Raw genomic sequence first — 72,089 nt, forward strand, 5'->3', positions numbered from 1 at the left:
GTTGTTTGGTCATGTTTGTTTGTTGTGTTGTTTATCTTTGTTGTTTGGTCATGTCATATTTGTTATGTTCTTCTCTTTCTTTTGGAGCTCATTGGGACTGTGCTTGTCACATGAAATGTGCTATAGAAATAAAGTTGATTTGATTTGTGTGTTTCCATGTGTGTATGAATGTGGAAGTGTGTGTGTGTGTGTTTCCATATGTGTATGAACGTTGAGGTGTGTGTGTGTATGTTTCCATATGTGTATGAATGTTGAAGTGTGTGTGTGTTTCCATGTGTGTATGAATGTTAAAGTGTGTGTGTGTATGTTTCCATATGTGTATGAATGTTGAGGTGTTTGTGTTTCCATATGTGTGTGAATGTGGAGGTGTGTGAGTGTGTGTTTCCATGTGTGTATGAATGTTAAAGTGTGTGTGTGTGTGTGTGTTTCCATATGTGTATGAACGTTGAGGTGTATGTGTGTGTGTCCATATGTGTATGAATGTTGAGGTGTGTGTGTGTGTGTTCATATGTGTATGAATGTTGAGGTGTGTGTGTGTGCCTCTGCACTCATCTCTTACTGGATACTCTGGACTTTGAGCTCTCCCAGCCTGCAGTGCGAGGACCACACACACACACACACACACACTCTTAAAGCCCAGGCGTTCCCATGCGTCCAGCACAGAGCCCCTTTCCATCCACAGAGGGACTTCTCATCGCATCGAGACAGGGTGAGCCTCTTTCACACACACACACACACACACACACACACACACACACACACTTCTCATCGCATCAAGACAGGGTGAGCCTCTTTCACTCACACACACACACTTCTCATCGCATCAAGACAGGGTGAGCCTCTTTCACACACACACACACACACACACACACTCCTGCACGGTTGTATTGCTAGTATGCCTACACCCCAGAAACACTCTCACCTTGAGAACTGCAGACTTTCTCTCTCTCACACACACACACACACACTGGTTACAATCTCTCTCTGTGATACACACACACACACACTTCTCATCGCATCAAGACAGGGTGAGCCTCTTTCACTCACACACACACACACACACTTCTCATCGCATCAAGACAGGGTGAGCCTCTTTCACACACACACACACACACACACACTCCTGCACGGTTGTATTGCTAGTATGCCTACACCCCAGAAACACTCTTACCTTGAGAACTGCAGACTTTCTCTCTCTCACACACACACACACACTGGTTACAATCTCTCTCTGTGATGCACACACACACACACACACACACACACATACAATGGTTACAATCTCTCTCTCTCACACACACACACACACTCAGTGGCGCAAAAAGTGGGTATGCGCTATATGAGGCGCATAGAGGGGCAACACCATGGGGGCGCCAAAGCGATGGTAAAAAAAAACAAATGTATATATGTATGTATGTATTTATTTATTTGCTATTTTTTATATGTAGCTACTGTTGTGCGTTTCTAAACCATTTCAACATTTTGTCAATGTTATATAACATTTTAGAGGACTAACAGGCTAGAATATGCGCCCTATCTCATAAGATTCCATCATATAATTTTGACATAGAAGAGGGAGTGGGGGCGCCGTGAGCGCTGGGCGAGCAGATAGGCCTACGAGTAGTGAGTTGCCGTCTATGGAAAAAGATGGATACAGCAAAAAAAGCTGTTGGCGGCTAAAAATAGAAAAAGACAGAGGGAAAAGGAGATGGCATGTCAAGGGATGCAACAGCAGTTAAATAAGTGGACGGTGAAAGGCAACAGGTAGGATTTAAAGTGTGACGTCTGTGCTTGGAGGCTTACAAATATTCATGTTAAGAGACTAGAGTTTGTTAAGCATATGCCGATTGAAACATAGCTTATTCCATTCAGATAGCTAGGTGGCTACCATGCTCGTACTGCACTTTTAATGGCAAACAAAAATGTCACGCTAGCAACAACTCATTACATGTTTCCATATCCCAACAATGAAGGCTCCTTGTAATAACTTACTATTGTGTTGTCAATGTGGCGCAAACAAACAAGGCTAGAGTTGGATCAGCCTTATCCTTTGTTAGTAGCCTAACAGCTGGCAAAAGGACGTTATGAGAACCGAGAACAAATGCACCATTTATTAATACTTCCTCAAGTTAAACATCAAATTGGCAGCATTTCTTAGCAGATGCAATATTGTGCAAAAAAACTTATTTATATATTTTTGTATTTGTATATTTTAACCAAGGAACCAAATGAAACACTTCAGTATTCCCAGATAACCAAATGAAACACTTCAGTATTCCTAGATAAACTCCGCGCAGGGCTTCGTTTTTGTTCTATATATACAGTCAATGCTCTCAAGCCCTGTGTTGCTAACATGCCTAGGCTGCTGGTGTGTGTGTGTGTGTGTGTAGGCTGTGAAATGAAGGTCTAGCCTATTGGTGTGTGTGTGTGTGTGTGTAGGCTATGAAATGAAGGTCTAGCCTACTGGTGTGTGTGTGTGTGTGTGTGTGTCTTGCTAACATGCCTAGGCTGTGAAATGAAGGTCTAGCCTACTGGTGTGTGTGTGTGTGTGTTTGTGTGTGTGTAGACTGTGAAATGAAGGTCTAGCCTACTGGTGTGTGTGTGTGTGTGTGTGTAGGCTGTGAAATGAAGGTATAGTCTAGATTATCATTTGTGTTGTGTTTTGGTTTCATCCTTCCAATGTTCCAAATAGTATTCTTTGTCTTTATTGTTAATTTGGTTAACATTTGTGTTTTTAAGAGAGTGAGTTATATGTTAATGTGTGTTAAAGAGAGAGAGAGAGTTCACACATTAAAGAACGCCAGAGACAAACCAGGTAAACCATCTCTTTCTCTCTCTGCCCCCCCCCCCCCACACACACACACAGCTGTGTGTGTGAAGAGTAAATGATTGTGTATGAGTTTGTTACTATGTTGCATTTGAATGTAGGTTAAGGCCAATGTTTGTGTCTGAGCGTGTGTGTGTTTGTCTGTTAGTGTGCGTGTGTGTGAGTGTGATGAGTGTGTGCTGATGGGGGTGTGGGGAGAGTGTGTGTGTGTGTAATGTGTGTGTGTGTGTGTAATGTGTGTGTGTGTGTCTTGTCTGATTAACTGTCCAGACCTACATCGTCATCATTAATGAGATCTTCGATCTGTTAGTCTTTCCCTGAGTCACAATACACATTAAAGGATTGAGGTGTCAAGAGTGTGTGTGTCGAGAGTGTGTGTTGGTGTGAACATACAGTATGAGTTAAGAGTGTGTGTTGGTGTGAACATACAGTATGAGTTAAGAGTGTGTGTTGGTGTGTGTTACAGTAAGAGTGTATAAGGAGTGTGTGCTGATATGAATGTGTGTGTGTGTGTGTGTGTGGATATGAGTGTATATTGTTGTGTGTTGTGTTTGTTCTGCTGACGTTAGTAAATGATTGTGTATGAGTTTGTTACTATTAGGGGTGTCACAATTTCCATTTTATATTGAAATCGATCGAAATTACATCTCAATATCAAACTTCGAACTCAAAAGTAGAATCGACGATGCAGCCACACCCCCAATGTCACGTCCAGCATGTATGCCAAGACGCACAAACGCACGTGCTGAACTGCGGTGTCAACACTAATACTAAAACCTAATTTTAGGCTGCAGCCAGTTATAATATCCCTACCGAAATCCAAGCCCCTCTTGCTACTCTGAAATCACCAGTATGGAAGCATTTTGTCATTCATTCACATCAATTAACACTAACTTAGCCTACTCAACTTAGCAAGTGAAAAGATGATCTACTTACAGTCCAAAATTACTTTAAGGCTTAAAATGCACCTTGATAAGTACATATTCCATGAACACTAACCTTGGGTCTCTTCAGAGTGTGCTGAAACAATCAAATTAACATTCTGTGTTGTTTGATTTCACTATGTTCACGTCTCTGTTTAGCCTAATGTTTTGTTTACATTACAACCTTGTGGTTGGAAAGCGGTTAAGTAAATAACATATAAGGAATGCATTAATAGTAATATTTATAAAAAGATTGAAAATCGAATCGTGACTTTAAAATCGAAAAATAAATCGAATCGAGGATTTGGAGAATCGTGACACCCTATGATGCATTTGAAGGTTAAGGCCGTGTGTGATTGAGTGTGTGTGTGTCAGAGAGAGAGAGTGCGAGTGTGTGTGAGAACGAGAGAGAAAGTATTTGAGTGTGTGTGAGAATGAAAGGGAGTGTGTGAGGTGAGAGAGGGAGCTCGTAGCTCACGACACACAACATTGCGTTAGCAGACGGTTTACGGAGCAAGTTTTAATAGCTAGAATCTGCAAATTACAAACTGTCACCTCAGTGATCTCCCTGCTGAAAAAAACAGCCTGACCAGCTAAAGGTGGTTTGCTGGTTGACCAGCTTGTTAACCAGCTTGTTTGACCACCCTATGATGGTTGACCTGCTAGACCAGCAAAACTCTTACCTTCAGCTGGTTTTCCCAGCTTATGATGGTAATTCAGCTGGTTTTGCTTGTCGTACCACCTCAAGCTGCTCATTTTAGCTGGTGTTGCTGGTCTATAGTGCTGGTTTAACTGGCCATGCCAGCTTATGTTGGTCATTTTAGCAAACCAGCATGACCAGTTTGACAGGCTGGTCACCAGCATGACCATCTTCCTCAGATGGTCACGCCAGCATATCTAGCTGGTGGCCCAATCAGAAGAAAAGAACACTAGCAAAGACCAGCTGCATATGACAATACAGACTATAAGGCCAAAAGAAAACTAATTTATATTAGAGCAAAGTAGCCTAGGCCTACACAAGACTAAACCAAATATGGCTGAGATATATAGGCCATGAGACATAAGAAACTACAAACAATTTGTCGCAATACATCATGCAAAATATTCTACCTTGTCTGTGGACATTGTTATTTGCAAAGCCAGTGCTGGATAAACAAATAGCGTGCGTGCGACAGAGGGAAAGTTCTTTGGTTTTGCTTTAAATAGGCGACTTTTTATCTATCAGCACATTGCTACAGTAGGCTATTTCCACTAAATATTCATCTCAATATTATGTGCAAGACGTTTATTAAGCATGCCAAAGCTTTGATCTCTTAACACTGTCACCATAACGTTACGTTTTCTCATGGTGAGATGGCATCATGAAATATGTTTTAGACAAGTTTGGGGCGCAAGGTTCACGGAGGTGAACGGCTGGACAAACGCGTAAATGACAAGGTGTTAACTAAACAATGTAGTAGGCCTAAGGTAGACAGGCTTTGAAAACCTGTAAAGTTAGGCTAGTCTGTCACAGCTAACTTCAAGCACAGCTTACACGCGCAGAAAAACAAATTCATACATGATGTCTTTTTAAACCAATTTGTTGACCTTTACCTTTTCATGGCTTCTGCTGAGAAAACTAGTTCGCTACAAACACTGAATCAAGCATTCTTCAGAACGCAGCTGATCAACCCGTCTACTTTCACTTTCAATGAAATTGTAGTAAACGTACTTGCGGTGTGATATTCGGAAAGATGTGAAGCACAAAACCCGTTGTCATTGTCAGCGGCCTGTTATAGCATTACAATGGCCTGTGTTATACAGCAATATAGCCTACATTACAATGGCCTGTGTTATGTAAGGGATAACGGCTGCCGAGGTGTCCTGTTATACGGAATTAATGGACGAGGGCGAGGGGCAAAAACTCCCCGACGTGCATCGGAGGGGAGTTGCCTCCGCCCAAGTCCATTAATTCCGTATAACTGGACACACCTCGAAGGCCGTTATCCCGCTTATCACCCGGTTGCCACTGTAAACACTGGAAACAAGCGGTTCTGTTTAAAAAGAAGCTCACTATTTCAGCTTGTTGTACAACTTTAGCATGGACAGTTAGCTTGTTTACAGTTGATTCCATTGTTGGGAAGCCTGCAACCAAAAGATTCTAGAGCGCTGCAACCGTCGTCCTACTATGGTTGTTATAGTTACCATTCATAAGCATTGATATGGAACGGTGTCCTGTTATTCAGAATTAAAGGCCACCCGCCAGCCAATCAGAAAAGAGTATTTCTTCTCTCCGGGTGATAAACAGCAATATAGCCTACATTACAATGGCCTGTGTTATACAGCAATATAGCCTACCTCTGACCGACCCCCATCCCCCCCAAAAAAAAACTCAGCGGATCTATACGAATTGCGTGAGTCTCATTTTCAGGTCGGGAAAAAACGGAATTCCGTTTAAAAACTGAATAATCCCACCCCTGCTGTATGTGTGTTTGTGTATGTTTACCTGTGTGTGTATGTGTGTGTGTGTGTGTGTGTGTGTGTGTGTGTGTGTGTGTGTGTGTGTGTGTTTCCCCTCAGAGATCTGTTGCCATGACAGTCGACACGAAGGCTCCTCTGATGCCGTCCATCCAGCGAATGGTCAGTAAAGATGGGCGGTTCCTCTACCAAGTCCCCGCCCCCACCAGCCAAATGAGGGCGTGGCTTAAAGTGCGGCGAGACCTCATGGGGGTGTGGCTTAATCTCCGCTGGAGATGGGTCATCCTCATCTTCTGCTGTAAGAAACACACACACACACACACACACACACACACACAACACGCACACGCACACGCACACACGCACACACACAACACACACAACACACACAACACACAACACGCAAACACGCAAACACGCAAACACACACGCACGCACGCACGCACACACGCACACACACAACACGCACACACACACACACACACACACACACACACACACACACACAACACGCACACACACACACACACACACACACACAACACGCACACACAACACGCACACACACACACACACAACACGCACACACACGCACACACACACGCACACACACATACACACACAACACAACACACAACACGCACACACACACACATACACACACAACACGCACACACACACACACAACACGCACACACATACACACACAACACGCACACACACGCACACACACACGCACACGTACGCACACACACACTTACACACACACACACACACAACACGCACACACACACGCACACACACACGCACACTTACACACACACTTACACACAACACGCACACACACGCACACGCTGGAGATGGGTCATCCTCATCTTCTGCTGTAAGAAACACACACACACGCACACGCACCAGGGATGGAAATTAGCCACCCGCCCCCCGCCAAATACGGGTAGTTTTGTGCTCTGGCGGGTGAATTTGGTCAACTTACCAGCCACTGTGGCGGGTAGAGCTACTAACATACCACAAATAGTCAGATCCAGTCTAATTTTCATACTTATTGATGGTTAAAAATAAGAAAGTGTCTGTAGCGATCATGTAACGTTACCATAGCGCTGATTTGAAGTTCTACAACAACTACCAGTGAGCCGCCGCCCGCAGCATAGCCTATCGGCACTGGTGCAGTGTGTGTGTGTGTGTGTGTGTGTATGTATGTATGTATGCATAGCCTATAGGCACTGGTGCAGTGCTTCACTTTTTGCCACTACCATTAAGAAAGTGTCGCTCTGCTCTCATGTGCCACTGCTAGCTTATTTCAGGATGACTGCATAAACAAATCTAGTGAGATCTGTGGATCTGCGTTGTATCTTCACAGACTAATATTCTCACGCAAATAGTTGTCTTTTGAAGTGGCTCGTAGATATTTTAATACGGCCCGCGACACCTTCACAGAAAACAAGATGACATGCTACTGTAGCCGACCTCAAGCCTAGGGGAACTTGGGCCAGCACAAACCAAGTTCTTTACACTTACACTTAAAAGAACAAAGAAGGCAGGTGTTCAGGCATAGAGACAATGGAGTTCATTTTATTAAAGATCCATATTAAAATATGCATTAAAAGGATAATTTCCTAAATCCTTGTGACTCCTAGTCATTCCCATCCATTAACACATCACAAATACAGTAACAACAACGATTGCACAGACAAAGGATAAGTCCCCCCATTAAAACTAGCGCTCCTCACTTAATCACGACCACTACATAGATGTACACACACATATATATCTCCCAACACAACATACCATCCTCACTTCAAATCCACTTCAAATCCAGTCACCAAAATGCACTTAACATCAACTGATAAAGCTTCATATCAATACCATGTGCTCAGCTCATTACTCAAACAATGCTCAAACAAACATTGCAACCTTAATATAGTTCACAGAGGAGCAAAACTCTAATCATTCGATTATTTTAAATACACATTGACAATTTAACATCAGTTTAAAAGCCATCAGAAAATAGTAACTTTACCTTGAAAGGAAAAGAACAAAGATGGCAGGTGTTCAGGCATAGAGACAATGGAGTTCAAAGTAGGATCCTCAACTCCTTCTCTTATCCTGCCTACCCTGGTGAGTGTGATCTGGCACACCCCATTGCACCCTAGTGGACTGGAGTTGATCTAAAATGCTTTGCCACATTAACCAAATACCAGTTTATCCCAAACCTTCATAAAGCATGCTAATACAAGGTACCGACACAAAAGAAAAGGGGTTAGTACACTCATCAACCGCTACACTCTCCCCTACTTTTAGAAGAGGTCTCCTGACATCTCTAGTATGTGAAACTCCCACCCCATTACCAATAACCCCCAAAGACAGGCCTGGGATAGAGAGGCCATTCATAAAATGAGTGATGTGCTACCTCGCCATTCTGGAGAAGAACAGGGGGGTTGTATGCTACTGGGGGGTTGTATACTACAGCCTGCACTCCAGGTCTCAACGAATGATATGACGGTTGACCCAGACTCTGATATGTAAGCATTTCCCTTGGTCTCACTGTACGTTCAGACCTCCTCTGCATGGGTTCTTCACACTGTTGTACAGGCTCCACACCTTCAAGATCATCTACAGGTGGTCTTCCAGAAGCATCTTCACTGACGTCTGACCCTTCCTGAACTGGTACGGGTGGCTCAACTTCCGCATCCACCTCTCTATGAATATCTTCGCCAAGCTGATCCGTTTGCTGTAACGGTGGTTGAAACTCGTCTTCTGAAGGTCTCAGGGTAGGATGATCAATGTGTGGTTGTATCCTTGACTGGGATGGCCCAATGTAAGTTCTAGCACCTACTGTACGATGGGGCATGGAGCGCAAGATATAACTTACTTCCTCATCCTCCTCTGAATCACTCTGGCTAGTCTGGTCAGTGGCCCTCCTTCCCTGGGATCTCTGTGTTCTTCGAGGACATCCTTTCCTGGCTGGACTGGCTTGAATGTTTTCTTCCAACTGGAGGTCGCTAACTGGTAAAAGTAAGTTCCGGTGTAGGACACGGACCCGCTGTTCACCCTTTTCAGCTTGAACTCTGTACACTGGACTGACTGCATCTCCTACTCTGCTGACAACACGGTGAATGACCCTCTCCCAGTAACTTCGGAGTTTCCCTGGCCCCTGCCGCTCTGATAAGTTTCGCACCAACACCCGGTCACCTGGCTGAAGTGTCATCCCCTTCATGCCTCGATCGTAGTAATTCTTCCTCTTTTCAGAGGACTTCTGACTGTTTCTAGAAGCAATCTGATAGGCCTCCTGCATCCTACTTGCCCACTTCTCTGCAAAGGCTTGTTTACTTCCTTTCTCGGTGTTGGGTCTAAGATCAAAAAGGAGGTCCACTGGTAACCGGGGTGCTCTCCCAAAAAGGAGAAAGAATGGTGAATACCCTGTTGAGTCATGTTTGGTACAATTATAAGCATGAACAATGTGGGGCAGGTGGTCTTTCCAGTCTGACTTCTTGTCCTCTTTTAGGGTCCGAAGCATCTGGAGCAATGTGCGGTTGAGCCTTTCCACTGGGTTTCCCTGAGGGTGATACGGGGTTGTTCTAGAATGTGAAATACCAGCCAATTGCTCCAATCTCCGAAAAAGACCATTCTCAAACTCCCGACCTTGGTCGTGGTGAAGTTTTTCTGGGAATCCAAAGCGAGGGATAAAGTCATTGAACAATTTCTCTGCCACAGTTTTACCAGATTTGTTTTTGGTGGGATAAGCTTGGGCGAAGCGAGTAAAATGGTCAATTATGACCAAAATATACTCATACCCTCCACTACTTGGCTCAAGGTGAAGGTAATCAATGGCCACTAGCTCAAAGGGGGAACTTGTGGAGATGGAGCCCATTGGTGCTTTGTCCAAACTAGAGGGGTGTTTCTGCTGAATACATTCACATCTTCTGAGGATATAATCCTCAACCTCTCGCTGCATGTATGGCCAATAGAATCGTTCTCGCAAAAGATGAAGGACTTTCTCAACCCCCACATGGCCCATGTCATCATGAAGATGTTTTAGAATCAGGGGCCGAAATTGTTTTGGAACAACCATCTGCTTATAGGGTCCGGCTTGTCGATACAACACCCCATTCTGTATAAAGAGCCTAGTCCACTCACCAAACAACCTTCGAGCTTCACTGGACACACTCTCTCTATCCTTCTTTGTAGGATTTTTCCCTCTACTTTTCAAGTTGATGACTTCCTGAATTGCTACATCCTCCTGCTGTGCACTCCTTACATCCTGAGGTGTAATGACAGATGAACTGGAAGGTGCTGACTCATCAGCAGAGGCAAGCTGCAAAACAGCCATCCATGGCACCTCCTTTTCTTTGATTGTCATACTTCCCTGCCACACTGCTGTTACCACCTCTGGAGACAAGTCTTCTGTATACTCTTCCATGTGTTGAGGGAGTGAGACAGGGAACCGGGACAGTGTGTCAGCATCTATGTTGTTCTTACCAGGGCGGTACTTTATGTCAAAATTAAAGTCGGCTAATTCGCCAACCCAACGGTGCCCTGCTGCATTTAATCGGGCTGTGCTCAGAATATAGGTAAGGGGGTTATTGTCTGTATAGACGGTGAAGCTAGGGGCATAATAGAGATAGTCCCGGAATTTATCACAAATAGCCCATTTTAAGGCAAAAAATTCCAGCTTTCCTGAGTGCAGATGATAATTCCGCTCTGCTGGAGTAAGTGACCTGGATCCATAAGCAATCACTCGCAGTCTACACTCTTGATGTTGATAAAGTACAGCACCGACCCCTTCATTTGATGCATCTGTATGCAAGATAAATGGCAAGTCAAAGTTAGGATAAGCAAGGATAGGTGGGTTAGTCAACATGGTAACAAGCCGATCAACAACAGCACTATGTTCATCAGTCCACTGGACTGGTGTCCTTGATGGCACCGGGCTGGGTTTCTTTTTAGCTGAAGTAGCTACTTTAGAATGTTCAGTCTTCTGCAGAAGTCCAAACAAAGGCTTGGCCACCCGAGAAAAATCTTGAACAAAAGAGCGGTAATAACTAAAAAACCTAAGAGTGCCCTCACCTCCCCGACTGTGGTAGGTCTCTTCTTCTTAAACTGGGTCACTGCCTCTAGATCCTTAGGGTCAATCTGGACTCCTTCCTCAGACACAAGACGACCTACAAAACGAACTTGCCGTTTGAAGAGTTCACATTTATTTGGTCTCAGCTTGATCCCACTAGCTCTCAGTCGCCGCAGCACTTTCCTCAAGTCCGCCACATGATCTAAAAATGACTTGGAGTAGCAAAGGACATCGTCCAGATAAGGAGAGCAGCACTCATCTCGCAAACCATCAAGGACAGATTCCATGCATCTCTGGAAGGCTGCGGGCACATTACTTAATCCGAAAGGGAGCCTAATCCATTCATAAAGCCCCCATGGTGTACTAAAAGCAGTGCAATGTTGTGACCCCTCATCCACAAACCCCTGGTGGTATGCACTACCTTGGTCCAGGATGGAAAACCAGGCATGGCCCCCTAAGTTGTCAAGAAGGTCTTGGATACGGGGTAATGGGTGCCGATCAGGAATTGTTTTACGATTGAGCTCACGAAAGTCAACACATAGGCGCAGACTGGCATCTTTTTTCCTGACACAGACCACCGGGGATGAATAGGACGAAGTTGACTTCCTAACCCACCCTCGCTCTAAGAGATCTTGTACATAGGCCTTCACCTCTTTGTAAAGTGGTTTTGGAATGGCATTATAACACTTTTGCACTGGGGTGTCGTCTTTCAGATTAACCTTCAGTCGTAAAGAGGGAACGCACCCAATATCACCACCCTCTTGGGAAAATACATCTGACTCCTCATACAGCAGTTGCCTGACAATGTCTTGATTTTCTAGACTCAAATGAGACAGGTCAACTGAAGGATTCCACTTCTCAGCAGGATTGTTCACTCTGGCCTGATCCGTAGCCTGGAGAGTTTGGGCTGAAGTCACTGAAATGGAACTGGGTGGACTCTGCTTGGGAATTAACAGGGGGAAAATTGTGCAAGCTTCCTCTAGATGGCCTAACACTACCCGTTGTGGGAGAAAAATATCATGCTGAGTGGAATTCTGAATAGGGATTGATACATGCTTTGAGTGTGTACCCTGCACTTCCAGGGTGGCTGGAAACAGCTCTAGTCCATCAGGCAAATCCCCCTCTACAGCAGGCTCGAAATACATTGCTCCTTCCTCCGGCCAGTTCCTCACCTTACACGTCACCCCTCGCAATTGACCAGCTGGAATAGTAAAGCCTCTCTTCCCCATCATGACAAGGCGGCCTTGTGGCGTTTCCTCCACTGACTCGACCTGAGCAGCAGCCACTATCGTTCTCGCAGTATCCACTTTTAAATTTAAAGCTTCACTTAAGAGAGCACTCAAATTAAGCGGGCCTGTAGTGTCACAGTTTTCTCGAATAAGCTCTGCAATAACATTAACTCCTAACAGAGGGAAATTGAGGTTGCTTTGTGCAACCAAGAAGGGAACTTGGATGGACACTCTACCCTGATTAGCACTGAGGACTTCCAGATGAGTGTCAACCCAGCCCTCAAACGGAATGGTTGAACCATTAGCTGCAGTCACATAAAGAGGCTCAGAGAGTAAAGTTTCTAGGGACCTGATTTCTACATATGGCAGTTTCTTCATCACCCACTCCTTCCCCATGACACTCACTTGGGCCCCCGTATCCAAAAGCATCTCGGTTTGAACCCCATTGACACAACACAAGATCAGACATTTCCCCCCAATGAGCTGCGCTGTCCGTCTGACATACGGGGTTTTAAGTGAAGGTTGTAAGATAGTTGAGCTGTCTGTGCAGGTCGAATGACAATGTAGGAGGGACGTGAAATCTGAGTAAGTCACTGGCCGTCCCTCTCCTGTGACCTCCTCCCATTTCCCGGCCTGTTCAAGCACCCTACAGCACGATGGCCACTCTGTCCACAACGAAAACAGTGACTACAAGAATCATATCCCTTTTGTTGACATTCCTGACATTTCCCCTGTCTTGATACTCTCTGGGATTGCACGGCTGATGCTACCATAGGGGGGTAATTTAGGACATGGTCAGGTTTGGATATGAGCTTTTCCAGGTTCTTAGTCAACGCAGACACTTGGACGGACAATTCGGTAATGGCGACGGCATTAGCTTTAACATCAGACTCAATGGACGGCTTTGTTGAAGAACTAGTCACGGTATCTCCAGGTTGGTGTGCAGCACTTACTGTGACTGGCCTAAATTTGGAGGGAGCTGAAAAGCGTTTTGCCCTTTCGGCCTCTTCACTTGTCAGCTTGGTTATTTGTTCTAAAATCATTTCATCGCTAACATGGGGATTTGCAAGATATGGTTTGAGGTCATATCGAATGCTGTTACTTTTCTCATTTAAACCCTGATAGAGTGTATGCAAGAAAACCCCTTGTACCAGTTTCCTATCATAGCTAAAATCAGTATCATGCTGTTGAGCTGCAAGCAACACACGTTCCCTGAGAGTCATTATCCGATACACAAACTGCTGTGTGGTTTCCCTGTCTTGCTGTTTAGTATTGCTCAGTTCTTGAAACAACTCTCTACTACTTTTATCTCTGATGTGAGTTCTAAGGACTCTTTTTAACTCAACAACAGTGAACTCATCTTTATTTGTAAGATACTCTTTAAAAAAACCTCCTTTGGTTATCCTCAACACCGCTCTTACAATCTCAGATTCTGTAACCCCTGTATCAATCGCCTCATCAATTTGTTTACAGATATGAGTGTATGATATTTCTGACCCAGAATCTGAAATTTGACCACCCTGGATTTTAAATTCTCTACGAGGCAAGAGTGCAGTCACGTCAGTAATTCTAACAACCTGATCAGTATGTGTTTTTAACCCACTTATATTTACAGAGTCATTTGAACGTGTTACGTGTTAATCATCCTGGTTTATAGTATGAGTTAACGGTACCGGAATGTTCGTCGGGGTGGTTGATCTTGAATGTTCAGATGGATTACTAACAGCAGTCATTTCAGTTATAGCATCCTGCAGATGGAGTAGACGGGACATGCCTGCATCCTCCAGCTGTTGTAGTTTTTCACTTTTCATAAAGTCAGAAATATGATAAAATAACCCAGGTTCAGAGAGTGTGGAAAGTTCAGCGTTGTCCTCATCGTCCAGAGAAGCAGCTAGCTGGTACAGCTGACTTGCGTTCAGCTGCAATAGCTTCTTATGGATTTCCCATTGGAGTACCTGCCGTGGCTCAGTTGATGTCATCTTTCCTCAATGCTGGCTTCTCTCAGGATGACCTTCACACGATGGCCGCCCTTCCAGTAACCACCCAGGTTCAGAGGCTTATGACTGGACTTCTCCACAGCAATGACTCCCGGACGTAGCCCCCAATTGTAGCCGACCTCAAGCCTAGGGGAACTTGGGCCAGCACAAACCCAGTTCTTTACACTTGAAAGGAAAAGAACAAAGAAGGCAGGTGTTCAGGCATGGAGACAATGGAGTTCATTTTATTAAAGATCCATATTAAAATATGCATTAAAAGGATAATTTCCTAAATCCTTGTGACTCCTAGTCATTCCCATCCATTAACACATCACAAATACAGTAACAACAACGATTGCACAGACAAAGGATAAGTCCCCCCATTAAAACTAGCGCTCCTCACTTAATCACGACCACTACATAGATGTACACACACATATATATCTCCCAACACAACATACCATCCTCACTTCAAATCCACTTCAAATCCAGTCACCAAAATGCACTTAACATCAACTGATAAAGCTTCATATCAATACCATGTGCTCAGCTCATTACTCAAACAATGCTCAAACAAACATTGCAACCTTAATATAGTTCACAGAGGAGCAAAACTCTAATCATTCGATTATTTTAAATACACATTGACAATTTAACATCAGTTTAAAAGCCATCAGAAAATAGTAACTTTACCTTGAAAGGAAAAGAACAAAGAAGGCAGGTGTTCAGGCATAGAGACAATGGAGTTCAAAGTAGGATCCTCAACTCCTTCTCTTATCCTGCCTACCCTGGTGAGTGTGATCTGGCACACCCCATTGCACCCTAGTGGACTGGAGTTGATCTAAAATGCTTTGCCACATTAACCAAATACCAGTTTATCCCAAACCTTCATAAAGCATGCTAATACAAGGTACCGACACAAAAGAAAAGGGGTTAGTACACTCATCAACCGCTACACTACCATGCACCTCTCAGGTAATCAGACAACAACTGCAGTGAGTTGGGAGAGAGAAAGGAAGAACACATAGGCTACTATTGGCCAATCCTCTCCAATTGTTTAGAATTGGACTCTGGGCGTTTGGAAACAGCTGAGGGAGGAGGCTACTTGAAACTGCGAGTTTCGGTCGGTGTGAGCAGTTGACAGTAATTAACACCCTTTTGAACAATCCAAGCTGTGCGAACGTCAGAGGGCGGTCTACACTGATTCATCATTAGTGAGACAACGAGGACAGCTGCATGCAATTCCTGTCAGCATAACAATAGAGGCTGTAGCTGAAGCGTCAGCATAAGCGTCAGCCCTCGTTTCAGCCGTCCTCGTGTAAGACGGACGCGGTCAACACAAGCAAGTTTACCTGTGCAAGTTCACCGAGCACAGGCGCCGACAAAGGCAAAAATGTGCCATTCCACCATATCTGTTATCACCGGCCATCACATAAAACGGCATCATGCCAAAAGGGGCAGAAATCGCCTTAACCTACAGCAACTTAAACGGTCCTCACCTACAGAAACCTCCTTCTCCATGGGCTTGTGGAACTGTCAATCCGCAGTCAACAAAACGGACTTCATAGCTGGCTATGCCAACCACCTTTCGTTGGAACTCCTTGCTCTCACTGAGACTTGGATCAAACCAGAGAACACAGCCACCCCGGCTGCACTCTCCACTAATCTGGACGAGGAGGTGGGACGGGCCTGCTGATCTCCAACAAATGGAAATTCACCCCGCTACTGCCTTCAAACAAATATGTCTCATTCGAATTCCATGCCATCACAGTGATCGCCCCAGCAAAACTCTACGTGCTGGTCATCTACCGCCCTCCAGGCCAACTAGGCGACTTTTTGGACGAACTTGACACTCTGCTGTCCTCCATCGCTGAGCATGACTGTCCGCTTCTTGTTCTCGGCGATATCAACATCCACTTAGATGTGTGTGTGTGTGTGTGCGTGTGTGTGTTGCAGGTGTATTTCTGCTGCAGTGGCTGGTGTTTAATGTCTGTGTGTGTGTGTGTGTGTGTGTGTGTGTGTGGGTTGTAGGTGCGTTCCTTCTGCAGTGGCTGGTATTTGCTACTCTGTGGTATGTGTTGGTGTGGAACAGCGGTGATCTGGACAGAGCAGAAGCTTTTGACCCTCTGACAGGAGACCTCGGGGACATGCCCTGTGTCCTGAACCTCAACAGGTACACACACACACACACACACACACACACAGTAATACGCACACACACACACACACACAAACACTTCCACCACCGACACTCCCCTTGCGCTTCCGTAGTTCAGCGTGGGATCAGTGCCCCCAGGTTCCGTACAAGCTACACTGACCCAGACAGGAAAAGAGCTGTCACTGCGCTGATGTCACTGAGCTGATGTCACTGCGCTGATGTCACTGCGCTGATGCGTTGATGTCACTGCGTTGATGTCTCTGAGCTGATGTCACTGCGCTGATGTCACTGAGCTGATGTCACTGCGCTGATGTCACTGAGCTGATGTCACTGCGCTGATGTCACTGCGCTGATGCGTTGATGTCACTGAGCTGATGTCACTGCGCTGATGTCACTGAGCTGATGTCACTGCGCTGATGTCACTGAGCTGATGTCACTGCGCTGATGCGCTGATGTCACTGAGCTGATGTCACTGCGCTGATGTCACTGAGCTGATGTCACTGCGCTGATGTCACTGAGCTGATGTCACTGAGCTGATGTCACTGCGCTGATGCGCTGATGTCACTGAGCTGATGTCACTGAGCTGATGTCACTGCGCTGATGCACTGATGTCACTGAGCTGATGTCACTGAGCTGATGTCACTGCTGAGAAAAGTACAGCACAGCAGCCTGGTCCAGCTGTGCAGGTGTGTCAAGAGGAAGCACAGCCTCTGCCCCGGCAACCTACCCTGACCCCCGGCAACCTACCCTGACCCCCGGCAACCCACCCTGACCCCCGGCAACCTACCCTAACCCCCTACTGACCTCTGAGGGTTACACAGACACTCCACTTCAGTGGTGGACGCGTCACGAACCAAACTTCCCAAGGGTCAGTAATCTGGCCAAAAGACACTTCTGTCCCTGCTACAGGCATTGTTACATGTAACCGGGCAAGCCTCAAGCCAGAGGTAGTAGACCGGCTTGTTTTCCTGCCTAAAAATGCATGAAAGAAGAATGTTTTTGTTTTTGGGCTTTTTTTTATGCCTTTTTAATGATAGGACAGTGGAGAGTGACAGGAAGTGAATGGGAGAGAGTCCGGAAAGGATCACGGGGCGGGAATCGAACCCGGGTCGCCGGTGTACGCTGCAGGTGCCCCAGCCAGTTGCGCCACAGCTGGGGCCATGAAAGAAGAATGATTTTTCATTTTGTTTACAATTTGAAGGGATTCAGGAAAACTGTTTAAAGTTTTGTTTGCAGTTTATGAATACCACTGTTAAAACTATGTCTTTTTTTTTTTTTTCATTTTTGATGCATTTATTTGACCAAAAGTGTTTTTATCAAAAAGGGACACACAATTTATATTTTAAGTTATTTTGAAGGTGCACTGTGTCACTGTAAGTTTGAAGTTAGAAAACTGCTACATTCCACTGTTTACAGTGGCAGGGCCACACCGGAATTCAGTTGCTACCAGTGTTTTTTTCCAAGTTCTCAATGTCTCGTTTTAAATGTCAAGGCCCTCGGAAGTCTACCAATGAAGTATGGAGCTACTTTGAGCCTCGTAAATGGTGTAAAACAGTGATTTATTTGCATGGCTTGGCCGATGCCCGAGGCACCGCAACGAAACACTGTTGGTAGCATTGGCTAACTAGCGCCAGATTTCTGAGTGCAGGGGACAAGCCGAGGTAAGCTATGAGACATACGTTCACACTCGGTATCATGTTTCAACACACTTTAGGTCAATATCACGCCGGAATTCTCCTTGAACTAATTCAGAACTAATTATGTAAACAAACACACGTGAGCTTCAACCTTTCTTTACAAACAAACCCACGCATGATTTGTTCTCTGATTGGTCACATTTTAGATAGATACTTTATTGATCCCCAGGGGAAATTCAAGGTCTCAGCAGCATACAGACAACACAAACACATTCTTTAACAGCAGAAAGAGTAATTAAAGTATATAATATAAAAACACAACTAAGCAATAAGGACAGTAGAAGATAAAGAATATGCTAAATATACTAAAATACAAATTATACTAACTAACACTTAATCTAAATCAATTCTGAAAACAGTATCCACATAGTGGTGATTAATCAATTAGAGGTGCTTGCAATGACTGAGGCTCAGTCCCTGCCACTCGGAACAGAAGGAGAAGGCTAGCTCTAACGGACACACTCGGAACAGGAGAAGGCTAGCTCTAATGGACTGATACAGCACAGAAGGAGAAGGCTAGCTCTAACGGACTGATACAGCACAGAAGGAGAAGGCTAGCTCTAACGGACACACTCGGAACAGAAGGAGAAGGCTAGCTCTAACGGACTGCAAGCACACAGCTATCCAGCTCTACTGAAAGTATCCAGCTAACGAAAGTATATTGCAGTCAATTAGAGAGCAGCCTCAGGACACTCACCACACACACAGAGAAACACACATTCACCACACACACACACTCACAGAAACACACACACACACACAGAAACACACATTCACCACACACACACACAGAAACACACACTCACCACACACACAGAAACACACACTCACCACACACACACACTCACAGAAACACACACACACACACACAGAAACACACATTCACCACACACACAAACACACACACACACAGAAACACACACTCACCATACACACACACAGAAACAGACATTCACCACACACACAGAGAAACACACACTCACCACACACACACACAGAAACACACACATAGAAACACACACTCTCCACACACACACATACCCACACACTCACCACACACACACAGAAACACACACTCACCATACACACTCTCCACACACACAAACACACACACTCTCACCACACACGCACACTCTCCACACACACAATCACCCATGTGCCCTGTGTCACCCCTCCACACACACACACACTCTCCACACACACACTCCACACACACACACTCTCCACACACACACTCCACACACACACACTCTCCACACACACTCCACACACACACTCTCCACACACACGCACACTCTCCACACACACACACTCTCCACACACACACACTCTCCACACACACACACTCTCCACACACACACACACTCTCCACACACACACTCACCCATGTGCCCTGTGTCCCTCCACACACACACACACTCTTCACACACACACTCTCCACACACACACTCACCCATGTGCCCTGTGTCACCCCTCCACACACACACTCTCCACACACACACTCTCCACACACTCCACACACACATACACTCTCCACACACACACACTCTCCACACACACACACACTCTCCACACACACACACACTCCACACACACTCTCCACACACACACACTCTCCACACACACACACTCTCCACACACACACACTCTCCACACACTTTCCACACACACGCACACTCTCCACACACACACACTCCACACACACACACTCTCCACACACACACTCTCCACACACACACACTCCACACACACACACTCTCCACACACACACTCCACACACACACTCTCCACACACACACACTCCACACACACACACTCTCCACACACACACACTCTCCACACACACACACTCTCCACACACACACACACTCTCCACACACACACACACTCTCCACACACACTCCACACACACTCTCCACACACACACACTCTCCACACACACACACTCTCCACACACACACACTCCACACACACACACTCTCCACACACACACACTCCACACACACACACACTCCACACACACACTCTCCACACACACACACTCCACACACACACTCTCCACACACACACACTCCACACACACACACTCTCCACACACACACACTCCACACACACACTCACCCAGTGCCCTGTGTCCCTCCACACACACACACACTCTTCACACACACACTCTCCACACACACACACTCTCCACACACACACACTCCACACACACACACTCTCCACACACACACACTCTCCACACACACACACTCTCCACACACACTCTCCACACACACACACTCTCCACACACACACACTCTCCACACACACACACTCTCCAGACACACACACTCTCCACACACACACTCTCCACACACACACACACTCTCCACACACACACACTCTCCACACACACTCCACACACACTCTCCACACACACACACTCTCCACACACACACACTCTCCACACACACACACTCCACACACACACACTCTCCACACACACACACTCCACACACACACACACTCCACACACACACTCTCCACACACACACACACTCCACACACACACTCCACACACACACTCTCCACACACACACACTCCACACACACACTCTCCACACACACACACTCTCCACACACACACTCACCCAGTGCCCTGTGTCCCTCCACACACACACACACTCTTCACACACACACTCTCCACACACACACACTCTCCACACACACACTCTCCACACACACACACTCTCCACACACACACACTCTCCACACACACACACACTCTCCACACACACACACTCTCCACACACACTCTCCACACACACACACTCTCTCCACACACACACTCTCCACACACACACACTCTCCAGACACACACACTCTCCACACACACACTCACCCAGTGCCCTGTGTCCCTCCACAGCTTCAGTGGGGCCTTCTCGTTTGCCGTGGAGACACATCTGACCATCGGCTACGGAACCGTGTACCCCAACCCCAACTGCCAACACACCGTCCTGCTGCTCACCGTGCAAATGCTGGTAGCTCTGGTGACTGATGCTATCACCATAGGTACACACACACACACACACCACACACACACACCATACACACACACCATACACACACACACACACCATACACCACACACACCATACACACACACACACACCATATATACACACACACACACCATACACACACGCACACACCATACACACACACCATACACACACACACACACCATACACACACACACACCACACACCATACACACACACCATACACACACACCATACACACACACACACACCATACACACACACACACCATACACACAAACACACACCATACACACACACACACCACACACCACACACACACACACACCATACACACACACACACCATACACACACACACCACACACACACACACCATACACACACACACACACCATACACACCACACACACACACACCATACACACACACACACACACACACACCATACACACACACCATACACACACACACACCATACACACACACACCATACACACACACCACACACACACACACCATACACACACACCACACACACCATACACACACACCGTGCAGATGCTGGTGCAGAGTTTCCGCTAGAAAAAAATGGTGCCGGTCAAAGTGACCGGCAGAGGTTTCGTTTTCCGGACATTTTGATGATATGCCGGTCAAATATCCTATTATCGCTTCTTAATTTAGTCAAATTGAGGAAAACTGGAGACAGGCTATGTAGCTTAAAGAATGACATAATCAAGCTGTATAGAATGCAACATGTTCATTAGCCTAACTTAAACATGCCTAACAAGATCTAGCCAGTAGCCTATCTTTTCATGGACAGCAAGAGTCCGCTTCGTTCGTTGTTTTAAAAAGGCTACGTTGTTTGTTGCTGCTACCCACGTTATCTCCAGTGGTGACTGTTTATCTTACACAGATGCGCACACACAAGAATGAGCGCTCACACCACTACCCCCTAATGCATACATGGGCAACATATGGCCCGCGGGCCACATCCGGCCCGTGGGCTTTCCCTGACCGGCCCGCGTAAGGTCCGTGAAAGAACAAATAGTCAAGAGCCTAGCATAGAGATAATGCACGCAAATCAATATCGTTGCTTTTATTTTGAAAGCGACTGCTATTTGTACGCCCATACATTTGTGCGTGGATGCATACGATGTAAACACCCTCACTGAATTGTGCTGGTGAATAGAATTTATGCTTCTGCGTCGACACAATGCATTTGCCTTTAAGTCGGCGTAAACCTTTCAAAGTTTTGTGTCTTATGTCTGCGTGTTAATTTCAAAACGTTACTGGCAGATAGATAGTGTACATTCGGATAACCCCGTCATTGTAACCAAAATATGTCTGAGTTTATTTGCAAAGCTTATGTTAGCGAACTAGTATGATGCTACTACCCACAGGTTGCTTGAAGCAGCACACAGGGCGAGTTGACCAATCACAGTTTTCTGCATAAAGTTAAAGCAAAAACATAGCCTACATTTTTAAAATAGTTTTCTTTGTGCATGTTGATTAACTAATGACCGCCTACTATTGTCTGCTCCACATTTTCATAGTCCAATTCTGCATAGAGTTAATTTAATGATCGTAATGATTTAATGATGAAATATTGCTGAGTGTTGATGAAATGGTGGTACAGGCCTATGGTTGTACTGACTCCTTCACATTTTCATGGCCTAGCCTAATTATATAGATATTGTAGTACTTTTTTATATCAGTCTTTGAAAACTGAAAAAAAAAATGTAAATGTCAAAAAATCTTTTTCGAGAATGAGGATCAAATACTGGACATAGATTAAATAGCCTATTGCTGTTTTTCCTTTGTCTCCCTCACATTTTCATCTGTTCTTACGAGTAGTAAACAAAACCATATGATTTACTTAATGTTATACAAGAACAGAATAGAATTGGACAGAATTGAGTTCAGACTTGAGTTCGGTATTTTGGGTCCGGCCCTCCTCAACAGTCCCAGTTTGTCATGTGGCCCCTTGGGGAAATTAGTTGCCCACCCCTGCCCTAATGCTATGCCTCTTTATTTGATACCAATAAATTAAATGTTTCCTATTCTGGGAAATGTTTCGTTTCTTTTTCTTTCGGCTGCGGTTCAATGATACCGTTTAATTGTGCCAGAAATTATCCGCGGACCAGTAATCTCCTCGTCGAGGAGGCCCTAACCCTGCAGATCATAGACAGAGAACGCATAGGCCTACTGTATGCTTTGGGTAAAGAACACTTTGCATGTCCAGTGTAGGCTACGGAGAATGACAGTGTCTTGGAGCGGCCGCATCCCCCGCAACTCCACTTCCAATGCTCCAATGTCACTGATTCCGACAGTGTTAGGGCCAATTTAAGCTTAAGTTTATTTTATTGAAATTTACCTCCCCCTGCTGGCACTTTTACTTGCTTTATGACACCACCAGGAACTCCTATATATGGACACAGGAAGTGAGGCCTGGCAGGTGAACGCATTAGTGAAGAAGCGCTAGACACAGTTGGGAGCGATATAGTTTTTTGACCACGACCACGAACATAGACTAAGAACTCATGAACTACAGTAACCACATACAAAACAACATTGAAGCTTTTCGTTTACATTTACATTGATACACGCATACATCTTTGGATTATTTAGGTTGTATTTAGAAGGATAGAAGATCCTATTTTTGTTGGAATTAGAATCTTTAAGTTTGTTTGAACGTGCGTCCGAAATCCCCCCGGCCTGGCTCGCGCGGCGGCTTGATAAAGAAGGTGAGACAAGTTGCCAAAATAGACAGATACGCCCGACACTTCTGCTTTTTATCTGGTGGTGGAGTTGACCGGACATCTGAGGCTTCAGACGTTACCAATTTATCATCATCCATCGCGTCTTTTAAAAAAAGTTAAAAAAACTTTTAAGGCTATCTGCCTGGGCCTGGCCATGTTTGAACCGCCTCACTCATTTGTTCGTTGTTTAACGTTGTTTTAAGCGTGCGCTTCATATTTGAAATGCAACATAGGCTATGCGTGTTGTTTAATAGCTTACTTTTCAAACGGTAGAGCCTGTTCATTTAGCCACAGGACGTATAATATAGGCTTACATATTAAGGCTTATTCTCAAATTCAGATTGCGTTAGGGGACGGGATTATTAGCCAATTTCAATCGGACAATTTGACCGGAGAGATTTAATTTTGTCGGACATTTCATTTTTTTTCGGCCAATGTCCGGTAATTACCGGACAATGAAAACCCTGTGCTGGTGGCTCTGGTGACTGATGCTATCACCATAGGTACACACACACACACCATACACACACACGCACACACACATACACCACACACACACACACACACACACACCATACACACACACACACACACAAATCATGTGCCATAAACAGCGAGACATGGCTGCTAGTTTGAGTGATGTACCAATGAACACCAATAGGCTAATGTGATGTTATGGCAACACATAATAATAGGCTAATGTGATGTTATGGCAACACATAATAATAGGCTATTGTGATGTTATGGCAACACATAATAATAGGCTAATGTGATGTTATGGCAACACATAATAATAGGCTAATGTGATGTTATGGCAACACATAATAATAGGCTAATGTGATGCTAATGTGATGCTATGGTGACACATAATAATAGGCTAATGTGATGCTATGGCAACACATAATAATAGGCTAATGTGATGCTAATGTGATGCTATGGTGACACATAATAATAGGCTAATGTGATGCTAATGTGATGTTATGGCAACACATAATAATAGGCTAATGTGATGCTAATGTGATGTTATGGCAACACATAATAATAGGCTAATGTGATGCTAATGTGATGTTATGGCAACACATAATAATAGGCTAATGTGATGCTAATGTGATGCTTTGGTGACACATAATAATAGGCTAATGTGATGCTAATGTGATGTTATGGCAACACATAATAATAGGCTAATGTGATGCTAATGTGATGCAATGGCAACACATAATAATAGGCTAATGTGATGCTAATGTGATGCTTTGGTGACACATAATAATAGGCTAATGTGATGCTAATGTGATGTTATGGCAACACATAATAATAGGCTAATGTGATGCAATGGCGACACATAATAATAGGCTAATGTGATGCTATGGCAACACATAATAATAGGCTATTGTGATGTTATGGCAACACATAATAATAGGCTAATGTGATGTTATGGCAACACATAATAATAGGCTAATGTGATGTTATGGCAACACATAATAATAGGCTAATGTGATGCAATGGCGACACATAATAATAGGCTAATGTGATGCTAATGTGATGTTATGGCAACACATAATAATAGGCTAATGTGATGCTAATGTGATGCTTTGGTGACACATAATAATAGGCTAATGTGATGCTAATGTGATTTTATGGCAACACATAATAATAGGCTAATGTGATGCTAATGTGATGTTATGGCAACACATAATAATAGGCTAATGTGATGCTAATGTGATGCTATGGTGACACATAATAATAGGCTAATGTGATGTTATGGCAACACATAGTAATAGGCTAATGTGATGCTAATGTGATGCTTTGGTGACACATAATAATAGGCTAATGTGATGCTAATGTGATGTTATGGCGACACATAATAATAGGCTAATGTGATGCTAATGTGATGTTATGGCAACACATAATAATAGGCTAATGTGATGCTATGGCAACACATAATAATAGGCTATTGTGATGTTATGGCAACACATAATAATAGGCTAATGTGATGTTATGGCAACACATAATACTTAGTTGTTTAAGCGCTTATGTGTTATGGTTTATATAATGTTGTTTTATTTTAATTAGGCTGTTAATTAATTTGACATTATTGTTTATTATTGATATTCTCCTTAATGTAGTCTTAGCATGTTATTGTTTTTATATTATTGATTGAATTGACATTATTGTTTTATTATTGCCTTTCCCCTTTTTTACATTGCTTTTTTATTAGGCTATTGATTGAATTGATATTATTGTGTACTACAACTATTCTCCTTACTATATTTGACCTAGATTTTAATCTGTTCCCTGTTCATTTTTAAATATTATTATGTTGTTTTGTATTTATATGTCGCTTTGGACAAAGGCGTCTGCTAAATCCATAACCATAACCATAACCATAACCATAACATAATAATAGGCTAATGTGATGCTAATGTGATGCTATGGCAACACATAATAATAGGCTAATGTGATGCTAATGTGATGTTATGGCAACACATAATAATAGGCTAATGTGATGCTATGGCAACACATAATAATAGGCTAATGTGATGCTAATGTGATGTTATGGCAACACATAATAATAGGCTAATATGATGCTATGGCAACACATAATAATAGGCTAATGTGATGCTAATGTGATGTTATGGCAACACATAATAATAGGCTAATGTGATGCTATGGCAACACATAATAATAGGCTAATGTGATGCTAATGTGATGTTATGGCAACACATAATAATAGGCTAATGTGATGCTAATGTGATGTTATGGCAACACATAATAATAGGCTAATGTGATGCTAATGTGATGCTATGGTGACACATAATAATAGGCTAATGTGATGTTATGGCAACACATAGTAATAGGCTAATGTGATGCTAATGTGATGCTTTGGTGACACATAATAATAGGCTAATGTGATGCTAATGTGATGTTATGGCAACACATAATAATAGGCTAATGTGATGCTATGGCAACACATAATAATAGGCTATTGTGATGTTATGGCAACACATAATAATAGGCTAATGTGATGTTATGGCAACACATAATAATAGGCTAATGTGATGCTAATGTGATGCTATGGCAACACATAATAATAGGCTAATGTGATGCTAATGTGATGTTATGGCAACACATAATAATAGGCTAATGTGATGCTATGGCAACACATAATAATAGGCTAATGTGATGCTAATGTGATGTTATGGCAACACATAATAATAGGCTAATGTGATGCTATGGCAACACATAATAATAGGCTATTGTGATGTTATGGCAACACATAATAATAGGCTAATGTGATGTTATGGTGACACATAATAATAGGCTAATGTGATGCTAATGTGATGTTATGGTGACACATAATAATAGGCTAATGTCAAGTTGATTTGCTCACTTGCATCTCTAAAGTTTGTGCTGTTAACCTACCTAGGCTATGGGATTTAGGTTATTTAGGCCTTACTGTTAGCCTGGTTAACGTCAGACCTCATCTCATTGAGGGTCTAGGAACTAGACATTCATTTTCTTGTATTTGAAACGTGGTTTATTAATGCCCAGAGCCGTTGATTGGGCGATACGAATGTCTATATGCGTCTGTACGTAGCTCGTAACAGCTTCGGTGTGTCGTCATCGTCTTGCTGCCCTCACTCCGTTCTGTGATTGGTTCCTTTGTTGAGGTGAAAATGAAGTCCATAGAATCCAGGCTGCCTAGCAGCGTGAATAAAATTGTGCGTAAGGCAGCATGGGAAAACCCAGGCTACCTTACTGTTGGGTTTAATGTCATTTCAGAAATAGGCTATACGCAACCTTGGCAAACTTTTACTTCTTGAGAGTTCCTTGCTAACTATCCTGTTATCTCAGGTCATGTCTGTCATTTGTGTAGTGCTAACTAAAATAATAAATTAACCTATGATCCCAGATTTTTTTGCACATTTATTTTTATCTAATCCTTATCCACTATTTTTCACTAGCCTAAAACCATGAGACTGAAGGCTAATTACTAGCCTGAAAAATCATTCACCAAGTGAATAGAGTGGTGACTCATGATTGGGATTTGTTTCCAACACTTGTATTGCGACGGGCACTAACTTGAATCATTTGTCCAGCCTTACCAATCACATTGATCAGAGATTCCTAGTACAGTGGGTCCCCGTTAAGTTTGGACGGGTTCCTTCATGAATCACGCACCCCATTTTCTCAGCAGAAATGGCACAAACTGCAGTTGACACAAACAACCACAAGGTGTCACTTGGGTGCCACTACTATTTTTGATGCGACAGACTTACTGCTTCCATGACGCAGCGGGGGCACGGGAACTTAAATTGATCACGGTAGTTTAAGCTTACACTTGACAAAACATTCTAATATGAAAATGTAGATGCAATTGTTGTAAAATGGTGCAGCTCCTTTAAGAAAGCACCGTGTGCAGGGATGGAGAGAGAGAAAGCGAGAGGGGATATGTGTGTTAGAACTTAGCGTGTGGAAAAAGTACGTGCTGTTGAGACTGGAGCGAGTCATATTCAAAATAATGCAAAAAAAGCAATTATCCTCATTCATTGCAACCAAAGCATGCCTGCTTGCCGACGTTCAAACGAAAAATATATCAAAGCACCTTTTGCGTTTGAATGTAGCACGAAAAAATGTTTAAACAGCTGGACAAATGATTTAGCTAATTGATTATATAACCTGTACACCAGCAATTGTTGAACATTTACCTGTACAAGTACATTGACAGTAGCCCAGCCTAACAGCATGTTGTAGGCCTACTGTAGAAATTTCACTTAAATTTCACACAAATGTTCACTTAAAGTGTTCGCCTTTGTTACACTATTTGGTTTCGTGATGTAGCCTATGATAAACACCATATGGCCAAATATGTGACTCAGCTAATGTTATAGGCTATACAATTGAATTTCCCCTCTTAAAGGCAAGCTGGTGTAGCTTATTAGACTAGGCTACTATTAAAATACACCGACGGTAGCCTTGGCTATGTGTAAAGTAAGCTATCGCATGATTTCATGCACGTAAGTGAAAAGGGCCTTGCATCTGTCAAGTTCGCACAGGCGACGGCCCTGCAGCTCCTCCTAAGACAGCGAGGAAAAAGTTAAAATACGCGATAAACCCGGGAAAAGTTGACAGGTTTGTTTCGGTCCCGGTGATTATTTGTGAAATTGTGCAAACGACAGCCTTTTCAAGGCATTTCAAGGAAGGAGTCGTAGCAAGCTCCCAAATTGACCCAGTAGCCTAAGGCATCAATAAATTGTTGGGACTGGGGAGGGTCATGCGTTTTTTCTCAATCACTTTGGAGGGTCATAGAAAAAATTCTTGCTGGCGAGGGAGGGTCACGTCTTTTTTGACTAACGCTCCCAAAACTCCTCCGGTAGCCCCTTAATTAAATAAATAACGAACAGTCCCTAATTGAGCCTAGGCCTACACCAGCAATTGTTGAACATTGACCTGTACAGGACATTGACAGTAGCCCAGCCTAACAAGCAAATGTTGCAAAATACATCAAAAGACGCAATTAATCAGAAATAAATAATGTAATCTTCATCGCTTTATTTAACAAACTTTATTTAACGTCGCTAGCTATTTAAAACAGTCGGGGCTAGAGCCCAGAAGTTAGAGACCTTTTTGGTCGGGGGGTTCCGGGGTTTCTCTCCCGAGAGATTTTGAAAATCGGGCTGATGAACATGCAATTTTAACCTACTTTGAGAATGAAAAGGAAGGCCAATTGTAGTGACTCACGTCACGGCATTCTGAATATTTTGATGTTTAAAGACCGTGTAAGGAGAACGTCTCTTCTGCCAAAGTGCACCACATACAACACCCAAAATATGACATTAAAATAGCCTGTAGAATAAACATCGTCATGCACCTCTGTCAAGTGCACAGGTGTGAGCGTTCGTCTCGGGATAAACATTTGGACGTCATCCCCTTCAATTAATGGGCTATGGGTGCCTTGAAAGCAATGCATTTGGGTTGTGTATCACGAACTTTTGCCCAAAAAAAAAATCCATTCTGTCAAAATCAAGCCCAACATGCATTGCTTGGAAGCCCCCTCAAACGAGGTCAGGTTTACTATATTTACTGCGCATGTGATTCAATAGTAAATCACGATATATTGAAACTGAGCTGATCGAAATGTCCTCCTGGGTTGCGGGAGATGATGACACACTGTTAGTTTCCACTTCTTGTCCCTGCTCTGCCCTTTTTTTCTCTAAAGAAACTTCTAATATTCATTTGTCCTTCTGTACACTTATTTCGCTAAGGCTAGTTAGTAGAAGCACGAAACAGCAATGCGTAATAGCGTAGAGGAGAATTGAAATTGCAACATTTTGCAACAAATGATTCTAAACCTGCCCAGGTCACGTCAGATTTTCTTGCGCTGCTGTTAATGCACACAATGGACACAAAACACAAAAGTCTCTTCTACGGGGCTGTTTATTTCATTCACCATTAGAGTTGTTGTTGTTGTTGTTGTTGTTGACGGCCCATAGATCCGGGGCTATCTATCCCCAGAGGATCCGCTATAGCCCCGAATGCCCAGGTTTAACGACGCCACTGCCCTTCTTTCACAAGCAGTGGGGGAGCGCGGGGCACAAAGTAACACTTTTATGATTTCATTGCTGAGTAAGATATGGCGAGTCAGTGTCATTTATTTGTCCATGTTAGCCTACAGACCAGTTTCCATAGTGCACCTTATCAACAGTTTGAATGTCGTGTGTGTTTCTCCTCATCGACAAATACCGTTCAGCACAATGATTCATGCCCAATTAATTTCCCCTGTTAAAGTGTTCGCCTTTGTTACACTATTTGGTTTCGTGGTGTAGCCTATGATAAACACCATATGGCCAAATATGTGACTCAGCTAATGTTATAGGCTATACAATTTCCCCTCTTAAAGACAAGCTGGTGTAGCTTATTAGACTAGGCTACTATTAAAATGCACCGACGGTAGCCTTGGCTATGTGTAAAGTAAGCTATCGCATGATGTCATGCATGTAACTCCATGCAGCTGTCAAGTTCGCACAGGGTCTCGCACCCCCTTGCGACGGCCCTGCAGCTCCTCCTAAGACAGCGAGGAAAAAGTTAAAATACGCGATAAACCCGGGAAAAGTTGACAGGTTTGTTTCGGTCCCGGTGATTATTTGTGAAATTGTGCAAACGACAGCCTTTTCAAGGCATTTCAAGGAAGGAGTCGTAGCATGCAAGCTCCCAAATTGACCCAGTAGCCTACAGAAGGCATCAATAGCCTAAATTGTTGGGACTGGGGAGGTTCATGCGTTTTTTCTCAATCACTTTGGAGGGTCATAGAAAAAATTCTTGCTGGCGAGGGAGGGTCACGTCTTTTTTGACTAACGCTCCCAAAACTCCTCCGGTAGCCCCTTAAATAAATAATGAACAGTCCCTAATTGATTATAGCCTGTAGGCCTACACCAGCAATTGTTGAACATTTACCTGTACAGGACAGTAGCCCAGCCTAACAAGCAGATGTTGCAAAAGACATCAAAAGACGCAATTAATCAGAAATAAATAATGTAATCTGCATCGCTTTATTGAACAAACTGCAAGCAACAGCCCCCCTCCCCCACCCCCTTCTTTCACAAGCAGTGGGGAGCGCGGGGCACAAAGTAACACTTTTTGGTAGACAACATTATTAAACTTTGACTAACGTTTCGATGTGTCGATGTTTTTGACTAACGAACATCGAAATGTTAGTCAAAGTTTAATAATGTTCTGCACCTTTTACTAAAGAATAAAGAAAATTAAGAAGACATCTGAGCTGCACCGGCGTCTCTCCTTCTCTCACACTTTTTGGCTTTGGCTAAATATTTCTAAAATCATGAGTTTCACTAGTCATGTGTTTTAACAAGCAACACTTGTTATTGAACTAATAACAGACGTGTGTCGAAAATTGACTTTATTTTCCATACGGAGAAATAACATATGCAGAGTCTAACCAAGGTCAATCTTGCCAAAAAAGCCCTCAAACCTGAAAACACATGAGGCAAAAGTGCAAAACATCACAAAACTAACTAAACTAACACGCGCATATTTTTGTATTGCAATCATTGTAGCCAGTTGTAACAGCGCGTAACAGTCGTTTTACTCCCCGGATGCGCTCATTATAAAGAACGTTTAACGTGTCCCAAAAAACAGCTATCAATTAATCACCAAACGTCTTATAAACAAGTATTGCCAGGAGCAACACCTTGCAAAAAATTATAACAATAGGCCTAGGCCTTTATATGGCTCTGCTCCTGCCTAGATTCGAACTCAGAACTGCCTGAAAGTTGCAGACCTGTTCTGGAAATACGTGCATTAACCCACTCGACCGTCAGACAACACTATCTGCTTCGAGTAGGCCTATTGGGTAGGACTGTAGCCTACACTGGTTGCTGTGGCACAGTCTTGAGTCACCGAATTCGTTTTTCTTTGTCATATGAATGCTGTCATTTTGTTAACATTACTGTTAAGGAGATGCTGTAGGCAAAGTCTATATTTCAACCTCGTTAGTGTAGTAAAAAAAATCATGACTACCGACAAAGTAGCCTACTGCCAGCTGACGAAGCTCTCATTTTAAAACATTACTGAGAGACAGACACTGTACAATCAAGAAATCTTGCCACTGAATCCAAAACTATGTTTAACATTATGTACAAAGCTTAGGCTACAGTGGACTAGCATGTTGCAGGGGCTGCTAAAAACACAGAGAAACGCACTGAAAACTCGGCCAATCACAGCCCTTGCTGTCGAATGCGCCGTCTGGTTCGACCGTAAAATGCCACAGCGGACTATGCTGCCCCCAAGCGGCTGCAGTTGTACTTACATTTCACCATTCACCATGATCGTGAATGAAGTGTCAATTTTTAACTGGGACCCACTGTATTACTTTCTATTTCGCCTAAACAAGGGGTGTCAAACCCGGAGCCAGATCAGGCCCGCCAGCAGGTTTCATACGGCCCCCCAGATGTTCTGGGTAGGAAGGGGAAATTAGAAAAAAAGATAGTCTTCAACAATGTGTAATAAGCAATATCTCTATGATACATTGATTAAACCTAGCACTGGGCAATTCCATGGAAAATTAAGTTTTTTGTAACATCCATAACGCCAATAAAATGTGATGGTATGTTATGATGTGAATGATTACATAAAATTTGAGCATTTGCTATATTTGGCTGAAGAATGTACATGAGAAAAAATGCACAAAAAATTAATGTTATCATTCATATTATACAAATGGCAAGGCATTTCACTGACGTTATGGATGTGACAAAAAGTAAATTTTCCGTGGAATTGCCCCCATACAAACCATCCTCAGGAAGGAAGAGGCTGAAAGAACTGACATGGAAGTAGGTTCTTTCCAGAGAGAAATAGCATTATATAAGACATGTTTGCTTATAAGTAGGTAAAGGAGTATATCAAACAACACTCATACCCATGCAGAAAAATTATAATGACCATGACAATTACGGCCCTCACAAGGTCTCATTTCAACAAATGCGGCCCACTACCTGATATGAGTGTGACAGCCCTGGCTTAAACTTTACAAAATAACAATAAACAGCATCAACAGTCAGGAAACAATGTATGTGGGTCTGCCTTTACTTTTCTGTATTTTCCAACTGCATTTTTGACGTTTGCAGGTGTTCTTCTCCCACACCAACAAATTATATTATGCATGTTTGATTAATTTGCCAAAATAAACAACAGAGTAGTCACCATTAAACAAATCATAAAAAGAAAAGTCTACTATTTAGCTTGCAATCGCTGTCATTGGAAACATTTTAAATACCCTTCCTAAATGCCCTTCCTAAATACTCTTCCTAAATGTCCTCTTAACACCATTACGGTGTTCAAAGAGCTCATAATTGTCAAATGACCCATACTTCATTTAGGCTACTTTACATAGTGACAATAAAACAATGTTTACATTTAAATACATAGTGAGCTGCCTTATTTAGTACAGATTTGAAATCCTCCATATATTTTCTGAGCACGCAGAGGATACACACATGGATCCCACCTTGACACTTGAAACAGCCGAGATCTCCCTGACCTGAGCCTGAAAGATCTAGGTGGGCGGAGCCAGGCTACTCAGTTACGATTAATAAGTGTAATAGTTTAAAAATCAATTTAGATTAATAAGTGTAATAGTTTAAAAATCAATTGCGATTAATACGTTTAAAACATTAATTTTGATTAATATGTGTGTCACAGACTGAGCTGTGACACACACGCGCACGTAGCGCGCAGGCGGCCATTTGCATCTTTAAATCACTGCTGTCCTGTCCTGACGCTACTCATTCTCATTACCGTATGTTTATGTTTATCTTCTTCACATTGTCATTAATCACCATTTACCATAGATTACCTACACAGGGCCGAACTTAGTTTTTAGAGTGCAGGGAAAGGCCTACCAGCACTTCTAGATGGCTATAGTTTGTGCAGCTCACTGATTCAAACATTCACGTAAAATATATTGTCATTCTCATTTCTCATCTGTATATTCTTCGTCTAGTATCAACAAGTAAAATCATGCACACTGGCTGTTAAAACGATGGTTACGTATGTAACCGCGGTTCTATGAATTTCGGATGACCGCCAGAGGCACCTGGATGTCCATCACATACGCATGTAGGTCGAGTGTTTGTACCAACAAAGTCACCTGTGACCGGGGTGACGTATGACGCGACGTCATGCACTTAAGGTGCTTTCACCCCGTAAGTGACCTCTTGGCAATCTTCTCGTCCCCCCTCCGAGTGACTGCCAAGCTCTGGCGGTCATCCGAAATTCATAGAACCGCGGTTCCATATGTAACCATCATTCTATTTTATTTCTTCTGACCGCCAGAGGCGGTGCTTTCAGCACCTGGATGACACATACCAACAAGGTCACGAGGAGGAGAACTTACCTTTTTGACCAACTAATGGCTTAAGAGAGTAGCGGTGACTAGCGGGTTACTTGCAGCCACGTTAACTCTGTAGAATCTAGCGAATGTGCAAGATGATGCCCATGATGCCGCCGCACAAATGTCGGACAGTGGCACCCCCTTCAGGGCCGCCCATGATGTCGCCACACTCCGGGTTGAGTAGCCGCGGACGGAGGCTGGGATTGGTAGGCCCCCGCTGTCATAGGCCTTGTAGACAACCTCGACAATCCACCTGGACAGTCGTTGTTTTGACAATGCCTGGCCCCGCCTTGGCCCTGAATGGCAGACAAAAAGTGAGTCCGACCGCTGGAATCCAGTGGTTGACTGAATATATGCCCTTAGAGCCTGGACTGGGCACAGCAAGGCTGTGTTTCCCTGCTGTCCATCCTCCCCAGTTGGAGGATCAAACGCGGCTAAATGGAGGGGCTGATTTACAAACGAAGAGGAGAAAGTCTTCGGTAAAAAAGATGGGTTAGGCCACAATGTGACCCCGTTTCTCCCGGGGCCCATTGGAGGCACTCACGGCTGATTGACAGAGCGTGTAACTCCCCCACCCTCTTTTTTTTTTAAAGTATATTTTTTTGGCCTTTTTATGCCTTTAATGATAGTGACAGTGGAGAGTGACAGGAAGCGAATGGGAGAGAGAGCAGGGATGGGATCCGGAAAGGACCACGGGGCGGGAATCGAACCCGGGTCGCCGGCGTACGGTGCAGGTGCCCCAGCCAGTTGCGCCACAGCTGGGGCCTCCCCCACCCTCTTTGCTGATGCCATGGCCAACAGAAAGGCAGTCTTCAACGACACCCATTTATCCTCTGTGTTCTCAAGAGGTTCAAATGGGTGCCTCCAACACCAATGGTAGGTCCCAGGAAGGTGTCTGGCTCCGCTGTGGCGGCCTGAGTCGCTGTGTCCCCCTCAGGAAACGAGTCACCAGTGTGTGGGAGCCCACGGTGACGCCATCCACCTTGTTGTGGCTGGCAGATATTGCCGCGGCATAAACCCGGATGGTGGCTGCAGCCAGGCCCCCGTCGAAACGAGACTGCAAGAATCCGAGAATTGTCGGTACTGGACAACTGGTTGGCTCCTCCCCGCGGGCCCGGCACCAGTCCACGAAGAGCTTCCACCTGTTCGCGTAGAGCGCATTAGTGGAAGCCGCCCGCGAGTTGTTGATGGTATAAACAACTGCTGGGTCGCAAGCACCTAGCAGAGGCTCAGGCCCCTCAGTGGCCATACCCATAACTGTAGGCGCGCTGGATTCGGGTGCCAGATCTGTCCCCCCAGTTGTAAGAGGAGGTCCGCACGAACGGGGAGGCGCCAAGGGCGTCCGACCAACAGCCCGTGCAACACTGGGAACCACAGCCTCCCGGGCCATCTGGGGGCTATCAGCAGCACCGCGTGGCCCTCCTGGGAGATCCTGTGGAGAATGGCACGGATCAGTGGAAGGGGGGGAAATGCGTACAAAAGCTGCTGGGGCCACTCGTGTGCCAGCGCATCCTGGCCTAAGGGGCTCGTTGCCTCTTCCAGGGAAAACCATAGGGGGCAGTGTGTAGAGCCTTGGGAGGCGAAAAGATCCAGCTCTGCCGTACCGCTGCCAGATGGCCTGCACCACCTCTGGGTGTAGCCTCCACTCCCCAGGATGAGGGCTCTGTCGGGACAAGAAGTCTGCTGCTGTGTTCCGAATGCCCGCTATGTGCATTGCCCTCAGGCTCAGCAAGCGGGGGTAGGCCCAGGACAGCAACTGGCGAACTAGGCTCAGGGATGACTGAGACCTCATACTCCCCTGGTAGTTTATGAGGTAAACCACTGCTGTGTTGTCGGTCCTCACAAGCACATGCCTCCCCGACAGCACAGGAAAGAAGTGCCTGAGGGCAAGGAGAACCGCCTGAAGCTCCAACACATTTATGTGTTGGGGGTCCCACTGCCAAACAGCACCCCAACCTGTCAAAGAAGCGTCGGTCGTTACGACCTCCCTGCGGGAGGGTATGGCACCAAGGGGAACCCCCTGAGTCAAGTATGCCCGGCTGTTCCATGGTCGCATGCACTGAATACACCTGGCAGTGACTCTCACCAGCTTGTGCCTGTCGGCTCTTGGATTCAACCCCAGTCTGTTGATCCACATCTGGAGCAACGAGAGGAGGCCTAGGGGGACAACGGCAGCAGCTGCCGTGAGCGTGCCCAGTAGTACCTGGAAGGAACTGAAGGTTTGCACTTGGCCTCTCCTGAACTGTCCTACCCGACTGAGGATGTCGTTCACCCATTGGGGAGATGGGTTCGCCTGTCTCCTGCGAGAATCCAAATGGATACCAATGAACACTAGACGCTGACTGGGCGTCAACGTACTCTTCTCGAGATTTATCTTGAGTCCTAACCTGCCTGAGTGAGATATCAACAGAGCTAGATCTCTGAGCGAATCTGACTCTGTCTGAGACACTACCAACCAATCGTCCAGGTACGAGAGGATGAGCATACCTGTTTTCTGTAGTGGTGCCAGTGCTGCTGCCACGAATCTGGTGAAAATCCGAGGGGCCAGTGATATTCCAAAGGGGAGGACCCTGAACTGGTAGGCCCTTCCCTCGAACGCAAAGCGCAGGAACTGCTGGTGATGTGGTGCAATTGGTATGTGAAAATAGGCATCCTTGAGATCTATTTTCGTGAACCAGACGTCTTTCCCGATGGTCTGGAGGACGTCTGCTGTGCGCAACATATGAAATGTTAAGGTTTTCAGGTAGTTGTTTAATGACCTGAGATCCAATATGGGGCGAAGACCACCCCCTTTTTTTGGGATTATGAAATACGTGGAGTAGAAGCCACTGTTCAGTGAACATGGCTCTACGGGCTCTATTGCTCCTTTGTCTAGAAGGGCCCTGACCTCCTGACGCAGGGCCAGTGCCTTGGCCTCGTCCCTTACCGTTGTCATCTTGACCCCTGTGAACCTTGGCAGTCGGCGTTTGAACTGAATGCTGTAGCCCTCTGATAGGGTGTCCAGCACCCAGGGGTCTGATGTTAGCGCTTCCCAGCTCAACAGCTGTTGGCTGGTGAAGCGACCGACCGCCGGGACTGAGCCGTCACTGCCTGCCCGCTCGGCCCCTCCGGCTCCTGGAGGCCATATGTTGTGTCCTGCTGTGCCGGACGAGTGGTCTGTCTAGTGACGGGCCTGCGAAATCCCCCTGGTGGAGGTGGCCTTGACTGAGACTTGACTTCACTTGGGCCCTGTCAGTCCCTGAGTAGGGTCTCTGCCGGTGAACAGGTGTGTGGTGTAAACTGGCAAATTGTTGCCTGACCTGTGTCGCCCGCACACTGCGTTCCTGGGCCTGCTGCGCCACAGGTCCGAACAGCTGTCCCGGCAGAGAACGGAGGACCTTCCTGCTAGGCTCAGACAGTGAAGACTGGGCGAGCCATACCTGACGTCGCGCGAGTGTGAGGGAAGACATCACCCGCCCGAGCTCCCTTGACATATAGGCAAATGCCCACAACGAGGCTTCACTGAGGGTTTGCGCTGATGGGTCGACCCCAGGAGACTGGAGGATCTGGGAGAGGGCTAAAACAAGATGGGACATAGAATTTACTATACGTGCCATCCGTGCCGCCGCGTCATAACTCTTCCCGAGCAGGTCGTCCGTCAGGCGACATTGTGGCCATGGGCAGCGCACGTCTGGTCTCAACGCCTCATCAGGCGAGAGGTTCAAGCCTGCCAATGTGGGTTCTATACTAGGCATCTTGTCGAGGCCACAGCTGGATGCGCCCTGCATATTAGCTAGTGCCCTACAATCACTAGGGAGATGGGAAAAACGCCTTGGGTCTGCCCAACATCGCTGTAGCTCTTCCATAAAGGGGGCTGACGGCGGGACACACAATGTAGTTGCAGTTGGGGTCTGCATGAAAAAAGCACTCTGCGCACCAGCCTCCGCGGGTGGTGCATCCACCCCTAGACGTGCCAGTGCTAACTGTATTGCTGGCCTTAGCCCTAGAGCCGGACCAGCAGCCGTGCTACCCAGAGAACCACCATCCTCTAGGGAGTTGGAGTCAGAGCCGTAAGATACCAGCTCTGCCACGTCCTCAGCCCACTCATCCACCGTCCTTAGACTCTCTGAGGCTCTGATGGAAAGCACATCATCCTCAGAGACACTTACTGCTGGGGACAGTACAGGGGGCGGTGGGCCGTGTGTTGAAGCACTTGTAGCGGAACCGCTAGCTGGCCGTACATCAGGACGCTGCAAACCCTCCAGTAGTGCCTTTATCTGAGCAAATTCCTCCGCCAAAAAGTCCACTTTCTGGGCCAAAGGGTCTGACTTAGTGCGCTTAGGAGCACTCCCCGTCTGTAGGTCTAGCACGCTTGCTTGTCTGCGTCTCTGTAATCTAGGGGACTGGCCAGGATCCGGCTGTGCACAGGCCAATGGAGATCCTGCAGCTCCATCTAGGCCGGCCAGTCTGGCGGCGCGGGCAGCTAAACTCAAACAACAGCAGTCTACACAAGCCCTCTCCGTCAGCCCTTGTCTAAGGTGGTCTACACCAAGGCAACGGGGGCAGCGGTCGTGACCGTCATCAGGCTCCAGGGAGGCCGAGCACTCGGCGCACACCATAAACATGCCGTAATTAAGTAAATAAACAAGGTCAACGTTATTGACAACGGGCACTCAGCCCAGTTCAGCTGCGCATAGAGCGAAATGCACTCGTCGCAGCATGAACTACAGTTACAAGCGAAAAAAACACAAACTGAAATTTTAATCAGACAGCCAACAAACGCTGTCTATTATAAAGCTGACTTGAAGAATGAAAGCGAGTAACCGCTATCCACAATCGCTAAGTTATATTTAAATCAACACAAAATACAAGACACCTAGTGTCATTCAAAGCACAGAAGATCAGCAATAATGCTGGGCTAACGTTAGCCAAATTAAATAACTGAACCCCGTCTCGAGTTCAAATACAAGTTCAGATAGTAGCCTGCGAAAATCTGGTCGGAGGCACCTAGGAATGCCGGCGAGGCCACCGATATCCGGCTAAGCCAGCTAACAGTTAACGAGAGGGCAAGTTTCCTTCGACGTCAACCTAGAGCGAAACCACTCGTGGACGCGTCAACAAATTAGAAACCCAAGCACTTACCTGGATGAAATGTACAGCAATCGCAGTCTTAAGAGGGCGAAAACGCAGCTCCAACCCGTAAGGGTTACAAGACTCCTAGCGACTGACTCGAAACACCTACGTCCATACGAGAAGATGACAAGAGGTCACTTCCGGGGTGAAAGCACCTTAAGTGCATGACGTCGCGTCATACGTCACCCCGGTCACAGGTGACTTTGTTGGTACAAACACTCGACCTACATGCGTATGTGATGGACATCCAGGTGCTGAAAGCACCGCCTCTGGTGGTCAGAAGAAATGAAATAGAAACGTAATTTATTGATTAAACATTTGCTATCACAACTCCGTAAGCCATTCACTCACCCGCCGTTAAAAACTAACTTCCGCGTCGCGTGTGGGGAAACATATGGACTGTTCCACTGGGAGGAAATAGAGGGGTTTCCCGGGTTCATTGTGGGGCAGCCCATTGTTATGGGGGTGTTTTGGGGGTAATAAATTAAAGGTATTTTTAGGGGTTTAGTAAGGTGTTTTTGTACATGTCAATTATTGTATGTATTTGTGTATTATGTGTTTTCTTGTTTGATTTGTTATTTGGTAATTACAATGTTGTTATTTAGTTAATTGATTATTTTTGACAGTGGGGTTATCCAGGGGGCGGGGCTACGGATAGCAATGCTCTGTATTAGGCCCCAGAGCCTCAGTATGTCAGTGATGGTGGTGATGGGAACATGTCTGTCAATTGATTGTGGTTGATAGTGGTTCAGGGTCTGAGGACTTAGCCTGGCTACTTATGCCTATTTATTTTCGTTTTGCTACAGTTTTTGTTTTGCGTATTTTTCATGCATGGTTGACATTGTAAATATTTGCACGATTTTAAGAAAAGAGGAAAAAGAAAAAAAAGAAATGAAGCCTTTCGTTGAAATCTGTTTGGTCTCCTCCGTCTTCTCCACTGCTGTGGCTATCCTGCCACAATGTGTAATAGTTTAAAAATCTATTTAGATTAATAAATGTAATAGTTTAAAAAACAATTAAAATGAATATGTGTAATAATTTTCTACTTTTTAAAAAAGTATTCAAATTACTAAATATTTTTAGCTACTCGTAACTACTAACAGATAATAAAATACTATACATTCTTAACAAAATACATACACTTACACTCACTCATACACTTGATATGAAGTTCATAATATATGAGTAAGAGTATATGAGTAATAACCTGACTCCGCTTATCTGGCAACTTTTCATTGAAGAACTTTTGGGAAGGGGCGGAAATACTGGTTAGCTGATTGGATAAACCATCTGTCTATCACCACCTTTGCTGGTTATTGACGGGCCAAATCAACCAATGAGATGAACAAAGTGTTCTTCTAATGCCTTTGTTTAACATACAATTACGTTAGGTAACGTAACTAACGTTAAGATGTTTTAACTTACCATTTGTATGTGACATGAACCTAATCAACAACAATTCCCATCAAGTTTTCATGGTAGGCCCTACACTTCTGAAGAAAGTAGGCTATATTCCTCCATTATGAACTGGAATCGGCCGTGGAGGATGTCTGTGTCGTTCATTCCTCCCAGCTGCATGGCTGAGACTCATAGCTTCACAGTTTACCCAGGAATACTTTCTAATTTGAATAAAACTTGCACGATAGCTATGCTCATCTCATCTGTGGATGCCATCATGTTGTTCGTTGCGTCACACCTCAACCCGCCTCAAAGCCAACGCTGATTGGATGTTCGTTTGGTGAACTGCTCCAAATTCTCTTTAACGAAAAGTTGCCAGACTGATCTGCAAGTGAAACCCTGAAGCTCGCGAGATCAGGATGGTCTCACGAGGCTAGTAGAGTAATGGCGTAGGCATCATTGCGTTTGTGTCAATTTAATCTCAATTTAATTGTACTTATAGAGCGCCAAAACATTACACATGTCTCATGGCGCTTTACAGAGTGTTAGACAATCAGAGAAAGAAAAGAAGTCCCATGGGTAACAGGGGTGAGGAAACACTCCCTAGAATTTGGAGATACATATAGGAAGAAGCCTCGAGCAGATCCACGACTCAAGGGCCTGACCCATCTGCCTAGGGTCAGATACAGGACAGTGAGGTCTGTATACCTGATAGATGAATAAGTTAGTCAGCTGTAGAGAATAGAACATGGTGTTTAATGTCAATAAGTCAATCAAGGTGTTGGGGGCCCAAATCAAATCAATTCTTGACTTGGTATCGAAACAATAATTTTGGTATTGTGATAACAACACACACACACACTCACACACACACACACTCTCTCCTGATGTGCACCACTCCCTCTCCCTGTCCAGGTGCGTTGGTGGCCAAGTTCAGCCGTCCAGGCAAGCGGTGTGAGGAGCTGGTGTTCAGCCGCCAGGCGTGTGTGTGTGAGCTGGACGGCGAGGTGTGTGTGGTGTTCCGTGTGTGTAACACCACGGGCCTCCCGCTGCAGAACGTGTGTGTGAGCGCCGTGCTGCTGGAGCGAGACCAACACACACACGCCGTGCGGCAGACTGAGCTGGACTTCCGGGTGCCGGGCATGGGGTCACGACCTTGCCCCCTCTTCCTGTCACCTCTGACCTTTGGCCATCCCCTGACCCCCAGCAGTCGCCTGGGACAAGCGCTGACCTCCAGCAGCCAATCACAGTTCGAGCTGGTGGTGTTCCTGTCCGCCTCCCAGGAGACAGGCTCCACCCACCAGCGGCGCACGTCCTACCTGCCCACGGAGATCCTGCACGGCCGCCGCTTCGCCACGGAGACCGCTCACCGCTGCCATGACAACCACTGCTTCCAAACACTGCCCTGGACACCAGAGCCCACACTGGCCACTGCAGCAGAGCCGGCTCAGGAACAGCACGAGGTTGCGGGCGAGTGTGTGTGAGAGCGGGAGTGTGTGTTGTGTGTGTGAGAGCGGGAGTGTGTGTGAGAGTGTGAGTGTGTGTGAGCAGGGTGCGGGAGAGTGTGTGTGAGAGCGTGAGTGTGTGTGAGAGTGTGAGTGTGTGTTGTGTGTGTGAGAGCGTGAGTGTGTGTGACAGCAGGGTGCGGGTGTCCAGCCTGACCAGCTAAAGGTGGTTTGCTGGTTGACCAGCTTGTTAACCAGCTTGTTTGACCACCCTATGATGGTTGACCTGCTAGACCAGCAAATCTCTTGCGAAAACATACCTTTAGCTGGTTTACCCACCTAACGATGGTAATTCAGCTGGTTTTGCTTGTCGTACCACCTCAAGCTGGTCATTTTAGCTGGTGTTGCTGGTCTACACTGCTGGTTTAACTGGCCGTGCCAGCTTATGTTGGTCAAACCAGCATGACCATCTTACACCAACAATGTCAAGCTTGGCAGGCTGGTCACCAGCATGACCATCTTGCACCAGCTGTATTCCACACGACAGGCTGGTCAAACCAGCATGACCAGCTTCCTCAGATGGTCACGCCAGCATATCCAGCTGGTGGTCCAACCAGCTACACCAGCAAAGATTAGCAAGAGCTGGAAGAAAACCATCAAAGACCAGCTAAAACCAGCTACCAGCATAAGCTGGTTTCTAGCTGTTTTTTTCAGCAGGGGTGTGTGTGAGAGCGTGAGTGTGTGTGAGCAGGGTGCGGGAGAGTGTGTGTGAGAGCGTGTGTGTGTGTGAGGAGGGTGCGGGAGAGTGTGTGTGAGAGTGTGAGTGTGTGTTATGTGTTTTAGCAGGCTGAGGGACAGTACGAGAGTGTGTGAGAGCATGAGTGTGTGGGAGTGTGTTACTGTGAATGTGTGAGAGAGATAGTGTGTGTGTGTGTGTGTACTTGTTTAGCAGTGTGTGTGTGTGTGATCCTGATTTATCAGTTGAATGTAGAAACCAGCGCAGATCTGAGCTCTGGAATCATCTTGGGCTGGGCTCATGTGTGTGAGCAGGCTGGGCTCATGTGTGTGAGCAGGGTGCGGGAGAGTGTGTGTGTGAGCAGTGTGTGAGCAGGGTGCTGGGCTCATGTGTGATTCATGAAACGTTCGTATCACTTCAGTTCCAGCATAAGAATGAACGGATGTTGGTAAATGTGGCGGCTGAAAAACTAGCGTAGTTTAGATATCATGCCCATGTGGAACACTAGCGTAGTTTAGATATCATGTGGAACACTAGCGTAGTTTAGATATCATGCCCATGTGGAACACTAGCGTAGTTTAGATATCATGCTTATAGAACACTAGCGTAGTTTAGATATCATGCCCATGGAACACTAGCGTAGTTTAGATATCATGCCCATGTGGAACACTAGCGTAGTTTAGATATCATGTGGAACACTAGCGTAGTTTAGATATCATGCCAATGGAACACTAGCGTTGTTTAGATATCATGCCCATGTGGAACACTAGCGTAGTTTAGATATCATGTGGAACACTAGCGTAGTTTAGATATCATGCCCATGGAACACTAGCGTAGTTTAGATATCATGTGGAACACTAGCGTAGTTTAGATATCATGCCCATGGAACACTAGCGTAGTTTAGATATCATGTGGAACACTAGTTTAGATATCATGTGGAACACTAGCGTAGTTTAGATATCATGCCCATGGAACACTAGCGTAGTTTAAATATCATGCCCAATCATCATGTTCTAGGGGAACTTTAATTGCTGCTACATCATCCTTTTAGTGTATTTCTGTTCTGATCTGCATCTGATTGTTGATTTCCATCAAATAAGTTTCCTACCAATCTATGCATCTGTATCCATACAGCCTACATCAGCCTTATTTAGCCTTTTGACAGCCTACATCAGCCTTATTTAGCCTTTTGAAAGTCTACATCAGCCTTATTTAGCCTACATCAGTCTTATTTAGCCTTTTGAAAGCCTACATCAGCCTTATTTAGCCTTTTGAAAGCCTACATCAACCTTATTTAGTCTGCCTTTTGAAAGAAGTAAAAATAAGAGATTGATCTTCATGTACACGCCCTCTCACATACCAGTGACACATTCAGATGAGATGATGTGTTCCTCTATGCAGGGCTTTGAACCGATTTTTTTTTCCAATCGGTTCGTTCCGAACAGAAACGGAATTATAACGTTTCCGGTTATGAGTTCCACCAATAAATTGACGTTCCCAAACCGGTTAGAACAAAAAAATACTGTTCCCGGAACGGTTAATTTCGTTCCTGTCAGCTTTTTAATGCTATAGAATTATGTCACATCTTTCTCATCCAGCTTAAACCAAATGTAATAATATTACAACCATTATTAAATAATAATAATTATATTATTATTAATAATAATAATTAAATAGGCCTACAATTATTTCAAATGTGTAGTTTATTGTTAAAAGAGAAAATTTCCACACAAACGAAACGACATTATTAAGACACTTGGTTATGCCACTCGGGCAGGCGCGCCTGCAGGTGTATGTCCGTACGCACTGTGCGTACCATCACTCAACAACGAGAGAAAATTTACCTTGTGTGTGTGTATATTCACACCATATTGGCCTACCATACCTTTCCAACTATGCACAGTATCCCATTAGTTGCATGCCATCAGGCTATTTACAATTTTCTATTAAGTAAAGTTAGTGAACACTTATCAAAATTAACGCGCACACATGTTTGAGCAGGAGAATACGCACGCAGGCACGCATAGGCTACTTGTTTTTCTTTTACTCGGCTTTCTATATGGTTATCAGCACACAATGTTGAGCTAATTCACTAACTCAATACTCATCATGGATATCACAAGTTTAAACAACGAAAACAGAAAGGATGGAGGCAGCAAAGCTAGAGCAGCTATTCAAGATGGGCAAGAACAAGGTTGGCTAAGCAATTGGTGTGCTTGTCAGAACGACTGCATTACAGCTGTTTAAAGCCAGACGTTACAGTAGCTATAACACAACTAAAGGTAGCTTTAGCCTGTATAGGGATGTATAAAGTTGCCCAAATGAATAGGTAATTGTAGACGTTGTTGTTGCATTATTGCATGTGGATGTTGTTATGCTATGTATGCACGAACCTAAAGGAAAAATACTGTCCACGCGTGAACGTTTTTTTTTTTTCGGGGGGGGGGGGGGGGGGGATGGGTGTGCGTACCATAGCATTAATTCCTGCAGGCGCCCCTGCACTCGGGCAACAACAAATTCCAACTGTCGGGGGAAAAGGCCATACAGTAGGCCTACTCGTACCGTAACAAGCCATCTGTGCATTAGGCAAACAGAGGTGTTGGCGTCATTTAGCCAAATGTTCGCTAGTCCATCATTAACGTGGAGTCGACAAATATAGCTATTGTTATTGTGTTGAGTGTTATTGATGTGGAGTGGAGACTTTGTAATCCACCGCTCTCTCTCCATTCAGTCAGCGATGTCTGATGTAATGTCACACAGGAAGTGAACCTCAGCCATCATGGTAACGTGCGCAGGAAAATAATTACTTCAACGAAAACTTTGAGGAATGAAATAAAACCGGTATTAACCGGTTACCATTATTTTTAAATAAGTGTTCCTGTTCCAGAACATAAAAAATAATAACGTTTCCGGTTTCGTTCCTGTTCCCTGTAAAATACAAAAAGTTCCCGGTTTTCGTTTTCGTTCCTTGAACCGGTTCAAAGCCCTGCCTCTATGACACATTCAGATGAGATGACGTGTTCCTCTATGACACATTCAGATGAGATGACGTGTTCCTCTATGACACATTCAGATGAGATGACGTGTTCCTCTATGACACATTCAGATGAGATGACGTGTTCCTCTATGACACATTCAGATGAGATGATGTGTTCCTCTATGACACATTCAGATGAGATGATGTGTTCCTCTATGGATCACACCAATGACACATTCAGATGAGATGATGTGTTCCTCTATGACACATTCAGATGAGATGATGTGTTCCTCTATGACACATTCAGATGAGATGACGTGTTCCTCTATGGATCTAATTGCAAGATTTCAGAAGTCTATGATTAAAACGGTTAAATCGACACTGTAAAGCTTCTGTTCTCTTCTGTAATAAAAATATATCTGAATAACACGACTTGTTACTTTTCTAAGCAGTCAAAATGATTTGTTCTATTGTCATGGGGTAGAATAGATAGGGAGAAGTGGGGGAGGAAATTAAAATGAGGAAGACTGGGTCCTCACGGGGACTATTTTGGGAGTGCACTTTACAGGGACTCTTCTAATTATTTTAGTGAAGGAAACAAGGAAGGACATTTTGAGACAAGTTGAAATAACATGTCGACTTTAATCTCGATGTGTCAAATTTAAAGTTGACATGCTGACATTAAACTCGAGATACAGTTTAAATATACAGTTTAAGCTATGTACACTTCCCACATCTTCAATATTTAACAATCATGAATGGTACTTCAAATAGATGTTATTTCAGATAGATTGCTGCTACGCCTTGGTGAATGTCTGTTAACAACTCATTGCCGTCATCGTGAAGCACGTATATCTCACAGTTATGAAAATACCATGCACTATGCCATTTATATAACTAGAATAATACATGTTTCCAATGATTTACAATGTTTCTATAGTACAAAATGTTACGAAACTTTAGATTAAAAACACTCTTTAATAATGAAATAAACACTAAATAAACCGCTAATAAAAAATAAACCGCTAATAAAGTTTACTTTTGACCACCGAATTTATCGCCTGCACTGAGCAACGGAGGTTAATATGTTCTGTTTTGTCCAAATGATGTCTGTCTATCGTTGTTGCACTAGGAGAAAACTAGAATGTTTCATTCGTCCCCCGTTTCAATCGCCCCGGTCCCGGTTGTACCCTAGGCTTACTTTTGAGCGGTTGTTCTCTCTCCGAACTAGTTCTGATATCAAGATCAAGATCAAAGATCGAGATTAAAGGGATATTCCACCATTTGGGGAAATACACTCATTTTCCACTTCCAGTTCATCCAGCCGTTCTCTGAGTCTGACAGTAACACGGCTGGATGAACTGGGGAAAGGTAAAACTCAATTGTCAATAAAGTCAATATTGTGATAACCTGTTGAGTTTCTTGTGGTTCCAAAACAAGTAGCATAGCAAAATACAGTCTCTGTCGTGTCTTATTTGCCATTTTGTAAAATCCCATTGATTTCTGTTGGAAGACTCATTGCACGTTGATAGCTGCGCCACCGTCTATGCTTCAGGTTCAAATATTGAGCGGTTGTGAATAGTTCCACAATAGCAAATAAGACGGCTGGAAATCATACATTGCGCCGATATATTTGCTTTTAATAATCAACAAACACCACTAACCACTCGGTGAGTTGCACAGTTTTGAAAACGAACGTTAAGGGTTGTTTTAGGACATGTTTGAGTAGCCTACTACAGTATGGCCATTGCCAGCCACCCTGAGAAGTCAAAGGCGATTCAAAACGAGTCAGAAAAGTCGAGACAGGACCAATCATCAAAATATCGGTGTCCACCACTCTAGTTCATCCAAAACAAACCAGAAAAGGGCCTTAAAGTGCTAAAAACCGGAATTTTCCTTTAATATGGCGGACCCTCCATGTGGCTAGGGAGAGGACGAAATAACTAGTTTTGGAAAGGCCCATGGTTTACCAGCTGCTTTCAGGTGTGTAGGGGGAGATTAGGGGCACACACGGTGTAGGCTGGGGTTCTAAGGCCTCTGCTTTGTGGGGAGCTCTTTGGGGGAACACGGGGTCACGCCATGAGAACCCTTAAGTGTTCGGTGTTCGCACACAGGAGGAATTCTAATGGATGAGAAACGCTGAAATATTAAGGGGGGGGGGGGGGTAAATTATTAATTCCATATGTAACCTGCAGTGTGTTAACCTCACTGGACTTAAACCTGCAGCCATCGGCATTAAGGGCAACCATGTGTGCTAATGTCTGCTGCTAACACATCTATTAGCATAGAGGAGTGAGGTTGACTCACTGCACAGACAGTGCTACCTGCTGCTAACACATCTATTAGTGTAGAGGAGTGAGGTTGACTCACTGCACAGTGCCACCTGCTGGCCATGTGTGCTAATGTCTGCTGCTAACACATCTATTAGCATAGAGGAGTGTGGTTGACTCACTGCACAGTGCCACCTGCTGCTAACACATCTATTAGCATAGAGGAGTGAGGTTGAGTCACTGCACAGACAGTGCTACCTGCTGCTAACACATCTATTAGCATAGAGGAGTGAGGTTGACTCACTGCACAGTGCCACCTGCTGGCCATGTGTGCTAATGTCTGCTGCTAACACATCTATTAGCATAGAGGAGGGAGGTTGACTCACTGCACAGTGCCAGCTGCTGGCCATGTGTGCTAATGTCTGCTGCTAACACATCTATTAGCATAGAGGAGTGTGGTTGACTCACTGCACAGACAGTGCTACCTGCTGCTAACACATCTATTAACATAGAGGAGTGAGGTTGACTCACTGCACAGTGCCACCTGCTGGCCATGTGTGCTAATGTCTGCTGCTAACACATCTAGCAACATTTGGCAATCATGTGCAGCAACTTAATTTCCTTATTAACCCTCTAGGCGCCACAGTCGACTATAGTCGACAAGATGCGGTACTGAATAAAACGGCCGATTTAGTCAAATAGGGTGTCATATTTCGTTCGACCTCCACTCCACTAGATGGCAGACATGTCATACGTCATCCCCGAGTCGAAAAAAGGGCACTCTTCAAACAAAACTTTCGCGCTACAGCTGCAGTGAATCAGTGCGTGAAATACCGGAGCTAGTGTGCGTGTGAGCCACTTTGTCAGAGCGATATTGTCAACGTCAGCAAGTATTTGCATTAGATTATCGTCTAATGGCATCAAAAAAGTTTACCTGAAATGAAGTGTTGGGTCTTCTATTCGCGGACCCTGATTCTGAAGGGGTATATCTGCCTACAGAAAATGACGGTGATTCGTTTAGTGAGGCTTCAGATGCATCCCTGCCTTGCAATGATGCAGCCGGACAAAGTGAGAGTTTACTCCATAGTTTAGCTTACACCAAGCACAAATCGTTTGCCCAATGTCACTGGTGGGAATAATGTTTCACGGGTTCGGAGTGTTCATCGGGAAGTTAGCAGGGTGTTAGTGGTGTGGCGAACGAGGCTGGAGGTAGCCTAATGTTCATAGCGCTAGCTTCTGTCTTCTGAACGTGTGCCTCTCCACAATCGCGGCGACAGTAACGTGGTGGAGCCTTTGTCTAATGCCACTGGGTATGTTAGACGAGGTCGAAGTGCTCATAGGACAGTTAGGGGGGGAACGTAGAGGCAGTGTGGGGAGTCGCAATGAGAATGACAGTAGGCCTAGTCCGAGCTGTGCAAATTCTCTCCACTCGGCGCGCGCGAGGCAGATCTGGCCATGCTGCTCGCATGGTGGAGGTGGTGACACGCTCTCTTCCTCTCCCACACACACACATACACATTAGGTCATGCATAGTCTATCACAAGATGATGGGAATGCCGGCCCTGTATGGATAGGGATAGGGAGTCATTATCTCCACAGCAAAAGGCCTGCTACATAAAAAAAAAAAGTCAGCCATTTATTAGTAATGATTTACACTGTTGATTTGCTATCTATTTCCCTGATCATTTAGGACATACACTATGTGTTCCTTTTTGTGTGTTCATGTCCTTGTGATGTGTGTGTCTTTGTCAGCTAAAAAAAAAAAAAAAAAAACATCAACAAAAACAAGAAAAAGAAAAAAAATACTAACATTGTCTCTTGTCTTGTCTCGTCATCTTACTCCTGATCTGTGCCTTGCCGTGGCAAATGAGCTTTTGAACTAAACAGGTCTTGTCTACTTTTGTTTGTGTGTCATCTGAATAATATATATGTGCCCCATACATGGAATCAGAGTGCCTACTGTATGTAGTAAATGGAAAATCTCTACAGCAAAAGGCCAGTCTACCGCTACATGCATTTGGTTTGTTTCTGCCATTTATTAGTAATGATTTACACAGTTTGTTCACTACTTACTATTTACCTGAGCATTCAGTATTGTGCAATATAGCATACAGAAGGTGAGGGACATTTTGGGGGGAAAGAAGTGGTCCATTTTATCATTCAAACATGCGACTTTTCATTAAAAAATTCTATAATCCAAGATGGCCGCTTCCATATGACGTCATAATATGCAAATTAGATATAAACATTTACTCCCTACATAAACTTTGGATCATCCTTAATATTTCTCTAATTTACAGAAAGTCTATCTCTTATCACTTTTAAGATATAGCCTTTTGAAATGAAGATGTCAAAATCGAACGTTTCGAAAAAAAACCTCTGGCGCCTAAAGGGTTAACCCTTTATGGCCTTTATTCCTTTTAAACCTTTATGGCGTTTATTCCTTATTAACCCTTTATGGCCTTTATGTAAGGGATAATGTATTGTCTGCCCGTAATTATCAGAAAATAAGTCCCGACAGGGAGAACAGAACCCCGACGCGCAGGGGAGGGGTTTTGCTTCGACCTGAAGGGACTTATTTTCTGATAATTACCGGCGGAAAATACATTATCCCGCTTATTACACGGCTACTTGCCAAAACGAGTAAAGAAACCTAACACAATGAATCTTTAAAAATGATTTTGCTACCGTTTCATGTCTTCCGCTGACAAAATAAATAGTTCGCCACACAGATAGAACTTGACAGTTTCAGGTGTTGCGTGGCAACGTCTTACCAGCTTACTTTTCCTTTCAATAAAATTCCATTGCAATAAGCGAACGGAATTTTTGCGGAGGGATATGAAAGACGTTAATCAACCCGTTGCCATTGACAGCGGTGATTATATACTTTGCCGGTGATTTATATAGATTTAACATAGGCCCGAACGTTGGGAAGGCCCATTCATGTGAATGGAACTTTCTCCAGTACTCTGAAGAGCCGTGTAATAATCCTTATTAACCCTTTGTGGCCTTTATTCCTTATTAACCCTTTATGGCCTTTATTCCTTATCCTTTATTCCTTATTAACCCTTTAACCCATATTTATTACCTTATTAACCCATATTTATTACCTTATTAACCCATTATGGCCTTTATTCCTTATTAACCCATATTTATTACCTTATTAACCCATATTTATTACCTTACCTTATTAACCCATATTTATTACCTTATTAACCCATTAACCCATATTTATTACCTTATTAACCCATTATGGCCTTTATTCCTTATTAACCCATATTTAATACCTTATTAACCCTTTATTCCTTATTAACCCATATTTATTACCTTATTAACCCATTAACCCATATTTATTACCTTATTAACCCATATTTATTACCTTATTAACCCTTTATGGCCTTTATTCCTTATTAACCCATATTTATTACCTTATTAACCCATATTTATTACCTTATTGACCCATATTTATTACCTTATTAACCCTTTATGGCCTTTCTGAAGTGCTGCCCAATGTTGGCATAATCATTACCACAGATTAGGCAAATCATACTCTGTCTCAGATGTTGTACTTCCGTCAGTACGCTTAAATGCCGTGCCCTGTGTACTTCCGTCAATACGCTTAAATGCCGCGCCCTGTGTACTTCCGTCAATACGCTTAAATGCCGCGCCCTGTGTACTTCCGTCAGTACGCTTAAATGCCGCGCCCTGTGTACTTCCGTCAGTACGCTTAAATGCCGTGCCCTGTGTACTTCCGTCAGTACGCTTAAATGCCGCGCCCTGTGTACTACCGTCAGTACGCTTAAATGCCGTGCCCTGTGTACTACCGTCAGTACGCTTAAATGCCGTGCCCTGTGTGCGCTGTGTGCTTCCTCGTGAAGTGCGTACATTTCAACAGAACATTTCAACAGAACATTTCAACAGAATATTTCAACAGAATCGTCTGAAATTAAACAGCAACTCTGTGCACGGATATGAAGATCGCAACATTTAAATATAACTTTAGTAATCAAAGTCCATAGGTGTCCCTGTGCACAAACCTTCAGTTGAACAGGTGCAGGTGAGGCAGGTAAGTATAATCCAAGAGTGAAAGATCAAAAATCACCGCACACTGATCACTGTAAACTTAATATTTATTTTAGAACGAACAACGCGTTTCGCCTAGCGCTCTGTACAGTGTGTCAGTGTGCGGTGATTTTTGATCTATAACTTGAGTAATGTCCTGTGTTGGACAGTGACATGGTTGTACTGTGTCAAAACATGAACCGTTTATGTTATAACTTGCTTGTACCTCTGTGAAGTGTGTTTTCCACTGCTGCTGCTCCAGATGTCTCAACCGTGACTACGGGTTGCACTACCACGAGCACTACCACGAACTACGGGTTGCACTACCACGAGCACTACCACGAACTACGGGTTGCACTACCACGAACTACGGGTTGCACTACCACGAACTACGGGGTTGCACTACAACGAACTACGGGTTGCACTACCACGAACTACGGGGTTGCACTACCACGAACTACGGGTTGCACTACCACGAGCACTACCACGAACTACGGGTTGCACTACCACGAACTACGGGGTTGCACTACAACGAACTACGGGTTGCACTACCACGAGCACTACCACGAACTACGGGTTGCACTACCACGAACTACGGGTTGCACTACCACGAGCACTACCACGAACTACGGGTTGCACTACCACGAACTACGGGGTTGCACTACCACAAGCACTACCACGAACTACGGGTTGCACTACCACGAACTACGGGGTTGCACTACAACGAACTACGGGTTGCACTACCACGAGCACTACCACGAACTACGGGTTGCACTACCACGAGCACTACCACGAACTACGGGTTGCACTACCACGAACTACGGGGTTGCACTACCACGAACTACGGGTTGCACTACCACGAGCACTACCACGAACTACGGGTTGCACTACCACGAGCACTACCACGAACTACGGGTTGCACTACCACGAACTACGGGGTTGCACTACCACGAGCACTACCATGAACTACGGGTTGCACTACCACGAGCACTACCATGAACTACAGGTTGCACTACCACGTGAAAATGCTCTGTCCCCTTTCACTGTGTAGCCAAGATGGCGTCTGTTGAGCCAAGATGGCGTCTGTTGAGGGCGTAAAGTGTGTGGCCAAGATGGCGTCTGTTGAGGGCGTAAAGTGTGTGGCCAAGATGGCGTCTGTTGAGGGCATAAAGTGTGTAGCCAAGATGGCGTCTGTTGAGGGCGTAAAGTGTGTAGCCAAGATGGCGTCTGTTGAGGGCGTAAAGTGTCCAGCGTTCCACTGTGTAGCCAAGATAGCGTCTGTTGAGGGCGTAAAGTGTGTAGCCAAGATGGCGTCTGTTGAGGGCGTAAAGTGTGTAGCCAAGATGGCGTCTGTTGAGGGAGTAAAGTGTGTGGCCAAGATGGCGTCTGTTGAGGGCGTAAAGTGTGTAGCCAAGATGGCGTATAATGTAACACAATATGATATAATATAATATAGTGTAAATTATCTTACTCCATGATGATTGGCTACAGCATGTTGAGGCAGAAAGCCATCCCATTTGAAGATCGTGTTTGGTTACAGTGAAGTTCCATCCCATTTGAAGATCGTGTTGTTTAAATGATCTTATTACATTGGGATTGGCTACAGTGAGGTACTGTAAGGGCAAATGTGATTATTCGTGAAGACAGAGGTCATTAGGTTTGAACTTAAAGATTAAGTCAATTATTTATTAAAACAGAGGTCATTAAGTTGAACTTGAACTTAAAGATTAAGTCAATTATTAATTCAAATGGAGGTCATTAATAAGGAAATGAGTCAAGATTAGGGCCCCTATCTTGGCGATCAGAAACGGATGGTTAGAGGCAAAAAGTTTAAATACATTTAGGGGCGTGTCCAGTGGTTTTATTATCAAACATCAGGCACATTGTTCAAAAGGGTTCTTATATTTCTTAATCAGTCATGGGTGTGTTTTGGGAATAACATCCTTTAAACCAATGAGAGTGACATTGGTCACATTGGTTATCACTACTGCGTGTAAACTACAATCGGGCCAAGTAAAGTAACACAGTAATCAGCCCAACTACTGTGTGTAAACTACAATCGGGCCAAGTAAAGAAACTCAGTAATCAGCCCAACTACTGCGTGTCAGTGTCGGCCCATTCAAGGGGACAGTGCCTCAGTGGAACTCCGCCGACAGTGGCAGCACTCAGCCAAAATCGGGCCGACTCTGGTTGCTATCTGGGGCTGCGTCTTCTTTGATAAGCAGTGTCATGAACCACACTCAGGGCTACAAATATGTTTTGTTTAGCTTCAAATATGCTTTGTCTGTCTTCTTTTGAAATGACATGCGGGGCTGAAGCCCTGGCAAGTGTGCGTTTGGTCCTATCTGAAATGAACAGTGGTCTGTAGCCGTGGCGCCTGCCAGTGTATGCTCGCTACGAGTGCAGAGAGAATCTCCCGTGTGTGTATATTCACTCCAAGTTGGCCTACCATAACTGGCCTACATTTTCTGTAAAATAATAACCACATGCATTTTTTCAACTTTTTCAACTATGAAGCATAATTATGCATAGGAGGTTATTTTGACGCATTGTGTTTGCGCAGGAGAGAGAATAACAGTGCACGCGATATGAGGGGGGGGGGGGGCGTTATCTGGCCCCTGCACTTTGAAACTCGCTCTGGCGCGCCTGCACGCACACACGCACGCACACACACACACGCACGCACACACCACCTCGCACACGCCTCTTAACACACAGACACACACACTAGGCTATAGCAGTTTCGTCATCTGGGGATTTTCCGATTTCCCAACTATCCGATATGACAGTTGGTAGACGTCAAGACGCAAGCGGCAGGAGGCGTATTCAGTTCCCGGTGTTGTGTGCCTTCTGCTTTTTCCCACCTACTGGTTTCCTTGCGCGTGCTCGCGTTGCTCACAACAGCTGCAGGAGTTGTCAAACACTCACAAACAAGTTGATTTAGACGGACTTGAAGTCGCATCAGTCATATCTACGCCATGATCACTAGACTCATGATATAGCCTACAACCACTCGGACAAAAGACATGTAAAATATAGGCTACATTTTTGCAAACTTTATAGCATTAACCACGTAAACAACACCGTGGCAACATTTTGTCTTGCATTAGGTGATACAAATGGTATTGCCCTTATCTAATAACTCCTTGTCTGAGCGACTACCAGGCCTATGGTTTTGAAAAGTCAAATGCTCCCACACAGACATTCGAAAATTAAGAACGTTTATTGACTTGAAAAATAGGCTACGCTAATTATTTGCAAACTGCATTCAATCCTTGAAGGCATCGCGGGCTGGTGCGCTAAAATAGATAGTTTCTTCTCGTGCCATTTAATTTCTCAGAATTTAAGTCTACTATAATAACGTCATCACCCCTTACATCTTTTATTTTTAGGTGATCAACATAGAATAGTAGCCTACTTAAATTGTGCACTAACGACCGTAGCAGCCCAAGGTAACACGTTGTTTTAGATGAAGGGCAACCACTTGTTTCAGATAGCCTTCCTCAGGACATGTTATTGGGGTGTTGCCTACAGTAGCCTACGTTTTTGATTGATGGTAGACTAGTTAATTGCATCGCGTAATAGCCAGGGGTAAGTTGGCTCGGTGGGGTAATAGCCAGGGTAAGTTGGCTCGGTGGGGTAATAGTCAGGGGTAAGTTGGCTCGGTGAGTACAGAGTCGGCCTGGAGAGTGATATAAGGGTTGATTTTGCGGGATCGAATCCAGTTTAATGCTAGTTTTCAAAACATAGCAAGTAATAGGCCTATTTGTTTACATGTCTTTTGTCCGAGTACCATAATGTAGCCTAGCGCTCATGGCGTATATGAAAAACGACTTCAAACCGTCTAAAACAACTTGTGAATGTCTGACGAGTGACAACTGCTGCTGTGGTGGTAGGCTATGAGCACAGCGCATGCACGCGCAAGGAGGAGGTGGAGAAAGCATAAGGCACAAGACCGGGAATTCAGTTTCGGTTTTGATTTGAGAATGACAAGACAAAATTCCTCTGCGTCTCCGAATCAAATGCGCTAAATCCCCCAGTTTGGACGATGATCTCCCGCGTTTCCCTCACCCCCGTCGCGCTGCTGCTGTTGCTGCTGCCTTTGGCCGGAGGCGTCACACGGACATACTATATCGGAATCCGCGAGGAAAACTGGGATTATGTGCCTGGTCAAGAGTGAGTAAAATAGCGCTGAGTGTGTGTGTGTGTGTGTGTGTGTGGAGAGACGGGGAGGATTTAATGTTTCCCAAGCAGTTGGCCACCGCACATGTAGGCTAAGCCTATGTCGCTAGCGAGCTAAACTCTTAACTTTAGAAAAGCAGAAGTGTCGTTACTTAACTTAAGAGTCGAGCTTAATATAATGTTCAGCCTGAACTAGTTCGCTGTATAGACACATTAATCATTCTGACATACCGGTATAGGCGGGTCAATATATGAAAAAAAAAAACACCTAACCTCAAAAAAATTGATACAAAAGGTTTTTCAACTGATTATGATACCTTTAGATGTACTTAATAACATATTAAAAATCTAGTAAAATCTGACCCCAGTAAAGGGGTCATTTTCAAGATGGCGTCCAAGATGGCCACCAGAAGCTAATTTGAGATATCTGAAGCATTAATCAGCCTAGGAAAGTGTTTTTCGTGTTTAATCAGATTTAGAGGTCACTGATTCATATATGTCACACTAAAGTATCAGTTCATAATTTTCAAAGACTTATAATATTCAAGACGGCGTCCAAGATGGCCACCAGAAGCTAATTTTGGCTATATTTGACGCATTGTTCAGCCTAGGAAAGTGTTTTTCGTGTTTAATCAGATTTAGAGGTCACTGATTCATATACGTCAGACTAAAGTATCAGTTCATCATTTTCAAAGACTTGTCATTTTCAAGATGGCATCCAAGATGGCCACCAGAAGCTAATTTTGGCTATGAAGCATTATTCAGCCTAGGAAAGTGTTTGTCGTGTTTAATCAGATTTAGCGGTCACTGAATCATATATGTCACACTAAAGTATCAGATCATCATTTTCAAAGACTAAGAATTTTCAAGATGGCCACCAGAGGCTAATTTTGGCTATATCTGAAGCATTATTCAGCCTAGGAAAGTGTTTTTCATGTTTTATCAGATTAAGAGGTCACTGATGACTCTTTAACTCTTTTTTAGTGTTCTTATAGTAGGACCTGAGGATGCATGATGTTTTCTCTCTCAGTGTCACCATGCCTTCAAAACCTTTCCCTTCTGTGAAACATATGTCATTCCCGTACCGCTCCCTCAGTTTAGCTTTCAGATACTGATTACCGAATGGAATGGAATCAACCTCAATCAAATACTCTTTCATGTTAGATCCAAGTACAGAGACAGTCAACTGTTCTTAATTGTGTGCATTTCTGCAAGACACTCCGCTGTTCGTGTAGAACATATGGATTACCTTGCACTGCTGCCTGTGGAACGTGTCAAAATGAACAATGTGACAATCCACACAAGTTCCTTTCAGAGGAGTCAGAGGATGATGAATAATGATATAATAATTATTTCTGATCTACTTATGCATATAGTTTAAGATTCAGTTTAATTAGCTCCCCCCTAATGATAGATGCCAACAATTATTGATCTACACAAATATACAATGCATGCCTATACAGTACATGGGTCATGGTTTATTAAAGTCATAAAACAGCCACTTACTCGCAAACTCTACTCTACATATTGTAAAAGCATATACCCTGTACATGAAATATAACATAAATCAACAAAATAACATTTCCATCTTCCTCCACACCAAGCATAATACATACTCTATTCTGTATAGGCAAATATAGTGTAAAGGCGATATATTTTGGCATATACAGTCCAGGGAAAACAAATGAAACACCCTAAAATATATATTTTCTGAAAGCATATAATCTGTAGATAAGATATAACACCATTTAAAACATGTCCCATCTTCCTCCATGAATGCACAATACATTTCCCTCTATTCTGTATAGGCGAATCTAGTGTGAAGGGGATATATGTTGGCATGTACAGTCCAGGAAAAACAAATTAAACACTCTAAAATATATATTTTCTGAAAGCATATAATCTGTAGATAAAATATAGCACAATTTAAAACATGTCCCATCTTCCTCCGTGAATGCACAATACAAAGCCCTCTATAATGTATAGGCGAATCTAGTGTAAAGTAGGGCTGTCACTTTTGTGAAAAAATCCTGTTCGATTATTGAGACATAAGTGTTCATGGAATCGATTGTAAAATCGATTTTTCATGTCTAAAGACGTTTCCATTTTCAACGCCAAATATATAGCCTGGCCCTTACCGCCTGTGACTACGAATTCTCTTCGTCATACAGTCTGGAACAAAGTAATAAGAATCCGTCTCCGTAATGGGCGGATGCTTATTTCGAGGTTTAAAATCATTGGAGTTCCCTTAACCAATCAGCAACGTTTGGTAATGACGTATGCTGTGCGCCGGAGTTCAGGCTATTACGCTTACCACTTCCGCTTCAGGCTCTTACGCTTCCCACTTCTGCTCTCAGTAGTAAACAGACCGCTGGCTAGTATGTAGGCTACCTGACCGCCAGGGCAGTCTCTTCGTTGTGGATATATCCCTAACTTGCGCTAGCCACAGACCGAGAGTTCTATACCAAAAGCGTCATGTCACCGAGATTATATCAGCTCTTGTCACACGCCAGTTTTCCTCTTATCTCTTCTCGCCGCTTATCAGACGATTGTTGTTCTACGCAGCCCGGTGACTTCGTCGGAGCTACGGAGCTTTTACTTCGTCCTACACGGGCTGTTCAGACTACACTCTTGGATAAGTTGGATTGTACTGATGACCTACGTGTTATTTAACCTGGAGCTTGCTCAGTTAAACTAACAGTTGTTCGGCATAAAACAACGCAGCCTCACCTTGAGCCATGCTCCGTGACTGGCTAACGTTACTGTCCACAAGCACGGTAGCCTCGTCTGGAGCCCAGCTCAGCCACAGGCCTCTGTCAAACACAAACACGGAGTGGTTTACCTTGAGCCCCGCTTGGTAACCTGCTAGCTCAAGTCAAGACACACAGCCTCGCCTTGAGCCCCGCTCGGTAGGCTAGTAGCTAACATTCCATTCCTTAAGTAGGCCGCATTGATTTTGTAAAGGTAATTTGAGAGTAGGGGGGAGAATAACGAGCAGCAAACGTTTATTTGAAAACATGAAAAGTAGTGATGCATGTAGTACACTTGTGCGTTTAGGTTTAGTAATCACCATCTGATAAATCAAACTTTTTTTCCAAAGCCAGTTAGAAGGAGAGTTTTACGACGTCCTTGCCATTTATAAAATTGACAAGACAAGCCTCTTGTTCCTGCTTTAATTGCGTGATGCCCTCGAGAGTTGAGACAACTTCGCGGATAGCTTCTAGCGTCTCTTCCTCCGTCGCCATTGTTGCTATAATGTTGAACTACAAGCTTCGCTGGACTACAACAAGCAACTCGGCAGGCAAGTTTCGCGTCATCACTCAACTGTTCGCTGATTGGCGCGGTTGTACGCGAACCGCATACTGTCTGTTGGGCCAGACTACGTGCGAGGCTGAAATCAAATTTTGGCCGGAAGTACGTAGGATGGTAACACCAGGCTACCAAATATAGGCCAATCCACAAAAAAATGACAGGCATTAGGACGAACGTAAAGAGGGTGCTTGTAGATGCAAGCCAGCAATATTTCTGATGATTTATTGGCGTGAAGTTTCGTGCACAATGACAAACCGGAGTGCTACATTCTCGAAAAACAATAAGCCGAGTATCCTGCCATTACATCAGTGACAAACATTACTGCAGGCTTCAACGTTGCTGTGTTTACGATTAGAAATGTCAAACAAATTTCGCCTACGTAGAACTCTATTGCACAGTTTGCATAGCCTACCGCTTTGTTCTTCTCCATAGTTTGATATACCAAAAATCCGAAGTACTTCCACACCGAACTCCTGAAGTTATTAGGGCCTATCACTCCTCTCTCTCATGTCGCACAGGTTGATCGCGTTGTCCTCCATTTTTGGCAAAACCCGAGCAGCACAGCAGCTGATTGAAACAGCTGTTTCCGGTGCGTAAAATTGGTGGGAATTTTCTTTTTAGCTTTCGCTTACTGCACTTCGGAATTCTTTTATATTCTTATATTCTTGTTTGTGAATTTTGTTTAATTCGTTTAAAATTAATAGTGTTCATATTTGGTTAAAATCGATTCCCTATTTTAGTTTTCGAAACTTGTGTTGTTTGGTCCAATCGATTGTGCAATCGATTTTCGAACGTAAAGTGACAGCCCTAGTGTAAAGGGGATATATGTTGGCATGTACAGTCCAGGAAAAAGAAATTAAACACACTAAAATATATATTTTCTGAAAGCATATAATCTATAGATAAGATATAGCACCATTTAAAACATGTCCCATCTTCCTCCATGAATGCACAATACAATGCCCTCTATTCTGTATAGGCGAATCTAGTGTAAAGGGGATATATGTTGGCATGTTAAGTCCAGGGAAAACAAATTAAACACCCAAAAATATATATTTTCTGAAAGCATATAATCTGTAGATAAGATATAACACCATTTAAAACATGTCCCATCTTCCTCCATGAATGCACAATACATTGCCCTCTATTCTGTATAGGCGAATCTAGTGTAAAGCGGATACATGTTGGCCTCTTTTGTCCAGGGAAAACAGATTAAACATCCTAAACTATATATTTTCTGAAAGCATTTAACCTGCAGATGAGATATAACACCAGTTAAGACATGTCCCATCTTCCTCCATGCCATGAACAATACATTGCCCTCTATTCTGTATTGGTGAATCTAGTGTAAAGCAGATACATTTTGACATGTACAGTCCAGGGAAAACAAATCAAACACCCTGAACTACATATTTTCTGAAAGCATATAACCTGCAGATGAGATATAACACCAGTTAAGACATGTCCCATCTTCCTCCATGCCATGAACAATGCATTGCCCTCTATTCTGTATAGGTGAATCTAGTGTAAAGGGGATACATTTTAGCCTATATTGTCCAGGCAAAACAGATTAAACACCCCAAACCATATATTTTCTAAAAGCATATAACCTCTAGATTAGGGTGGTCCTTATATGGGGTAAAAAAATGTTTTTGGAAATGTTTAACTCTCACCCTCTAAATGTGTTAGGGTATCAATAAAAACACACTGTGCAATATTTTTGAATTGTTCCTACAATATCTAGAGGTTGCTCAAGGCCTTTGAATATTTCCGGAATCGCTAATTTTTGCAGAAATTGTGCCATTTAAGAACACACAAAAAATAAAATGCAATATTATGTTTAATAACACAGGCACTGTGGTAGTGTGGTAAACAACATACAACATCAAAATCATAGAAAGAAAGAAACAAACAAACAAACAAAAATCACTTGTCATGCTTGTATGACGTAATGACAGAATGTTGAACTCAGATCGATAATTGTACGATAATGATAATGTACAGTTGTACACCTGAGATGTCCATTTTCACTCTGGGCCAGAAGAAAGTCTCTATCTTATAGATTCTTGAGATGAATGAGTGCATCCTGAAATGCAATATCAATAAGGTCTCCTAACTGGTCTATGAAGGCCTCTACGTTGGAGTCTTGGAAGTTCTCTTGGCATTTTTCTTGGCTTCTGCCATTTGTCCTGAAGTGTTTCCAGTTGTTTTATGGCATGATGTTGGGGACGAACGGGAATCCTAGCCTTGTCCTAGAATACCAAGACTTCATTGATCACAGCTATTGCACTTTCATGAATAGTTTTTTTTCAATGTTTTATGTGATACCCTTGGGTCTGGCCCTTGAGTCGTGGATCTGTTTGAGGTTTCTTCCTATATGTATCTCCAATTCTAGGGAGTTTTTCCTCACCCCTGTTACTCATGGGCTCTCTTTAAATGTTTAACATGAAACCTGCTTCTTGGAGGGTTACTTTGTTCCAGTTATTTCAGTCTCTTCTGATCCGAGTAACCATATAGCGGACTTGCTTCGTGTTGCTTCAGCCATTGTCTCAGTGTATATTGTCTACTGTGCTTCATTCACATTGAAGTGTTCTTGCTTTGATATCACAACTAAAACAGGAGTTGCTATGAAAATTGCTCACAACAGCATATTATTGGGAAATACCGGAATCAGCAGATGAGATCAGCAAATCATCATTGTAAATTTGCATGGACAATATGGAATTCCCATTTTAAGATTCATTAGGTGATGTAGGTAAAACCACCACATGTGGTCACCAATAATCAATACACATTGTCATTGACTGCATGGTCAAATAAGTCCATTGCTGTCATAAGCATATATTATTAAACAAATATACATGCTAGCACAATGTATCACATAATACGTGAAAAATCCCAAATATATGCACATTGCACAGTATGTGTTAAACTTCAAAGGTCTTGAGCAACCTCTAAATATTGATTAATATTGATAAAATCTTGCCCAATTGATTTTTTTTATTTATTCAAACATATTTGTGGGGTGAGAGCATGAACTTTTAAAAGTTGAAAAATAACGACCACCCTACTCTAGATGAGATATAACACCAGTCAAGACATGTCTTATCTTCCTCCATGCCATGGAGATGGTTAATAATCCTGTATTGCATTTGCTCTGTATTAAAACGCATTGATTTTAATTTATGGCTGAAAAAGGTAGAGCATTGAAACATTTTCAATTTTAACATTTAAAATCCTATTCTTGTTTAATTTGACCATCATTTGATATCAATTTCACCCCTGTAGGCTGAATAGTAATTGAGATATAGCCATTCTAACCTGTTGACAGCAATTTTGGCGGCCATTTTGAAAATGACCCCTTTCCCAAGGTCAGATTTTACTAGATTTTTAGTATGTTATTTAGCATGTCCAACAGTACCAGAATCTACAAAAAAACCTTTTGTATCAATTTTTTTGACGTTGAACCCTATATTGACCCGCCTAGTAGGCTAAGTCATGGTCATGACCAGCATAGCGACCGCAGGCCCGTATTAAGACAATGTGGTGCCCCTGGGCACTATACCTCAAAGCCCCCCCCCCCCCCTGTTTCCCGTGCTGTCCTCCGGTCAAAAACATCAGACATAATCAAGGGGATTTCTCTAATGTAATTTACTATTCACTTACTTACACAACTACATGTAGGCATATGAGTAGTGAGCAATATTTAAATATCTCAATTCAAAATGTTGAATTCACAGCAAAAGCACAGCACTCAATACAAAATGTCAAAATCAATAGGCCTACACATCAGTACATCAGCCCAGCATTTTCATTATGCAAACTTATCCAACTATGTAGGCTAGGCATAGCAGTGAGCACTATATTAAAATGTCTCAATTTAAAATGTCTATCAATTCAAAAAGCTAAAATCAATACACATCAGTGTAGGCCTACACATCAGGCCAGCAGCCCCCCCCCAAAAAAACACAAGACATTCCCATTATGCAGAATAGGGAAACTTCATCAGCACTGCTGACGCTGAACATCAAAACAGCAGCAGAGCCTTTAGCAGAACTCCTTCTTCCTTGATTTTGGGCAAGCAAAGGTGTGGACTACATCCCCAAAGTCCATTTCTTTGACCAACTCCGATTTAATGGTAAGCAGGGAGAGTGCAGTCAAATGCTTTTGTTATTGTCGTCCTGAGCTCATTCTTCACTCGTTTCAGTCGGGAGAACGACCTCTCACCTTCAGCATTTGTTACAGGCAGGACAGAACAATTCCTTCTGATGTTCTCACAAAAAAACTATACCTGCAACATTTTGAATCGTGGCTAAACGTCTAGAATCTTTGTTTTTCTTCAACTTTCTTTTAGCACAATCACTCAATTGATGTCAGTTCATTTTGGATGAATTTTCTGTAGCAGTTAAAAGACGATACATTTGCACGTACTTGTGGACCAGCTCAACCATGACAGATTGGGGAGGGGGAGTGATAGTGTAGCCTAATCATGTAGCCTAATCTTGATTTATTTATCATTTATTATCATTGTGACATCAGTGTTCACAAAACGAATAATGTATGGTCTTTCAACAATTTCAAGTGAATAGTATAAAAATGTATGAAAAATATTTTTAAAGCATGTGTCATGTGGTGCCTCCCAATGGTTGGTGCCCCTGGGCACAGGCCCACTGGCCCTTATGGATAATCCGGCCCTGAGCGACCGGTGGTTGAGTGTAATCATGCCAGGGCAGAAATATAGCCTACTGCCAGGGCGGGATAACTCCAGTTGTTGTTCCCATAACATCCCACAAGGTCATAAGGAAGAGGCATGTTCTCATGATAATTGCAGTAGCTTATCTACCGACACAGACATCAGAGACCAGGGGACGAGTGCTGATACATTTCTCTGATAAAGCATTCAGTGGTTGGAGTGGATGTTGCTGAAAGAGGAAACAAGCCTCTCTGTACGTGCGTGTGTGTGTGTTTTTTTTATGCTTTCAGTGTGTGAAGTGGATGTTTCTGACAGAGGAAACAAGCCTTTCCGGCCTCTGTGTGTGTGTGTTTGTGCTTTTTTTTTTTTTTAAGTATATATTTTTTGGGCTTTTTGCCTTTATTCTGACAGGACAGTGAAGACAGACAGGAAGTGAGTGGGAGACAGACAGGAAGTGAGTGGGAGACAGACAGGAAGTGAGTGGGAGAGAGAGAGAGATGGGGTGGGATCGGGACATGAGTGCAGGTCGGACTCAAACCTGGGTCCCCGTGGGTGTTCATGGTACGGACGCTGTAGCCTCAGCACCCCCGTGTTTGTGCTTTCAGTGGGTGAAGTGGATGCTTCTGAAAGAGGAAACACGCCTCTCCGGCCTCTGAAACTCAAGGCATAGTGTGTGTGTGTGTGTGTGTGTGTTTGTGTGTGCTCAGTGTGGCTCGTGTGTGTGTGTAGTCCGACTGTCAGTCCTACAAGTCCTACGTCTGGCTGTGACCACGTGTTGTGCTTTTATTTACTTAATTGTTGTGCTTTTATTTACTTAATTGTTGTGCTTTTATTTACGTAGTTGTTGTGTTTTTTTTATTTATTTTTTTATGTTTTCCACATGCATCATATATGGGTGTGATCGTAGTCAAAGGTGCACATAAACGCAGGCAGTGCTGGAAATAAAACATCTCCACAGCACCGCCTAGTGGTGGAAATGAAACTGTTCAGATTTGCACAAGATTTGCATGTGGTCTAGTCATATCAGACAAGCTCACTGGGTTGTGTGGGATTCTGACCACCTAATAGGAAGCCAGCCATGCTGAATGGAATGCCAGATTTTCATGTAGCGTTCTGAGGGGCTTTGGTTGGTTGAAAACTCATGACCATGCATTAGAGGTCACTTTGTATTTCCTGACCATGCATTAGAGGTCACCTTGTATCTGATGACCATCATAAAGGCCTGTGCTTTGCTCAGCCTAAGTAAATAAAAGAAGCTAGTTAAATAGGCAATAGACCTTGACAGTCCCACCCTTCCTCCGAGAGAGCTTAGTTTCCGGAAGTAAGTTTCCCATTCACTTCTCCCATCGACGTCTGGGAAAATCCGTTTCTAAAGAGTTTTAGACCATGCCTTAGGCTAACCAGCTACGGCGTAACTCATAAGCATGCAACATATCATTTTGAGTGAAAAAACAAACTAAAAATCAAAAAAAAAAGACAGGTACAAGACTGTGTACATATTTTCATTTCCGAAGGTAGGAACTACTCATCCCTTAAACCACCGCGCCTCACTGAATAATATATAAAGTCCAAGGCACAACCGCCAAAAGCCATTTGAACAACTTGATGACAGCCATGCGCCCCTTTTCCTCCAAACAGTGATTTGTAGTGAATATATATGCAGTTAATAGCAATTTTAGTAGTAATTGTATAAATTATAGTGTTTTGTATATTGTTAAAATTCATATTGTTCATATTGTTCATAAATTTAAATTATTGTGTATCGAATTGTATATTTATCATTGTGTATTTTGTATTGTGTGTGTGTGAAAGCGGTTAACGTTAACATTAGCAACACGGTGCAGTGCTGTTGACTGCCATCACGCTCAGTTTGTCGGTCTGATGCATGGACCGGTGCTCTTGGACCCCCATCATGTTCAGTTTATTTACTTGCCGTGAATTATTACACAAAATGTTCATTAAATGCATGAAGGAGTATGATTGATATGACTCCTACAGTATGAAAACTACGGTAGCCTAGCTAAAGTTAACTAATGTTAGCTAGCATTACCAGTCTCCCTGTAAAACTCACCACAACTTTGTAGGTCTTGTCCCTCATGCTGGCCCTTACAAAACCCACAAGCTGACTTTTGTTTATGTAGCCGTGACAACGCATGTGCATTTCAGGCAGCAGTTTTCAAAGAAAACTAAGCGAATTAAGTCTAGGCCTACTATGTGAAGGTAGTCCTATTTGCGTTGCATACTGTGGTAAAGACATAGGCTACCGGTAGGCTATAAGGTCGTCTCGTTCAACTGGAGGAGGATTTCCTCGAGTTGCCCCAATTGGGACTATAGTTTCAAAGACTGTTGCAGTTCATTTCAAGACTTTTCGTCAATGGTAAGACTAGAATCAGAGAGGGTTCAAGCGAAGTAATCAAGGATCTTTGCTTGGGCCTCTTGTTAATGTGCGCTGTGTGTGACCTGCGTGCGTGCACGCTCATCTGATTCTGTAGACAATTAAGAATTCCATTTGTTGTTTGTTCCGTTTAATGGGCTAAAGAAAGGCTATCCACAAACGTTAACGTTTATGGTGCTTTCTATTTGTCTCGTAAATCATCGTACACCCACCCGTACAACATGTACGAATGAGTTGCTTTAGGAACGCGTTTCTCTCGAGCCACGAGGGGCATTAGCAGGAGGCTAGTCATTGTTATTGTTTTGTGCTACATGTAGCCTCTAGCTAAACGGCTGGAAAACAAATTGTTACATTGTATTGCACGCACAGCAAGATCGGGCAATGCATGAATTGGTCACCAGATTGAAGCAGCAATGTAATCTAGTGTTTGTCGTAAGGTCGTACGTCCACCTCGGGGTACCCTCAAGTACTCCGAGGTAGGGCTGTAACGATACACCAACCTCACGATTCGGTTTGTATCACGATTTTTGACCCACGGTTCGATATGAACCTCGATTCTTTTCTTTTTTTTTGGGGGGGGGGGGGGTTAGACATTTTATTAGCATTTTAATAGCCTACCTTAGAACACCAGATGATTACAATATAATATATAGTATAATATGTCTGTATTATTTTATATAGTGATATAAAAAGAGTTTAGCCTAGGCTACTGAATGTCTGATATTTATGACAGCACACTTCTTTATGCAGATTAGCCTATACTATTTTTATGACAATTACCTCTTTAATTCAGCTGTCTGGTTGAAGCCTGGAAATATTGGAAACAAAGTAGCATAGTTGGCTAGCTTATCATAGTCTGATTGGACTGTTCAGTTTCCTCATGTGTGTTTAAGTTTCAAGGTAATACTTGTTCTCCTTGGGACAGGCCCTTTTGGGAAACGTTGGTAGCCTTTTGAGATGATCAGCTGAGTTAACTTGAATGCAAGAGTTTTAAACAAATATGTGCAGCATGCTAATGATTCTAAGCGGATTTAATAGTAATTTAGCTAGTCGTCTTCTATGCGTCCTTGCTTTCACGATTGTGAATGTTTTATTTGGATTGTGTTGGCCGAGCCGCGCGTGTTCATTGAGCAGGAGAGGGAGGGAGAGTGAGAGGGAGAGAGAGCGAGAGGGAGGGAGAGCGAGAGAGAGCGGGGCAAGGAGAGGGGGTTTACTTCTACTGTATACTGTTTGGTAAAGTTGAACACATAGTCTACAATGAAAGCAACGAGAGGTAGGCCTATGAAATTATCTATTTATTAATTTATTTATTTTGGACAACGTATGCTACCGGTAAGTAAAGCGGGAGATGTGTGTTGCTTATACGGCCACATAAGCTGCAAAGCACTGCGTGAAACACTAGAAAGGGTGTGTCGCGGTTCTGCATTTTCATACCGCGACACAGTATCGTGGATATGAGTGTCGCGATTCCGGTTTCGAATCGCATATCGTTACAGCCCTACTCCGAGGTAAAGTGGGCGTGCCTGCCCAAAATGCCACAAGAAAGCTGGGTACCGTAAAACTTCAAATAATCGCCGAGTCCCTAAGAGACGCCTGTCTCTTTTAAACGCCTGGCGTGGCTACAGGTTTGGGTTAAAGGCCGGTCTCCAGTAGAAGCCTGGTCTGTTTTTTAGTTTCGGGTTGTATTTAATGTTCTAAAACCCGTCAGATCGTCTGTTTAAAGATTCGCAATGACACGAAACCGTTACAGAAAGGAGGTTACAGCAGTGTGAATTAGATGTTGCACGTCGTTACAAGCCGTCGCAAAGCATTCACATGTCTGGTCACAGTTGCAAGGTTTTAGAATGTTGCATCAAGTTGCTGCTCATCTCGTTGCGAATCTTGGGTGTGATTTGGGCTTAAGTATGGCGCAGACTGCGGACGTTATGATTAGATGGCATTAAAAGACTGCGGTGGGGAAAAGCTAGAGTTCCAAATTGTATAAAGTTTTTTCCAATATGAACTATGCCTATATGTCCGACTTCGTCATCGTTCAATTCATCCCTTGTGTTCATTTGCGGATAGGCCGATGGTAAGCTTGTTTTTATGCTGGCAACAAAACCAGAACGGTTCGCAAACGTTATTCTTTATTCTAAATGCCATGGCGATAAAGAGAAAGAAGTCAGAAAAGGAATTTACCTTAGACTAGGCTATATCAGAGCCCGTCTACGGACATTTTCTGGCTATATAACCTACTGAAATAGATTAATGATGTAAAGTCACGTGCGCTTATGGGACTGGTGTGTGCGCGCACAGTTTTTATTGATGAGTCGGAGTGGCAAGTGCTGCGCATAGTTGCAGTGGAATGTGGCTGCCCAGGGCATTATAAAACTTCTCACTCTTAGAACTACTCATACACGACGGTGAAATGGCGTATTTAGCTGTCTAAATTCGAATCATATGCTGAGGGAGAAATCGTCGGACATCCATGATTATTTTGTTATTCAGCACCCCTGGTCAAAAATATGTTCCCGCGCACCTGGAAGTAGGCTATGATTTGAATGTAGACTGTTGTCAAATTTGGCAAATACAAAACGGGAGAAACAGTATGGTTCATGCTCTCTCATGCTGTTTCATTCCTGCCGAAAAGGAGGGAGAATGAAACATTAAGCACGTTCCACTTTTGCATAAATAATTCCTGAATGGTTTTGGTCAGGGCTGATAATGCAACTGTATTTGACAAAGGACCGATATAGGCTATTTGCTTGTGACAAAATATGAGCTTTCAGTGTGATACGATCTCTTTGTAGATTACGTTTAATTAAAACGTGTTTCATCTGTTCTGGCTATCCCAGCTATTTGGATCTTACTGTATCTCACTCAATGAACAACATCTCAACACTAATGATCCGTAATTGTCATCAGATAGCCTAGTCATATAGGTAGACATTCAGTGTGTTTGAAATAATTAATTCGATAATATTTTCCATCTTTGCAGAGGAAAAGTTTTGTGTAAAGGGAATTAAAGGCCTGTCTCATATAGACGCCTGTCTCTAATACTAGCCGGTGCAGTTTGGCGATTTGGGAAAATAAAAGCCCGGCTATTATTTGGAGTTTTACGGTAATTTACACTTTCCAACTCGGGCGGCGGATTTACGAGACAAATAGAAAGCACCATTAATCACTAGCATGGGAATAACTGAGGCATCATCTGCGTCGGGCTCGGGTCGGGTTCAGACATAAAAATGAAAATGCCTGTCGAGTTCGCGTCGGGTTCAGACACAACTCTGTCGGACGCGGGCCGGGTTTGGACAGAAATTTGGGGCCCGAACCGCACTCTATTGTAGAGGTGGAGAGTATCTGAAGGCTGGTGGTGTGTAACGCGTTCTGTGTGTGTGTGTGTGTGTTGTAGAGGTGGAGAGTATCTGAAGGCTGGTGGTGTGTAACACGTTGTGTGTGTGTGTGTGTGTGTGTTGTAGAGGTGGAGAGTATCTGAAGGCTGGTGGTGTGTAACGCGTTGTGTGTGTGTTGTTGTGTGTTGTAGTGGTGGAGAGTATCTGAAGGCTTTGTACAGACAGTACACGGACGACTCCTACACTACCGAGGTCCCCAAACCCAGCTGGCTGGGCTTCCTTGGCCCTGTCATCCGGGCGCAGGTTGATGATGTCATTGTTGTGCACCTGAAGAACTTTGCCATTAGGCCCTATTCCATACATCCCCACGGGCTTTTCTACAAAAAAGACTCGGAAGGTAACACACACACACACACACACACACACACACACACACAGACATGCACAAACATACACACACACACACACAAACACACAGACATGCACAAACATACACACACACACACACACACACACAGACATGCACAAACATACACACACACACACACACATGCACAAACATACACACACACACACACGTACACACACAGACATGCACAAACATACACACACACACACAGAGACATGCACAAACACACACACACACACACACACACACACACACACACACACAGACATGCACAAACATACACACACACACATACACACACAGACATGCACAAACACACACACACACATACACACACAGACATGCACAAACACACACACACACACATACACACACAGACATGCACACACACACACACACACATACACACACAGACATGCACAAACACACACACACACAGACATGCACAAACATACACACACACTAAGTTCACGCTAGTTCGAATCAGTTCAAATCCGCAAATTCACATCCACACACATGCACACACACACACACACACACGTACATCAGTGGCCGTGGGGGGGGGGGGGGGGGTCATTTAGAGGTAAATGAAGGGGCCTTACAGAGAGTCAAGTCAAGTCAGTTTTATTTTTAAAGCGCATTTAACATGCACATAGTGCAATCCAAAGCGCTCCACAAACAAGACACATAACAACAAGACACAAGATG

At 43.9% G+C, this 72,089-nt stretch overlaps 2 protein-coding genes across 4 annotated transcripts in view; both read left to right on the forward strand.

Annotated features, from left to right (window-relative positions):
* Positions 1-6,321: 6,321 nt before the first annotated feature.
* On the forward strand, positions 6,322-43,052 carry kcnj13 (potassium inwardly rectifying channel subfamily J member 13). The gene is made up of 4 exons (XM_076281796.1): positions 6,322-6,505; positions 16,524-16,665; positions 21,256-21,401; positions 42,484-43,052. The coding sequence occupies exons 1-4, from the start codon at positions 6,322-6,324 to the stop codon at positions 43,050-43,052; spliced, it is 1,041 nt and encodes a 346-aa protein (XP_076137911.1).
* Positions 43,053-57,014: 13,962 nt separating this feature from the next.
* Positions 57,015-72,089, forward strand: part of LOC143122188 (ferroxidase HEPHL1-like) — a 133,983-nt gene continuing 118,908 nt past the window's right edge. For 2 of the 3 annotated variants that reach the window (XM_076283042.1, XM_076283041.1), the window contains exons 1-2: positions 57,016-57,234; positions 71,164-71,369. In XM_076283042.1, the coding sequence (XP_076139157.1) occupies positions 57,107-57,234; positions 71,164-71,369 (334 nt within the window). In that variant the 5' untranslated portion in view covers positions 57,016-57,106. Of the gene's footprint in view, positions 57,235-71,163; positions 71,370-72,089 lie in introns of all 3 variants that reach the window. The other variant, XM_076283040.1, reaches the window with a different exon arrangement.

The sequence above is a fragment of the Alosa pseudoharengus genome, unplaced genomic scaffold (assembly GCF_046254945.1).
Source record: "Alosa pseudoharengus isolate Yale_2024_CS ecotype anadromous, Long Island Sound unplaced genomic scaffold, YU_APseudo_1.1 YU_APseudo_1.1_scf_13, whole genome shotgun sequence".
Lineage (NCBI taxonomy): Eukaryota > Metazoa > Chordata > Actinopteri > Clupeiformes > Clupeidae > Alosa > Alosa pseudoharengus.

Excerpts from the sequence above, each read along its gene's own strand:
- kcnj13 (XM_076281796.1), top strand. The coding sequence starts at position 6,322 with ATGACAGTCGACACGAAGGCTCCTCTGATGCCGTCCATCCAGCGAATG. Across the intron at positions 16,666-21,255 it reads TGTGTCCTGAACCTCAACAG|CTTCAGTGGGGCCTTCTCGT; the intron begins GTACACACACAC and ends GTCCCTCCACAG. Across the intron at positions 21,402-42,483 it reads GACTGATGCTATCACCATAG|GTGCGTTGGTGGCCAAGTTC; the intron begins GTACACACACAC and ends CTCCCTGTCCAG.